We start from the raw sequence: 72,089 nt of genomic DNA, 5'->3' as shown, positions 1-72,089 counted from the left end.
AGGGCTTAAGTCAGGGTAGCCAGGTGCTGGCATCTCCCTCTCAGACCCCTCTGAAGTGAGGGGCCAGGTCGGCCTTTTGGGCCAGGGGTTTTAGAGGGACAGCAAGGGCTACTTCTGCTGCCCCAGTGAGCCAGACCATGGCCCTGAATATATAAACACACAGAAAATGGAGTTTGCAGTCCTGTGGCTGAGCTGAATCTTCCCTCACCCAAGACTTCAGGGGCTTCTTTGCGTGCATCACAGTCATTTCTCTTAAGACAGGAGGATAAGCAGAAAGGCAAGCAGGTAGACAGATGAGATAGACAGACAGATAGGTAAGATAGGCAGGACAAGTAGACAGGCAGGAGGATAGCCCAGAAGGCAGGCAGCTAGACAAAACAAACTAGACAGGCAGAATGGATGAATAGATAGATGATAGATAGGTAGGAATAGGTAGACTGATAACGAGACAAAGAAACAGACCTTTAGATAAGTTGAACTAATAGTACTTACTGTGTTTCAAGCACTTTGCTAATGCTGGAAATATAAATATAGGCAAGCAAGATATCCCTGCCTTTAAGGCTTCTAATGGGGGGGAGGGCGCTAGAAAGGGCAGGTGTAGGGAGGGAGGTGTCCAAGCAAGGGCAATAAGAGGTCAGAGGGGGCAGGAAAAAAGATGCTAAGGTTCAATGGTCATTTGAGGGGGGCTTTGGCATCTGAGTGGTCACTGGGTATCTAAGTAGCTAGAAAGAAGGGGTAGTTCTGTGATGTTGCTGCCCAGTTGGGCTCTAACCGTTTCCACGCTGCCGGCCGTGAGTTCCGTTATGTTGACTTTAATGGCATCTAGAGAGAGGTCAGCCCTCGCCAGCAGTTCAGCCATGATACCTGAGTATTGGGGTGAGCCATTCAAACACATCTCCTGGTAGATTTTCTGAATACACTTGTCAGCTAGAGGGAATGGAGGAGGATCAGAATAAAGAGACCGGACGGATACGCTAACAGAATCAGGGCCTTCCACACCCCCAAGATGGATGCTCACTAATACAGGACTCTAGTCTTCTACCCCTCCCATCTTCCCACCTTCTCCCTCTTCCTCTCTTCATTCTTATATGTCTCCAATTTAAATAGCCCCTTGACATTGGCATTATAAAGGTATTTACAAATACCTTTATAAAGGGTATTTGTATTTGGCTTTATAAAGGGGGAACCCAAGATGCTGAGAGATTAATTTAGGCAGAGATACACAGAAAAGAAGCACCATGACTAGAACCCAAGATCTAAACCTCTGTTCTCTATTGTAAGGTTCCTCGCAGTTCTAACATTTTATACCATAATATGCACCAGCTTTAAAATTCTTTGCTCCAATTTCCCTCTTATTTGAACAACAATAAAAAATTCTATGTTGTAAAACACACTTGCTCTACCGCTCCCTTCCCTCCCGTCCCCTCTTCTCCCTCTTCTTCCCAGGCCCAGGGTGGGGGGCAGGAAAAGCCCTCCTCACCATACTGGAAAATATCATCCCAAGATTCTAAGTGCAGTTTCCACAGCTTGGAGTTGATCAACTGGCTCAGGACCAGTGGTGTGTAGAGGAGCAGGGATGTGGAAGAGAGCATGTTGCTCATAGCCTGGATGAACCTCAGACCCTCAGGATTTGGGTTGTTGCTCAGCAGTCCCAGCCGTTCTCCATATAAGACATAGGTGCCAGCTGAAGGATAAGGTGAGGAAAGAGAGAAGACTGAGTGGTGACAATGGCCTGGCTAATCAGGTACCAGCTGCCCCTCTTCCCTTCCTATCCTTGATAACTTTGTAGCCCCCCCCCACTTTTTTTTTTTTATTGCTGAGGCACTTAGGGTTAAGTAACTTGCCCAGGGGTCACACAGCCAGGAAGTGTTAAGTGTCTGAGCACAAATTTGAACTCAGGGCCTCCTGACTTCAGGGCTGGTGCTCGATCCACTGCCCTGACCCTCAGCTTTCTTGCAGTCTCTTTATTTTTACTTCTATTGGTTCAAAATCTTGCTCTGAGCATATCTTCCCAAGGGAGTCTCCTAAGATTGCCATCCTTCTACCCCCATACCACCCCCAAACAGAGACTTCCCACCCCAGCCTTACCTTCCATAGTGAATCTGAAAACATAGGGGCAGATGTTGAAGGTGAGAGACTTTCGAACATTCTTCTGTATTTGATTATTCAGGCATTTAACAAAATCTTGGCAGACAGAATTCAAGAAAGGGATGTACTGACCAGTACTCCTTAGGGAGAGCACTTCCTGGTTCAATTTCACTCGATCATTGAACCATTCTTTGCCATTCCTGGAATTAAGGGGTCAAGATGGCAGGTGGGTATCCTTTCTCCCCACCCCGACTCAACCAGGCCATGCCTTCCTCTGTCTCCATAAGCATTTTTAGTTCTCTTCCTTACCTCCCCTCCTTCTCCTTTTTGTCTTAGTTCCTGCTTCTTTACACACTAGAAAATCTACACTTAGAAAAGAACCTTGAAAACAGATGATCCAAACCCTATCTAAGTGGGAATCCTTACTATGACATTTCCTATGACATCCAATTTCTCCTTGAAGACCTACAGAATAGGTCTCTCCCTGTTGAGACTCCTTTGCTTCCACTGAGTTTCAACTTTCTATTTTTCAGCATCTCCTGTCCTTCTTCTTACTCTGGCTCCAGGTCCCTGTCTCCATTTGCATTTCTCTCTCCTTTCATATCTCAACCTTCTCTCATTTCTTCATGAGGGTCTCTTTCTTAGCTCATCTTTTATTTTGTTTCTCCTTCTGATGATATTTCTCTCTTCCCAGGAGTTCCACCATCTTGCTATATGTGATTACAGTTTATCCACTTCCTCTGCTTCAGCATGTGCCCTGTGGAAGTACCTGTGTTGTGGTATAAAGAGTTCTGGACTTATTTAGAGTTCAGATGCTCAAGAGGAAGTTTGTGACGTGAGAATTAAGAGAAGTTAGGGCTGAGTTAGAGATGCTGAGATCTCCAAGCAAGGTAGAGGTAAAGAGGGTCCAGGACAGATATCTAAGGAACAAGCACCATACATCACACACAGTAAAGTGTTTATTAAATGCTTGTTGCTCAACCACCTGACTGACTGACCTAATTGATAGTTCTATGATTCAATTGGAGTTTGATTCCTGGAGGATAGTCTAAAAATGGAAACTCACAATCATAGCTGGCTTTGGACATTTTGAGTGGAATGTCCCCATTGTGAAAAATAGGAAAAAATGAACTTAGAGTTACTGTGCAAGTTGGAAAATTTGCTCTGATAGGGTTTACCAAGATTTTGTTGTATGGGACTCTTGGCTGAAATGAGACTCTGGAAGGGTAGGTTGCTCAGTCATTTCAGTCAAGTCAGTCTCTTTATGACCCCATTTGTAGTTTTCTTAGCAAAGATATAGTTTATCATTTTCTTCTCCAGCTAAGTTTACAGGAGAAGAAACAGAGGCAAACAAGGTTAATTGACTTGTCTAAGGTCACACAGATAATAAATGTCTGAGGCTAGATTTGAACTCAGCAAGCTGGTTCTTTTTGACTCCAGGACCAGCACTCTATTCACTGAGCCTCCTAGCTTCCATGGAAAATATATCTTAATTAAAAAAAAATAAATGCAGAACAAATACAAATGGTGGAAGGAGAATAATATCTGTACTAAACATATTTATCCTTGTGAGGAAATCAAAGATTTGAGAGATCAGTTGGGGAAAAGCAACAGTGAAGTGTGGGAGCAGGAGTAGGGAGAAGGCAAGAAAGCAGGAAGACAGACTCTCACAGTGAAGCTTAATACTATAATAAATGGGGACTTCAGTTATTTTCATCTCCAGTTTCAATATCACTTTGTGCTTTCTCTTTCTTGCTGCTAAAAGCAAAGGAGCAGAAAAATTCACAATTTGCCTTAATGATTATATTCATGCTTCTAAGGTAGAGGCCATGACCAGAGAAATTTCTTTTGGGCCTTTAAATCTGACCAAAAAGGAGAGAGAATGACTGGATTCTGATCTAATCGAACTGCATTTTGGAGTGTTGGACTGGCTTCTATGTACAACAATTTAGAAAGTAAAAGGAGTGGGTGTATGGGGTGGGGAGGAGGGGATGGTGGGGTTAAATCACAGGAGAATTGGTGGATGAATCTGGGAAATGCTTAGCCTGGAGAAGGGAATTCTTTGGGAGGGGTCAGCGGAATAGAATGATGATGATGATGATGATGATGATGATGATGCATTTATTATGGGCCAGGAACAATACTAAACATGTTACAAATATTTTCTCATTTGACCCTTATGATAGTCTTGGAAAGTAGATGCTATTATTGACCCCACTTTACAGTTGAGGAAACTGAGGCAAACAGAGGGGAAGTGACTTGCTCAGGATCTCATAGCTATTAAGTGTCAAAGGAATTTGAATTTCAATCTTCCTAACTCCAGATCCAGTGCTTTAACTTCCAGGAGGTGATAGTTCCCTTTACCTGGAAGCTTTCCATTGGAGCTGGATGTCTACATTGTGATGATAATGTAGAGGCAGTTTTTACGGATCAGGGTTAAATATAGGTAAAGATTGAATTCGATGGCTTCTCTTGTTGCCTCCTATCAATCAGCTATCAAGTTGAAGAACCTGCTATGTGCAAGACATTGGGAATCTAAGTATAAGGCACCTTCAAGCTGCCTCAAGTACACATTAGCTATGGGCAAGACATTGAACTTGTCAGAGCCTCAGTTTCTCTCTGCAAAATGGGGATAAGGTGATAGCTTCCCTGCCACAGGTTGGGGAAGAATCAAATGAGATAATATTTATAATGTGTTGAGCAAACCTGAGAGAACTGCAGGAATGCCAGCTCTCCCTAAGTACAAAGAATGAAACAACTTTGAGATTTATGAGAATGGGAGAAGTTGTTATCTCAAACAGAAACGCCTTGGGAGTAAGGACAGTTGGTTACTTTTGCCTAAATAATAAATTGACCTTGAGAGACATCCAAATTATGTTATTTCTCAGGTAAATCCTATTCACTTAAATCTCATTGATTGCTTCTTTTTCTTTTCCCAACCTCCAAAGGCTCTGCCTTTGGCTCTCTGCCTGGATCTCTCTGTAGGTCTCATCCCTAAGCCCATTTGATACCACTGTGATATTTCCTCTCTCTGTGGGTGATTTCCATGTGAGACCAAAGCTCTGGGATAAGTACATTTGAACACCCACTGAAATGTTCAACAATGAGTTCATTGTGCTTTCCTTCCCTCCTCCTTCCTTGATGATGAGAACTCCTGGAACTTTCTGGGTGGTGGGTGGGTCTCTTAGCTCAGGGATTCTCTGGGAATCCTTCCATTCCTCCCTGCCTTCTTCCAGCTGAGAGATGGGATAGCCACTAGCTCATCAGAGCCAGTCTGTCTGCTCTGGACTCCCTCCTTCCCTGGGACTCTGTGCTGCTCCCCAGCCATGCCCAGGTACTCACAGGAGGAAGATGCCATATTTGAGCTTTCGGCTCTGTCTGTGCTTTAACCAGGGGATCATCTGATTCCTCTGGGGAAATTGTCCTTCAGCCTTCATCACCTTCTCCACATCCTGGGGCATTATAATATGCACTGTACTGAGAGTTCCCATCTTGTCCCTGCAGGAAAGATTGGAGTTCAACATTCAGCCTGGCCAGCCATCACTTCCAGATGGCAGGACCCCGTGGCTCCCTTCAGCCTGGGGGTTCTTGGAGAATGGCAATTATCTTCTCCATGTACGAATCCTTTTAGATGGGGGACTATTAAGGGAACTCTGTTGAATTCTTTTCTATATCCTTCAAAGTTCAATTCAAAGGCTCCCTCCTCCAGGCATTCTTCTTTGATCCAGTCCAAGTAACACATTTTAAACTCCTTTTTGCTCGCATCTTTCTAAGCCACGCAAAGTATAATGTGTTTAATAGTTTTCTATATATTTTTTCTCAACCCCTCTCTCTGCATTCTGAGTTTCATCCCAGTTAGCACAAACTTTGTATCAGCTTAGAAGATTGCAGATAGTTAAGAAATGTTTGTTGAACCAACAAACAAATACTCAACAAACATTTAAGAGCTTACTCTACTCCAGACACTGAGGAATGCTTCATTTGTTGCAGCTGTAATAATCAGCAAGGTCTTCCTTCTGTCTAACCTAAATTCTTCTCAGTAGAACTTGAGTCCTCTAAGCCCAGTACATTGCTTGATTGCCTACCTACTACCTGCAATAAAGAACCTCTATTCCAAAGATGTTATTTCAATATTTTCTCCTCCAGCTGTCATGTCTGAGCTGTGGGGAAGGGAGGGGAAGAGGAGAAACTGAGCTACCCACCATTCTATCCTATTTTCTCGTGATTATAAGATCCTAACCGGGCCAGGGACTCAGAATGGACCCAGTGTTAAGGTGCACTTAGAGGTCAATCTTGAATTAGGATTGGGGCTCATTCTACAACCAGGGTTCAAGTTCATGCACTTGGGGGCCCACAGAAAGAACAGTGGTCAGTAAACTTAACAGAGAATTACCTGTAGATGGGTCCTAGTTTCTGAAAGTTCTTCTGGGTCTCAAGATGTAAGTTCTCATAACCATTGTCCTTCCATATTCTCAGCATCTTGGTCCAGGGGTTGCTTTGGCTCTGGGGAATGGCCTCGAAGGGCCTCACAGAACCAAGTAGGGGCTCTGACTCCCTGAGGGACTCCTGGACAGCCCTTGTTGTCAGTCCTCTGCATCCCCCCAGCCTCCACCACAGGGTTTGTAGCAGCTGTGACCCTAACTCTGTTACCTGCTTCATCTCCCGCTGTCTGAGTCTTGCTCTGTGACTGATTTCAGGCCCATCCCATAAGCTGTTTAAAAAGGAAAAAATTCAAATTCAAGGTCAATGTCAGATCTACATCATGAGAACAGGGCTCAGGGTCATGTAACAAATACAGATTGTGGGGAGAGAGAGGAACTAGGGGCAATAGATGTAGGAGGGACTTCTTATGAGATGACTCAGAAGGGACATTAAAACTTATAAAGTGTACTCATTTTTCATGGCCCCATTTTTCACAAATCACACAAGGGAAGTAATTTGCTCAGGGTCAAAGAACTAGTAATATTTCACCTGGGATTCATATTTATGTCTCCTCACTCCTAATTCATGGCTTTTCCCATTGCATCACTGACTTTCAAAGGACTGGACCAGAGATAAGGAAAGGTCCTAATAAATGTGCTTGTATATATTTGTGAGCACACATACGTCCAAACATAGTTGTACTTGTGGGTATGAATGTGAAGTGCATTAGCCATTAGTTCGTGGCATCTATTATAAAACCACAGTCTGACTTTAAAAAATCTAAAAGTCTGAGATTCTGAGACTTGCTAGACTAGAACATTAAAAAGATGATGGACAGAGTGGGAAGGGGGAAGAGCTGGGAGGATGCTCTCTCTCAAATGAAGCATCTGTTGGGTGTTTGAATCACTGTGGGGCTGAGAGAAGCAAAGGGAGAAGTAGGTATAGCCTGGAGGTTTCAGGGAGAAGCAGATACCTGCAATTTCATAGATATATCAGAAATAGCATTGGCTGTTTGGTGGTTGGGAAACTGGCCTTAGATATGGGCCAAATAGCTAAGAGGAATACAAGGAGGAAGAAGGGGTAAAGGAGAAGAAGAGGGGGAGAGAGAATAAAAAGATGGTAAAAGTGGAAGAAAGAAGGAAGAGAAGAAGAAAAGGAAAAGAAAAAAGTGGTGGTGAAGAAATAAAGGGAGAAGAGAAGATAGTAGGAAAGGGAAAAAAAAGGAAAGAGAAAAAGTAGAATTGGTGGGGGTTTTTTCAGTGAGATTGTAAAGTGAGAAAAGGTTGTATTAAAGAAAGCAATGATACAGTGAACAAAGCACTGCATCTGGAGTCAGGGAAACTTGAGTGCCAATCTAGCTTTGGACAGATTACTAGCTGTGTGACTCTGGGGAATCCCTTAACTCCTTTTGCCTCAAGTTCTCATATGTAAAATGAATTGGAGAAGGAATGGCAAGCTACTCAGTATCCTTGCTAGGAAAATCCCAAAGGGGTCAAGAAGAAGCAGACATGACTGAAAGGAAACAACAGCAACACATTTGAGAAAGTAAGGTACCTCAAGAATAAGATCATAGGAAAGGTGACTTCAGAAATTGTGTTTAGACTGGTTTGAGGGCAAATGAATTAATGTTCATTAGGATGAATCTGAAATCTGGTCAATCCAACTTCCCAAGGGCTCCGATAGGGCCACAGATCCAAGCATTCCTTTGCCTCTCCATGTAGGAAGTCCCATTGGTTCAGGGCAATGCTGATGAAACAGTTTGATATAATTTACTCCAATTTCATGTTGTCAGATTCTGGACTTCTCCTAGCCAGGGCTTCTTCAATGGGTTTAGTTTTCCAGACTTCTTTGAAGGTCTGGCCAGCCTCTGGACCCTTTATTAGAATAATATTTGGTGCTGATATTCATAATTGGGGAGATGGCTGAAGTGGGGGGGAGGGAAGGAAATCAGCACAACTAATATACTGAAAAATTCCTTAAATGTTATGATATGTCAACCTTGTCGGCCTCCTACTTTTGAAAAGAAGAGGATTGAAAATGTCTTCTCCAGATCTTTTTAAGAATCATACTCTCTCTAATTTTGTAGCACTCATTCACTTTTAATTAGTATCTATGTTTTTTTATTTTCCTGGTCATTTTTTATTGTGTATATAATTTTCTTGGCTCTATTAACTTCACTCTGCACCAATTCACATGGACTTTTCCATGCTTTTCTTATTCATTATATCTCATACTAAGATTCTATTACATTCCTGTACCACAATTTGTTTAGCCATTCTTCAACTGATGAACATTTCCTTTGTTTCAATTCTTTGTCATCACACAAAAGTTTTGCTATAAATATTTTGGTGTGTTTGAAGACTTTCTTCTTCTCAGTGGGCTGTATGGATTATAAGCTCGGCAATGGAATCTCTGGGTCAAAAAGAATGGACATTTTAGTCACTTTACAGAATTCCTATATTGCTTTCCAAAATGATTGTACAAATTCATAGCTCTACCAATGCACTAATAATCTTCCCATAATTCCTCCAATATTGATCCTTGACTTTTTTTTTTTGTTATTTTTGCCAACTTGCAAGGTATAAAGTGAAATTTCTGGATTGTTTTGATTTGCATCTTTCTTTTAGTATTTTGGAACAGTCTTTCATAAATGGTTGTTAATATTGGTTTGTAATTCTTTTTTTGAGAAATGTTTTCATTATGTTGACCATTTGACTATTGACGATCACTTTGACTACTTATCTATTGGAACATGATAGACAAATAGTTATATCAGTAATTATTATATAATTTGGATATTAAATTCTTATTAGAGAAATTTGATCAGAAGATTTTTTTTCACATTCCTTCCCCTATCTGTCTTATTCTAAGTTCATTAATATTGTCTATGCAGAAACTTTCAGTTTCATGTTTACCTATTTTATCTTTTGCAATTGCCTTTATCCTTTTTTTAGAGGAGAGAGACAAGGAGTAAGGGTTAAGTGACTTGTTAAGGGTCACACAGCTAGTATCAGGTGTCTAAGGCTGGATTTGAACTCAATTCCTCTTTACTCTAAGGTCAGTGTTCTATCCATTGTACCATCTAGCTGCTTCTTGTCTCTTGTTAAGAAAACATTCCCTATTCACAGATGTAAAAGATATATGATCTTCTTTTCTTCTAATTTTGTCATAGTCTGATCTTTAATAAAGCCACAAATCCAGTGAACATTTTGTGGAATTTAGTAAAAAAAATTATCAGTCTAAGCTTAATTTCTGCTAGACTGCTTTCCAGTTTTCCCAGCAGTTTTTGTCTTATAAAAGGTTTTTCAGTGTTATCACCCTTGTATCACAGGTGTAAATACAGTTTGGTCACAATGAATGATTTCTTTGAAGAACAAGTATAATCAAGTTGACCAGATTTTATTTACAATTTTTGAATTGGGATTCATTCATGATATTGGTCCATAGTTATTCTGTATCTTTATCTTAACTGGACTAGTTAAGTCTAGTCTGTCTAATAAAAGGATTCTGATAACATATTTTTGGTTTTTTTTTTCTCAGTGAAATTAGTGGTATACTAATTGGGTACTAATTTGTTTGCTAAATGGGTACTAACTGTTCTTTAAAAGTTTGATATAATCCTCTTGAATCCATTAAGATCAAGTGTTGTTTTTTAAATTTTTTTATCTATTCATGGTTAATCTTTCCATATAGTTCTATTTCTTTTCCTGAAATTCAGTTATTTAGTCTTGTGTCAGTTGAGGTTTTTTAAATGTATGAAGGTATTGTTCCAGTTTTGTTAGCATATAACTGAGCACAATAATTCTGACTATTCTTTTTCTATTTTAAGGTTTTGTTTTGATTTCACCTCACTTATTTGCTATGATTATAGTCGTTGATCAAGTTGAGGTTGACAACCATCTGCTCTCTTCTTTTTCATCAGATTGGGTCACAATTTACCCATTTTTTTTATTAGTTGTTTTTTAAAGAATCAACTTTGACTTTCCTTTATTTCATTAGGGATTTTTTTTTTAAATTTCCAGTTTATTTCTCCTCCAATTGCTAAGATGTCTTCTTTTGTTCTTGTTTTAGATTTGTTTCTTTGTTGTCTTGAGAAGCTAGTTGGCACAATGGATAGAATACCAAACCTGGACTCAGGAAGGCTCATCTTCCTGAATTCAAATCTGGCCTCAGACATACCAGCTCTGTGACACTGGGCAAGTCACTTATCCCTGTTTGCCTCAGTTTCCTTATCTATAAAATTAGTTGAAGAAGGAAATGGCAAACCATTTCAGAGTCTTTGCCAAGAAAACCCTAAATGAGGTCACAAAGACATGACTAAAAAATAACACATTTATTGACTTTATTTTTATCTGAATTTTCATTTATACTTCAATCTTCTTTTTTCCTAAATGTATGATTATAGAGATATGATATTCTCTATCATGTGATTTAAGAATCTGTCCCAAGTCTGTTATCCCTCTGATCACAGCCTCCTGCTCCTTAGTCTGGTGGCTTGGATCTCGGAGACATCCCCTATGTATCAGCTTGGTTCTAAAGAAGTAAAAAATAAGCAGGGGCTGACATCCTTCCTCTCTCCCTTTCCTCCTCTGGCGTCCCTCCTGCTGTTCACATAAGTGTTGTCCTTGGACAATTGGGATCTAATTTAGAATGAGCGTCCTTGGACTGAGTTATAGCTTATCCAGGGTCCCTGGTGTTGGGCGGGGGGTGGAGATGGGAGGGGAACGAAGTGGATAGCTTCATGCCTTCATCCTCAGATGAATCCCTGCATTGGTCCATGTAGTGGGGGCCCAGGAGGATTCAAAAGACTCCCAGGGTCTGCAGGGAAAAGATGGGAGGAGCTGATGCAAGATGGATTAATAGCCTGGCTCTATTGCCAGGCAACAAGTACCGAGTCCAGTCTGAGACAGTTCACTGACTTCTGCTCCCTAGGACCCCAGCTTCCCATTCCAGAGCTTATCTAGGAGACCAGCCTTCAGGCTTCCGATTCTCTAAGCATCTTCTATTTACTAAAACTTTCTGGGCCCTAAATTCCAGCCTATGGCCCTAGTCCTACTTTCCTGGCTCCTGAGCCCAAAGTGGGCTTAAGATTTCACTGTAGCTGGTTCCAAATCACTGGTCCCTTTTCTCCTAGCACCTCCATTGTCACTGTAGTTGGAGACCCTTGTCTTGATGGGACAAAGACACTAAAAAGCTAGTAGCATCTTAGACTGCATTAACTGAGGCATAAGGTCCAGAACAAGAGAGGTCACTTTCAATTCTGGATGCCATCTATTAGAAAGGACAGAAGGAAAGGGGAGGGAAGAGGTCATTCAAAGCAACAAACATGCATTAAGCACCAACTATTTGCTAAGTAATATATCGGGGTAGGGAAGATATCCTCTGCTCTCAAAGATCTTACTTTCACCGAAGTGATAAAATCATGTCTAAAAATATGGTCAAAGTAATTTCAAAATGGGGGAAGTGATAAGAATCGGGGAAATCAGAAATGAACTGGAGCAAAAGCAGCAGTGGATCTGGGTTCTGAAAGGGGTTCAGGCTTCTTTGAGGTGATGATAAAAGAGGGATCTAATGGACAAAGGCACGGAGGTAGGAGATGAGTGGCCATGGATGGTGAATAACCAGCAGACCAGATAGAATATGAGAAAGTGATATGAAATGAGACTCCATAACTGAAAGGTCAGCCTTCACTTAAAAGGGACTTGTGTTCCCAGAACCAGGACCAGTGTGAGAGAGGAGGCGGTTAGAACAATAATAATGAAATCCATGACCTAGCACTCCAAATTCTGCATATAGGACCAGTTTATAGCAATTAAAGTTACTGGAATAACTATTGCTCTGTCTCGTGGGCTTCTGAAAAGTTACTCCCTGGGGGCTCATACTCCTAATGGTTTCCTCTGAGAATCTTAGTATTTGATATGTTCTATCCCCAGAGACCACCACAACTATCATCATCAACAACAACAATAATATAATAGCTAGCATTTAAACATTTTTAGGCTTGCAAAGCACTTTACAAACAGTATTTTGTTTTATAATCACAAAAATCCTAAGAGGTGGGGGATATCACCCCCCCTCAGATGAGAAAACTGAGACAGGTACAAGTTAAAGATTTGTCCATAGTCACATAGCCGGTAAGGTCTGAGGCTGGTTCTTCCAACCTCCAAGGTCAGTGTCCCAGCCCTAGGCCATTCAGCTGCCACCCTTCTGGCCTCCAGAGGCAGTAATTTCCACCTCTGGATAGTCTAGGCTACTGGGAAGTTTCTCTTAACCCTAAAGCCAAAATTTACCTCTTTATTTCTCCCAGTGGCAGAGGCACAGATGGCACAGATGGCAGAGTAAATTGTATACTGGTTGTAGAGTTAGGAAAACCTGAGTTCATGTAGTTACTCACTATATGATCCTTGTCAAGTCATATAACCTCTGTCTGCTTCAGTTTTCTCAACTGTAAAATGGGGAGAGGGTGGCAAAATAGCACCTATCTTGCACTACTGTTGTGAAGCTCAATGGAGATAATATTTGTAGGCTTATCACAGTGCCCAGCACATAGTAGGTGCTTTAAAAATGCTTCTTTCCTTTTTTCCCTCCTGATGGGATGGGACAAACAGGAAAAATAAAATTCCTCTTCCTTATGACTGATAGTCTTGAAAATGCTTGAGGATGCTATTACATAATCTCACCCCACTCCTCAGTTCCCTCAACTAGTTTGTGCTTAAGACCCTCTAGCCTTCTGGTTCTAGATGGCCTCCATCTTATTAATGTCCTTCCTAAAAGATGCCCAGAATATGCCAGAAGAGGACAGTTAAACAAGATGCTTACTTCCTTAGACCTGGACAATATTTGTTTCTTAAAACAGCCAAATACTTTCTTGGCCTCCATTTTACCTGTTGACTCTCCTTGAACTTGAGGTCACCTGAGACTCGTGTAATCCATTCAATCCAGATAAATTTGCACTCTATTCATACTTCTCCCATTAGTATTTTAAAATTGGTTTTTTGAACTTCAGTGTAAGATTTTTATATTTGTCCTTTTTGATTCTCTTTCTCATTAGATTACACTCAATGTTCCAGCCTCTAAAAGCCTTTGTGAATCCTGGCTACCATTAGGGCTAAATCATGACCCCTTCAAGCTTCTGGGAGCTTGGGATTCCTGCCTTTTTCCAAGTCATTGATAACAATGTTCTTAGCTGTGTTAATCCAGCAAACCTCACTTTTTCTCTGGCACAACATGTCTTTTTGATGTGGCCCTTTGGGATGCATGCCCTTTACTTGAGACTCCCCCTCTGAAATTTTCTTCAGTTGGAATTTTCTAGGCTGGAGACTTTAAAATTCTGTGCTTTACTCCTGGCTCTTCCTTACCTATAACATCAGATATGGGAAACCAATTAGACAAGTCAGAGAAATTGAGAGAAAGAGAGAGAGCGTGAGAGAGAGAGACATGAGAGACAGAGAGATACTGAAATACAGAGAAACAGAGACAGAGAGAGAGACAAAGAGAACCCATCCATCTTTTAATAAAATTCCTGATTCTTATTTACATTAATGAATTTTCTTAATGTGAGAAAGACAAAAGACCCAGACATCCTTCATTTTGAAAAAGAAGGAATAGTAAGAATTTAGCATGTTGTAATTCCTGTGCCAGGTACAGAGGGCATCCCCTCCCAGGGTCACTGACCCCTTCCCTTTCATAGCTTGAAGACCTTCTCACTAGGCACCTGCTTCCTGAGTTTATTCCTTCCCCTGAAGGTCCTCCTGACTACCCCTCTTTAGTCCTTGATTTCCTGTCTGGGGCACCATGATAAGAGTTAAAATGAATTAATAAAAGTCTGTTGCTTTTAGCCTCCATGACTGGGCTGCCCTTCCCATGAAAGTTTCAATGTTCCAAGAATGGCTGGAAGAGACAGGGAGGAAAACCAAGCGTGATTCTCTTGGTCATTCCACTGGAGATTTGCTGCAAAGCTGATGTCAAGTTGTTATTGCCCAACCAGGTCCAAACCCACTTACCCTATTTTCTAACTTATGTCTCTCCAACCTTTCTCAGGAGTCGCATGAGATGTTTTATTTGATTTTTCACCAAGATATAAGTAAATTGTATCTATAGCTTTCGCTTGATATAAGAGTCAAGCAGTACTATTAGAAAGGAAATAAAGTTAGTCAAATATGACTTGTTCTTGATGAAGAATCATTGAGTCCTTTCTGTTAAACATGTTTTTAATAAAATATGTAATTCCACACCTATAATCCTGAGACCATAATAATAAAGGATCTTGAATTATCTTAGGGATTAGTAGGGATATTTAATATAAAGAATAGAAGAGATGTGGGATGGGCAGAAGAGAAAGCATCTAGCTACTCTTAATGAACTACCTAGGCCAGATGAACTACATCCTCAGGTCTGGAAAGAATTGCTAGGTGTGCTTGCTGAGTCACTGTGAGTGATATTTGAGATCATGGAAAACAGGAGAGAGATCACAAAATTAGAGGAAGGCAAATGTCCCAATTTTCATAAAATTAAAAAGGACAAAGTCTATAAGCTACAGGCTTGTAAACATCACTTTAGTTCTGGGAAAAATCTAGAAGAAATCATTAAGGAGATGGTTGGGTTTTAAAAAAGGAAACTGTAATTATAAAGAGACAGCATAACTTTATCAAGAGCAGACTAACCTCATCTTTTTTTGACAGAATTGCTAATCTACTTGATAAATGTAATGTTTATCTAAATTTTAGCAAAGTTTTTGATAAAATATGTTATGCAATGATTTTTTTTTATAGAAGTTGGAGAGAGATAGGTTGGAAGATAATGTATTCAGATTAGATTGAATTCAGAATAGATTGAATGGCCAAACTAAAAGAGTAATTATTGACAGTGGAATAACCCAAGAATCTAACATTGGTCCTGTGCTATTTAACATTTTTTAAGTAAAATCCTGAATAAATAGACAGTAAGCTCATCAAGTATGGAGGAAGAATAATAAACACATGGGGTGATAGAGTCAGAACCCAAAAAGATCCTGACAGCTAGAGCACTGGACATAGTCTAAGAAGAGGGAATAAATATGTGTAAAATTTTGCTATGAGGAATATAAATAAATAAACCTACAAATGTAGGAAGAGAGGGGTAAGGATTAACAAAAGTTGTTTTGAGAGAATCCGTTAGTTGTTGCTATCATCATCATCGTGAGATGATACTTGATGTCACATGATATGACATCATCAAGTGACTGAATAAGACACATGACCTATTTTGGCCTCAGTTTTTCATTTGCAAAATGGAAAAATTGCACTAGCTGTCCTCTCAGATACTTTTTAGCACTAATCTTATGATATTATAGTTATAATCATTAATTCTTGTGACAAAATTATATATAAATAAATATATGGGTATAGTTTTATTTTTTATTATGAACTTAACAAAAATCAATAAATATTAGAATAAACATAAAAAAGGGAATTATACATGAAAACTCCAAAATTTCTCCAATCTATAACCTTTTGGATTTCTTTTTCTCTTTTGCATTTTAAAATGTTTTCTGATGCTTCTTCCCTCCCTCCTTCTCATTTTTCCTCCCTCCCTCCCTCCCTTCCTTCCTTCACTCCTAACTTCATCGCTTCCTTCCTTCCTTCTTTTCTTCCTTTCTTTTACTTTTTGCATCTTTGTCATTCTGCATTAACTTAATTTCCTTCTCCCTATTTCCAATGAACACAAGTATTATTCCATTATTGGCCAAGTCTGAAATTGCATTTCATAATCCACTATTTATCCATCCCATTTTTGCAAATTCAGTGACTCATTAATGGGACACTGCAAAAAAAGCTAATACAATCTTGAGCTGCATTCATTAAAAGGGGCAGGACTTTCAGAGCAGCTATGTGATGCACAGAATAAAGTATTAGACCTGCAGTTAGGAAGACTCCATCTTCCTAAATTCAAATCCAGCCTCAGACACTTACTAGCTGTATGACCTTGGACAAGTCACTTAACCCTGTTTGCTGCCTCCGTTTCCTCATCTGTAAAATGAACTGGACAGGGAAATCAACCTCTTCAGAATTTTTGCCAAGAAAATCCCATATAGGATTGTGAAATGTAGAACACGATGGAAAAACTACTGAACACAATTGTTTTCTTTTATTCTTTTCAGATTTGTCAGAAATATTTGAATTTCTTTTTATTAATTGTATCTCTTCAGCACTTAGCACAGTGACTACCACATAGAAGGTGCTTAATAAATGATTATTGGATTGGATTTTGGATTTCATCTGAAATATTGTCGTCAGTTCTGGGACCATGTTTTAAGTAGTATATTGCTGAACTAGAGAGTGTGCAGAGGAGGCTAATTAAGATGGTAAAAGTTTTAAGTTTATGGCATATGAATTAGTTAAAATAACTGGAAATATTTTGCCTGAAGACAAGAAAACTCAGAAGAAATATGATTCTAGATTCGAACTTAGGAAGATAAGCCTTCTTGACTCTAAGTCCAGTGCTCTGTTCACTTCACCTACCAGCTACCCCTTTTGTCTTGGGATTACTATAAACTACAATTTGAAAATTGTTTGGATTTAAGCTTTTTCTGATTAACTAAAGAAATTCTGTTAGTTGGAATCTCTCCCAATAAAGTTCATGTAGGTTCATTAATTGCGTATCTGACAGGTACTAGTTAAACATGGAATGTAGATTTGCTCTCTCACAGTTCCATGGTATCCCAACCCTAGGATTCTAATGCCTTAAAGAAGAAAGCATGGTTATAGATGCTTATCTTTAAAAAAAGTCAGGTAACCTAGGTCCCACTAAATTGAGAGGACTTTTGACATCTCTAAGAGGGTTTTTTCCAGAAGAAAGCTGTCTAACTCTGGCTCCTTCTTTAGGCTCATGGAATCTGATAGTTTGAAAGTGAGATTTGTCATACCCATCAAAGGATATTTTGCAATACAGAGCCATGTGGGCAGCCACCTTCCATGGCAGCTGCAGGTTAGGCCAGTGTAAATCTTTCCCATGATGTTATGTCTCCTGCCTAGTTGGAGACAAAGCCCATTTCATCTGCAGCAGACCAACTGTAATTTCATTTGATGCAAAAACCCTCAGGATTCCTTTTCATTTTATCTTCTGTCTTAGCACTGGATAGTTACCAAGCCTGAGATTGGCAGTATTCCTGATCTCCTGGGAATTCCATGAAAAGTTTGGCTTTGAGATGACCTTCCCTTTATCTTCCACTTGTTGTATACTCGTATAGTTGTTTGCATGTTATCTCCCCTGTTAGGATGCAAGCTTCTTAACAATAGGGACTATGTTTTTTATTTTCTTTGTATGCCCTCCGTTTAGCACAGTGTTTGATATATAACAAGTCTTGATGATTCACTTAAAATGCTTGTTGCTTAGCTCCAATGCTATATAAACTATTTGAAAAAATAGGGAATGAAGGAGTCCTACCAAATTCCTTTTATGATACAGACATGGTACTGATATCTAAACCAAGTTGGTTGAAAACAGAGAAAGAAAATTATAGACTAATCTCCCTAATGAATATTGATGCAAAAATCTTAAATAAAATATTAGCAAAAAGACTACAGAAAATCATCCCTAGGATAATACACCATGATCAAGTAGGATTTATACCATGAATGCAGGGCTGGTTCAATATCAGGAAAACTATCAGTATAATTGACTATATCAATAACCAAATTAACAAAAACCATATGATCATCTCAATAGATGCAGAAAAAGAATTTGATAAAATCCAACATCCATTCTTATTAAAAAACACTTGAAAGTATAGGAATAAAGTAGCATCTATTTAAAACCACCAGTAAGCATCATATGTAATGGGGATAAACTGCAACCATTCCTAATAAGATCAGAAGTGAAACAAGGTTGCCCACTATCACCGTTACTATTCAATATTGTATTAGAAATGCTAGCTTTGGCAATAAGAGTTAAGAAAGAGATTAAAGGAATTACAGTAGATAATGAGGAAACCAAATTATCACTCTTTGCTGATAATATGATAGTATACTTAGAGAACCCAAGAGACTACTAAAAAGCTATTAGAAATAATTCACACTTTTAGCAAAGTTGCAGGATACAAAATAAATCCACATAAGTCATCAACATTCTTATATGTCACTAACAAAATCCAACAGTTATTGTTACAAAGAGAAATTTCATTTAAAGTAACTACTGATAGTATAAAATATTTAGGAATTTATCTGCCAAGGGAAAATCAGAAACTATATGAGCAAAACTACAAAACACTTTCCACACAAATAAAGCCAGATCTAACCAATTGTAAAAATATTAAATGCTCTCGGATAGGGCGAACAAATATAATAAAGATGACAATACTAACTATCCTAATCTATTTGTTTAGTGCTATACCAATCAGACTCCTAAAAAACTGACCTAGAAAAAATAACATCAAGTTCATATGGAAAAACAAAAGGTCAAGAATTTCAAGGGAATTAATGAAAAAAAAATCAAATGAAGGTGGACTAGCTGTACCAGATCTAAAAGTATATTATAAAGCAGCGGTTACCAGAACCATTTGGTATTGGCTAAGAAATAGACTGTGGAAGATAGATAGTGGAATAGGTTAGGTTCAAAGGACAAAACAGTCAATAACTTTAATAATCTAGTGTTTGACAAACCCAAAGACCCCAGCTTTTGGGATAAAAACTCATTATTTCACAAAAATTGCTGGGAAAATTAGAAATTAGTATGGCAGAAACTAGGCATTGACCCACACTTAACACTGTACACCAAGATAAGGTCAAAATGGGGTCATGACTTAGGCATAAAGAATGAGATTATAAATAAATTAGAAGAATATAGAATAGTTTACTTCTCAGACCTGTGGAAGAGGAAGGAATTTATGACCAAAGAAGATCATTATTGATCACAAAATAGAAAATTTTGATTATATCAAATTGAAAAGTTTTTGTACAAACAAAACTAATGCAGACAAGATTAGAAGGGAAACAATAAACTGGGAAAAGATTTTTACAGTCAAAGGTGATGATAAAGGCCTCATTTCCAAAATATATAGAGGATTGACTCTAATTTATACGAAATCAAGCTATTCTCCAATTGATAAATGGTCAAAGGATATGAACAGACAATTTTTAGATGAAGAAATTGAAACTATTTCTAGCCATATGAAAAGATGCTCCAAGTCATTATTAATCAGAGAAATGCAAATTGAGACAACTCTGAGATACCACTACATACCTGTCATATTGGCTAGGATGACAGGAAAAGATAATGATGAATGTTGGAGGGGATGCGGGAAAACAGGGACACTGATACATTGTTGGTGGAGTTGTGAACATATCCAGCCATTTTGGAGAGCAATTTGGAACTATGCTCAAAAAGTTATCAAAATGTGCATACTCTTTGATCCAGCAGTGCTACTACTGGGCTTATATCCCAAAGAAATTTTAAAGAAGGGAAAGGTATCTGTATGTGCAAGAATGTTTGTGGCAGCCTTCTTTGTAGTAGTCAGAAACTGGAAAGTGAGTGGATGCCCATCAATTGGAGAATGGCCGAATAAATTGTGGTATATGAATGTTATGGAATATTATTGTTTGGTAAGAAATGAGCAGCAGGATGATTTCAGAAAGGCCTGGAGAGATTTACACGAACTGATGCTGAGTGAAATGAGCAGGACCAGGAGAGCATTATATACTTCAACAGCAATACTATTTGATGATCAATTCTTATGGACCTGGCTCTCTTCAACAATGAGATGAACCAAATCAGTTCCAATAGAGCAGTAATGAACTGAACCAGCTATACCCAGCGAAAGAACTCTGGGAAATGACTAAGAACCATTACATACTACTCCCAATCCCTCTATTTTTGTCTGTCTGCATTTTTGATTTCCTTCACAGACTAATTGTAAACTATTTCAAAATCTGATTCTTTTTGTACAGCAAAATAACTGTTTGGATATGTATACATATATATTGTATTTAACTTATAATTCAACATATTTAACATGTATTGGTCAACCTGCCATCTGGAGGAAGGGGTGGGGAGAAGGAGGGGAAAAGTTAGAACAAAAGATTTTGCAGTTGTCAGGGCTGAAAACTTACCTGTGCATATATCTTGTAAATAAAAAGCTATAATTAAAAAAAATAAAATTCTTGTTGCATAACTGGTTCTCTGGCCATGGTTTCCCAACTTGTATCTAATTTACAACATTGCCCATGTGTCAGATAAATGCCATGATCAGTATTCTTCTCTCACCCTTTGCTATTAGGCAATTTATTTAGTGCATCTGAACTTGGTCCATGTGTTTAATTTTGAACTGATCATAGAAGTCAGCTGATATAAGAAATATGGCCGAACAGGGAAACTGCTCCAAATAAGACTAGGTTCACTGTGTTATTCATGAGGCTTTGATACATCAGATCTAGATCAATAAATCTGGAACCACATACCTGCCAGTCATTGAGGTCTAAGGGCAGAAAGCCTGAGGAGTGAAGCTGACCTGTTAGATATTGGTCAGATTGCTTGGGAAGCCAAATTTTCCACTATGTGGGTGAGGTGAGAATAGATGATCCAGTGGGAAAGTTGGGAGAATCTTTTGGATGGGAAACAGAATCTAAGGATAAAAATAAGAATGAAAAGTACCTTCTACCTGCTTCCCTACTCTAGTGCCCAAATACCTGTTCTCCTTCTAAGTTCTAAGAAATACAGAATAGTTCCAGTTGAAGAACATCAAAAGAAGAGTCCTCTGATCTGGATAAAATTAGGGCACTCACTCATTTGTATGTGAACAAATAAATGCCAGCAAAAAGTTTCATCTTTGACCCTTTTGAGTATATATATACACACATACAGAAAGACAGAGAGAGACACAGAGAGAGACAAACAGAAAACAGAGAGAGAGAGAGAGAGACAGAGAGAGAGAGAGAGAGAGAGAGACTGAGACACACACACACAAAGACAGAGACAGAGACAGATAGAGACACACAGAGACAGAGACAGAAAGAGAGAGACAAAGACAGAGAGAGAGACAGCAAGAGACAAAGACAGAGGGAAAGACTGAGAGAGGGAGAGACAGAGACAGAGACACATATACACAGAGAGAGAGAGAGACAGAGAGAAACAGAGAGACAGAGGAAGACAGAGACAGAGAGAAAGATAGACAGACGGGGTGGGGGAAAGACAGAGGGAGACAGAGAAAGAAAGAAAGACAGAGAGGGAGAAAGACAGAGACAGACAGACACACACACATATATACACTCACACGGTGGGGGGGGGGGGAAGAGAGGGAGGGGGAGACTGTTCAGCACTTCCCAGGATATTTTTAAAAAGTTTTTTGGAGTTATTTTTCCCCCAGTGACTCCAAAAAGTACAGAAGTCTCCAGACTCTTAACAAATTTATCTAGTACTTTGAAAACTCTCAATCTGAAAGTATTTGTCCTTTTTAAACAGTTTTTTTTCTAGTTAAACACTTAGAAAATGACATTAAGGAAAGGAGCTATACCAGGGGAAAAGCAAAAGTTAAATATTTTGTGGGAAAAACAATACTTGATATTTTTTCTCCAGTATTTGTTCAACTGAATTAGCCCATTTGAATTATTTAGAAAATTTTAAAAGCAAAGCCACCTAAAAGGAGTTAGAAACAAGAAAGGATAAGATTGCAGGTACCAGACTACTGTTTTAAAAGCAAAAAACTAAACCAGACAATAGTTTATGTGACAAAAGGCAATACTAAACTTAAAAAAAAACCAAACTGGTAGTTTCCTAGGTAGCCAATATGATGGGAGGGAAGTTGAGAAATTTGACAAAGAACAAAAACCAGCACTAAGAAAGATTAGAATTCACTGTGTAATTAGGACATATGAAACATGACTCTCAGAGAAGTATATAGTTAAATTAATTTTATCAAAAAGAAAATGAAATATCAAATCTGTTCAAAAGAAAAAAATCCCAACTGCACAGAACTGGTCTATGTTACTCCCCCCCCCCCGCACCCAACAAAAAAGGATGAAGAGAAATCAAAAGTCAGTTTAAATTAGTGTGATTTTAAAATTTAATTAAAAGGCAATAAAATGTATAGAAATGTTTTGGACACTTAATGGAAGCCAAAATAAATGTTTACAGGCAGATTTTAAACCGTAACTAAGAACGCAACAGACAGTAAATGATCTATAGTAATAGCTCCAATTTCTGGTTCTCCAAAGAGAGGGAGAGTTAGGGACTTTCCATCGACACAACAGAGATTCCAGTAAGGACCAGCTGAAAAAACAAACTAGGCTGCTAAAATGGCAACACAAATTTAAGAGAGAAATTATGAAGAGATTGGATTTTCATCAACATCATCAAATATTTATATGGGTTTTAAGATTTGCAAAGTTATATATATATATATATATATATATATATATATGTGTGTGTGTGTGTGTGTGTGTATATACATATATATTTACACATAAAATATATATATGTGTGTGTGTGTGTGTGTGTATGTGTATTTGTATGTATTCATGGATATATATCTTATAGATATAGTTATTTAGTCACTTCCAGTCTTGTCTGATTCTTTGTCTTCATTCGCTCAAATCCAGTCCCAGACACTTATTAGCCCTTATCCCCTTTTCTCTCAATTTCCTCATCCATAAAATAATCTGAAGAAGAAAATAGCAAACCACTTCAGTATCTTTGTAAGAAAACCCCAAATATTATGGTTTATTTATTATATTATAATATAATGTTTATATTATATTACATTACAAATATATTATGACGTATTATATTATTATTAATGATATAAATTACCTGTGTCTTCCATAGTAATCAATAGACAGTGATTTTGTTGCTATTAGATTAATAGTAACATGCTGGGTTCTGAATGTATCTGGCATAGGTTGTCAAAATTAGGATATGCATATATGAAAAAGTGTTTTGTTTTTCCCAGATCCAACATCTTTGTTCTTAATGTTATCCTTTTATGAATTAGACTTTTGGTATGGGGAACATAGTGCTCTTCCTGTAACAACTGATTTTCTAAATATTTTAATATGTATATCCTGGAAAGACAAGAGAGGTAGGGGAAGAGTACACAATGACAACATTCTTTTTAAAAAAATGTTATTTTAATGTTTTTTTATTTTCAAAACATATACATAGATAATTTTCAACATTCACCTTTGCAAAACTGCACAAGAAAAATCAGATCAAAAAGGAAAAAAAATGAGAAAGAAAACAAAAAAACAAGCAAACAACAGCAAAAGAGTGAAAATACTTTGTTGTGATCCACCCTCCATCTCCACAATCTTCTCTCTGGATGCAGATGGCTTTCTCCATCACAAGACCATTGGAACTGGCCTGAATCACCTCATTGTTGAAAAGAGCCCGGAATATCAGAATTGATCATTGTATAATCGTGTTGCTTTGTACAATGTTCTCTTTGTTTTGCTCACTTCAAAACAATAATATTCCATAACATTCATATACTATAACTTATTCAGCCATTCTCCATTTGATGGGCATCCATTCAGTTTCCAGTTTCTGGCCACTACAAAGAGACCTGCCACAAACATTTTGGCACATACAGGTCCCTTTCCCTTCTTTACTATCTCTTTGGGATATAAGCCCAGTAGAAACACTGCTGGATCAAAGGGTATGCACATTTTGATAGCCCTTTGGACATAGTTCCAAATTGCTCTCCAGAATGGTTGGATCAGTTCACAACTCCACCAATCAGTCTCATTTTCCACATCCCCTCCAACATTCATCATTATCTTTTTTTTTTTCATTCTAGCCATTCTGAGAGGTGTGTAATGGTATCTCACAGTTGAATAACAATATTCTTTAATTTTTTTTTTAATTTGAAAGATGTTAAAACTCTGGTTAATGGAATAATAAACTACAATGTTTTGCCATAAAGACAATAGATTTAAAATGCATTTGTGTTTGGATATGACTAGTGCGAAGATTTGTTTTTTGTTTATTTTTAAACTATGCATATTAGCTATAAAGTATGCTTAGAGTTAGTTTGGTTTCAGTGAATAGTACTTAAACAATGGAAAATGGAAATTCCATCAGAGTGTCTTAGAGATGGTGGGAAATCTGAAAGAATTGAAATTTGAAAGAATTTGGAATATTGGGTTTAATCAAAATACTTATATTGCTCATAAGCTATTCCTTAGAAATCTGAATCATACTGTTATAAGTCTATTTTAATGCTTTCCATCTTTTTCTTCCTAAAATCCTACAGATTGTAAATTTGTCATCATTGATGTTTTATTATGGGGCCTGACTAGCCCCGGGCTATTGCCTGTTGGCCCCTCTAATACAGGAAATCCTATTTATCAAAGTAATGAGCTGATGCAGAAGAGTCATAAGATAAATATAAAAATTCAGGCCAGGGACAAATTTTGCAACCCTTTGTTTTGTTTTGTTTGAATGTTCAAAGCCCTGAGTATTCATTTCTCAAAAGTCTCATCCAAGGTCATTATTTTGAAAATGGGCAGTGATTTAGAGTTAGAGTACTTAAAATGATTCCATAGCCAGTATTGATTTTAAAAAATCCCTTAAGCAGTATATTTATTACATTTTATTTTATTTTATTGGCAGAGGCTTCTTAGAGACAGATCTCTCTTGGCAGAGGAAGTCTCCAAGGGCCAATGAATATGGGCTTCCAGAAAATACAGTTCAATGTCACAGAAGACAGAAACCCTTCTTAACTTGAGAAAACAAGAATTTTTGTGAAGTATGGATGACAGAAGATAAGGTCTAACTAGAGTTTTTTGTTTTTGTTTTGTTTTTGTTGTATATGTATACATATCCATACAGTTATTTTGCCGCACAAGAAAAATTGGACTTAAAAATAAGGTAAAATTAATCTAAGAAGGAAATCAAAAATGCAAGTGGACAAAATGGGAGGGAGTGGAAATGCTATGTTGTGGTTCACACTCATTTCCCAGAGTTCTCCTGGTTCTGCTCATTTCACTTAGCATGAGTTCATGTAAGTCTCTCCAAGCCTCTCTGTATTCATCCTGCTGATCATTTCTTACAGAACAATAATATTCCATAACATTCATATACCACAATTTACCCAGCCATTCTCCAATTGATGGGCATCCATTCAGTTTCCAGGATTATATATATAATAATTTTTTGAGGATAGTTCCAAATCACTCTCCAGAATGGCTGGATGCATTCACAATTCTACCAACAATGTGTCAATGTCCCAGTTTTCCCACATCCCCTGGAGGAATAGTACAAAATGACAATTTTCTTTAAAACATTATTTTTTAAATTTGAAGGGCATTAAAACTCTGGTTAATGTAATACTAAATCACTGTGTTTTGCCAGAGAAGAAATAAATTTAAAATTCAGTATGAAACACATGTGTTTGGATATGGCCAGTGGGAGAATTTTTTTTTTGGAAATATATATATTGACTCTCTTTTCTTTATTTAAAAATCATTTCAATAGAAAGGAGAAGTAGTGTTAGACATAAGAAATTTCTAACCAAACAAATAAGTAAATGAATGAATAATTGTTTTTTTAAGCTGTCCAGTTGGGTCCGGAATGAAATGTGCCCAGCTCCCAATGATCAATGCTTAACTTTCCCCTTCTCTGTTTTATTACCACTGCCCCAAAGGCTTGTATTCTTACTCCTGTTTTTCTTATCTTTTAAATTGCTTATTCACTGTTAAAATAATACTTTAAAACTTTTTTTTTTATAAATAAAAATAACATTCAATCAATTGCTTTCTTTTGCAAGTTGGATGAAACTGAAATGACTAGACAACAAAAGCAACATAACCTCATGTGGGTTTTCTTGGCAGACAGTGAAGTGATTGGCCATTTCCTTCTTCAGTTCACTTTACAGATGAGGAAATGGAAGTTAACTTCAAGGCACATGGCTAGTAAGTGTCTAAAGCTAGGTCTGAACTCAGGTCCTTCTGACTCTAGGAATGATGCTCTATCTACTGTACTACCTAGCTGCCCCTCTCAGTTGAACTTCTTGAAAAAGGTTCTTATATTTACAACTTCAACTTTCTTTTCTTTCACTTCTGCAACCTGACTTCTAACTTCCATCACTCAACTTAAACTGCTCTTTTTAGACTTATCAATGAACTTTAAACTGCCAAATACGAGTCTTTTTTTTTTTTTTTTTTTTTAATCTCCATCCTGCTTCACCTATCAGCTCCATCTATTACTCCTGACATATCTCCTCCTCTACATTCTATCCCTCTCTCTGGGCTTCGGTTTCTAGATAGCCTCCCAAAATGGAGAGAGCATTGGCTATGAAATCGAAAAGATCCAGCTTCAAATCGAAAAGATCCAGCTTCAAACCTCATCTCAGACACTCACTAGATATGTGTCCTTGGGCAAGTTGCTTGACTAATATTTAACATTTACCTTTCAGGAGGATCCAGTGAGATAATCCATGTAGAATACTTGCAAATCTTAAAGCACTATGTAGATGCTAATTATTGTTATAGTCTCTCCAGTTTTTCCTCCTACTGATTGTTCTTATTCTGTCTTTTTCATTGTTTTTCCCCCTTCTCCTCTTCCATCTTTTTGTCTTTGTCTCACTCTTTCTGCCAAAATGATCTGCTCAACACTCCCCTACTCAATTAACTCCCGTAGTTCCTTCTTGTCTCTAAGTTAAAATAAATGGTTTTGTTTAGTTTTTAAAGCACTTCATAATCTGGCCTTAATCTTTTTAGCTTCACTGGAAATTATTACGCCTAATCTAATCAAATTTGCCTTTTATGTGTTCCTCATACATAGCTTTTCACTTCCCATTCCTTAAATGCTCTTCCTTCTCACCTCTGTCTCATATACCTCCTTCCTTCCCTCACCACAAAACTTGAATGTGATTTTCTGCATGAAACTTGTCCTGATCTCATCAATTGCTACTGACATCCACCTCAAATGAAATTTTAATGATTTTGTAAATATTTACATTTAATCTCTTCGTAATTGTGTATATGTATATATTTGTATGTATATATTCCTTTATTAGAATGCAAGCTTTCTGTAAGAAAGGATTATTTCATTCTTTTTACTCATACTGAGCATCTAACACCTAGCACAGTTTCTATCATACATAATAGATATTTTATAAAAACCTGTTTGATGAAATGGATGAATATTTGCAAAAATATAAATTTCCCAAACTAACAGAAGAGTAAATAGGATACTTAAATAATACTTAGAAAAAGAAATGGAAAAAGCTATCAATGAACTCCCTAACAAAAATCTCCAAGTCCAAATGGATTCGCAAGTGAATTCTACCAAGCTAATTAATTTCAATAAACAATTTGAAAAAAAATAGTTAAAAAAGAAGTTCTATCAAATTCTTTTCAACAAAAACATGGGGCTGATATCTAAACCTGGAAGAGAAAAAAATAGATGAAGAAAACTATAAACCAATTTCCTTAATGAAAATTGATGTAAAATTTTCAAATAAAGTGTTAGCAAGGAGATTACAGCAAAATATCACAAAGAACATACACTATGACTAGGCAGGTCATGTATCCCAGGACTGGTTCAGTATTAGGAAAACCATTAGTGAAACTGACCATATCAATAACAAAATCAACAAAAATTTTATGTTTATCTTAAAAGATGCAGAAAGAGCTTTTGACAAAACACATTTATTCCTATTAAAAACATTAGAAAGTGTAGGAATAAACAAGCTTTCCTTAAAATGATAGGCAATATCTATCTAAAACCATTGTTAGCATCATTTATAATGAGAATAAGCTAGAAGCAAGGATGTCCATTATCACCATTCTTATTCAATATTATTCTAGAAAGGCAAGCTGTGAGAAGAAAAAGAAATTGAAGAAATTAAAATAGGCAATATAGAAACAAAACTGTCACTTTGTAGATGATATAATGGTATACTTAGATAATCCTAAAGAATCAACTTAAAACTAGAAAAACTAATTAAAAACTTCAGCCATGTTGCAGGATATAAAGTGAACCCACATAAATTGAACAAATTACTAACAAACTTCGACAGGAAGAGACAGAAAGAGAAATAGCACTTAAAATAACCGAGGACAATATAAAATACTCATACGTCTACCTGTCAAAAAAAAAAAACTCTAAACAAAAACCCAGGAACTCTATGAATACAATTACAAAACACTTTTCATAGTAATAAAATCAGCTCTAAACTGGAGAAACATTAATTGCTCATTGCTAGAATGAGCTAATATAATAAAAATATAATTCTACCTAAATTAATTCACTTAATTAGTGCCATAATAATCACATCACCAAAGATTATTTTATAGAGCTAGGAAAAATAATAACAAAATTTACCTGTAAGAACAAAAGGTCAAGGACATCAAGAGAATCAATGAAAAAAATGTGACTTAACAGTATAGCAAACTATTAAAAGCATCATCATCAAAACAATCTGATACTGGGCTAAGGAATAGTGGGAGAAATTAGTAAAATATCTCAGGTGCACAATATGAGTGGTAAATGACCATAGTAATTTAGTGACTGACAAACCCACAGATCCAAGATTTTGATGGGGGGAGTCTCGGACAAAAAATGCTGAGAATACTGGAAAGAGTTGAGTAGAAATGAGGTATAGACTAATAACATCTTACATTGTAAACCAATATAAGATCAAAATGGGCATAGGATTTAGACATAAAGGGCAATATAATAAGCAAATTAGGGGAGCATGGAGTATTTTACTAGTCAGATTGATGGTTAAAGAATTTATGACCAAACAAGAAATAGAATTTTGCGATCTAAAATGAAAAAATTTTGATTACATCAAATTAAAAAGGTTTTGCACAAAAAATCCCCAAACAATGCAACCAATATTAAAAGGAAAGCAGAAAATGAGGAAATTTTTACAGCAAGTTTCTCTGATAAATGCCTAATTTTTCAAATATATAGTGAACTGAATACAATTTGTAAGAATGAGTCATTCTCCAATTGATAAATGATCAAAGGATATGAACAGGCAGTTTTCGGATAAAAAAATCAAAGTTAACTATAGTCATTTGAAAAAATACTTTGTCTCTTGTATAAGCTGATGCAAAATGAAGTGAGCATAACCACAATATTATAAACACAATATTTTATGATAACAACTTTGAAAGACTTAGCTATTCCCAGCAAGACAATGATCCAAGACAATTCCAAATAATGAAAAATGTTCCCACCTTCAGAGAAAGAGCTGATGAAGTCTGAATTCACAGTGAAAAACACTTTTGAAAGATTGTTATTCTTGAGGGGGAGTCTGTTTTGTTTTGGCATATGACTAATATGGAAAACTTCTGTAATCTGTATCAAATTGCTTGCCTTCTCAAGGATGAGGAGAGCAGGGAGGAAGATAATGTGAAAGTCAGAATTTTGAAAAAGTTAAAAATTTTTGTTTGCATATAATTGAGAAAAATAAGATTAAAATTAAATATAAATTTAAAAATGCAATTAAAGAAAGACTTGGCTTTTTGATTAGATTGATACTGCTTGACTGAATTCATTAGGTACTAAAGAGTGAGAATTAATAGTGAATATGCTAAGGAATGATGGCAGAGCCAGGTTACTTTTAGGAATTTCTACTATTTCTAGCCCATAAGTTAGAATTGAGAGACCCATTGCACGCTTAAGGGTACAAACACAATTCTTGAATCAAAAGTTGGAAAGGCAAAATTTTTTTTTTGAAATTAACAAGGACACTCAGACCTCCCCCTAGTGATTAAATGGGATATTACAGGGTGTTAATAGGTTCAAAGTCCATCTTGAGAAGATAACCAAAAAATAGTTCAGAAAGAGTTTAAATTAAAGTTCTTAATCTGTCTTTCTGTATGTTTATAGGAAGTATCAGTAGCCAACAAAGCAAGCAAAAGGTCGCACAAGTACTTGATAGTAGCTACCATATCCCTCCACCTGTAACATTATTCCTCCTTTACTCCTTCAAATTCACTCTTTTATGGCATTTTATTGACTAGATAAAAGAAGCCATTTATACCTAATTTTTTAGCTAGCCTTAATCACTTCTTGGGAGTTGTTTCAGTCAAATAGACCAGGTGAAGACCTTAATTTAAGAAGACCAAGGTCTCCAGGGCCATCTCCAGTCATCTTGATCTATCTTTCACTACTGGACTCAGGTGGCTCATGAGGAAAAAGTGAAGCTGGTGATTTTTCACAGTCCTCCCTCACTTAAATCCAATTTGTGTCAAGGTATCACCTCCTAATGTCTTGGTCCTCTTAGAGAACAAAGGACAAATGATAACAACAACCTGTGACTTTCTCACTCTCCTCATATCAGATCCTTCTCATTATTTTCATCAACATCTTTACAATGTTCTACAATTTATCATTGTGCATTTAAAAAATCTATAGACCAAATTAAATACAATATTCCAAACAAGAAATATTGGGAGTGGAGGGCAATTTTTATATTTATATAATACTTATATATTTATTTACTTTACATAATTTATATTTTATGTAATATTTATATTTGTATAATATTTTAAGATTTGCAGAGCATTTCACACATGCAATCTAATTGGGACCTCATAAGAGCTCTGAAAGGAAGGTTGCTATTACTATTTTCCATTGTAACAGATAGGGAAACTGAAGCTGAGAGGTGTTAAATCCAGCATCCACTAGATAACAAATGTGTCTACCTTTCCTTCTTCACAAATTACCATTTTCATATCACAATGAGCCTATCACCTCTCTAAACACAATGCCTCTTTTCATTCACTCTAAAAGCATATTAGTTTTCCTTTTTTTTTATGGCTAAACTCCTCAAGAAGGTCATTTACATTCAGCACCTTTTTTTTTGGCAGGAAGTATGACAAAAAGATTTATTTTTTGTTTATTTTGCATTCTGGTTTTTCTCTTTATTGTTCAACCGACACTGCCCTCTCCAAAGTTGTTAGAAATTTCTTAAATGGTAAATCTACTGGCATTTTCTCAATCTTCAAACTTCTTGATCTCTTTGCACTTCTGGTAGCATCAATCACTCTTTTCTTCATGAAACTCCCTTCATTCTGGACCTTCCTAATTCCACTCTTTTCTGGTTCTTCTCCCACCTATCTGACTCTTCTCAGGCTCCTTTGCTACTGGGAAGCTAGGTGGATAAAGTGCATGGCCTGAAGTTAGGAAGTCCTGAATTCAAAACCAGCCTCAAACTCATTAGCTGTGTGGCCCTAGGCAATTTCCCCTCAGTTTTCTAAGCATTAGAAAATTATATTCTGGCATATAATGAGCACTATTTAAATGTTAACTATATTTGTTGGATCTTCAAGTAGGTCGCCAACTAATCATGGATATCTCAGAATTATCCTGGGCCCTCTTTCTCTATACTGTCTTTTTTGGGGACCTCATCACTCCCTCCCCAAATATTCAATGATCATCCTTCCAATGATGATTTTCAGATCTACTTATCTAGCCCTAATGTCTCTCCTGAAATCCAGTCTCACATTTCCAAATGCCTATAACATACATCAAATTGGATATCCCATAGACATCTTAAATTTAACAAACCCAACATTGAGCTCATTATTTGTTCCCTCAAAACCTCCTTTCTTCCTAATTTTCCTGTTTCTTTCCATGATTTCCAGTAACTCAGGATGTTCACCTAGATGTCCTCTTCTTCTTCCATCTCTTCAGCCATATTTAATCAGTGATCAAGTCCTGCCCTTTCTACTTTTGCAACCACTCTAGTGTGGACCATTATCACCTTATGACTGACTTTTGCAATAGCCCACAGGATGGGCTTCTTGCCTTAAGCCTCTTCTCACTCCAATTCATCTTCCTGTATTCTAAAAAAAAATCTGATTATATCACCTTCTTCTTCAGTCAACTTCAGTGGCTCCCTATGGCATCCATAACAAATTTTTAAATTTTCTGTTTGGCTTTCAAAGTCCTTCCTCACCTGGCTTCTTCCAGCCTGACTCTGCTCCTACCTTCAACTCTCCCCCCCCCCCCCCCCCCACACTCTGTGATCCAATGATACTGGTCTCCTCCTTGTTCCTCAAACTAGATATCTAGCTCCTATCTCCAGGTATTTTTTCTGATTATTCCCCACTCCTGGAGGGCTCTCCGGCTTTATCTTTGCTGGCTTCCTTCAAGCTTCCTTCAGTTTCATCTAAAATCCTACCTTTTGTAAGAAATACTTTTTAATTTTAGATTCCTTTTAAAAAATTAATTCCTTTAATTTAAAATCTGCTGAGATTACTGCCTATTAATTTCATTTGTAGATGGTAATTTGTAAGTTGCATGTCATCTTCCCAATTAAATTGTGAGCTTTTTGAAAGCAGGGGCTGGTTTTACCTTTCTTTTTATCCTAAGTGCTTAATACAGTGTTTGGCTGGCACATATTAGGTACTTACTATATGCCAGTTGATTGACCAATTTGACGACTTCTAGGTTTTCTTCTTAAAACTTTGTACTTTTGGTAAATTTGGATAAAAACTAGAGGACAGGAGAAAGCAGGGATTCTTTCCCTAGTAGCAACTGTGTGACTGCTGTTTGATGGAGAAAGCCCTGCTGGTGGAGGGTGCCACCTGTATTTATAGTTGGAAGGGTCCTTACAGATCAGTGACTCCAATCTCCTTATTTAACAATGGGGAAACTGAAGTAAGTATAAGGGAAGTTGCATACCCAAGTTCTAATGGTGAACTAGTGTTGTAGCTTGAACTTTAATCCAGATTTTCTCATTCTTTTCAGTCTTTCTACCCTCAAAGAAAAATGGATTGCTATCATATCATGCCCATGTATTGAGTGTGAGGGGAGAAAAAGAAAGGGAAGAGACACAATGTAAATAGACAGGGTTCCTGCCCTATAGAGCTTCTACTCTCGACACACACTCAAATAAGAATTGACAAATTGCAATCCATGTTAGGCAAGTAAGAGAAACAGAAGATGAGTAAAATTTTCTCAAGAAGACCCAGTTTCAATCCAAAAATATTTACTTTTATTAACATTTAAGCAATGGCTTTTGCTTTCAGCCCACCCTTCCCTATTAATGCCTTGACAGCATGGGAGTGGAAGTGAAAGGGGGGAGAGGAGAGAAGGCTATAAAATTATAGGGTTTATGACCTCTCCAATAGGACATGGCTGTTAAAAAGCATTGTTGCTAGGGAATGAGTGTGATGACCATTTTTAGGGCTCTGTGAGATGGAGGATCCAGGTCACAAGCTAACCTGAAGCAGGGCAGGCAGGAAGCTTAGAACTATCACCAGCCCTGTGTTGCTGACCCTCTGATGGGCAACGCCTACTAAATTATTCTGGCCATAGATGTCTGTGTCCCCCTCTGAGGTGAAGGGGATGCCAAAGTTGCATAAATTCTCAGCACAACAATGGGAATAGACAAAAGCACTCGGAAATTCTTTCTCGTATGAAAACTTTTGATAATAGTAATCCAAAAATGGGCACAATTTATGACACTGCTTGGAAACAAGCAAGTAGCGATTGGTCAGCCCTGTGGGAAGAAGAAAAAAAGAGGTGAATTAAAAAAAAACCCAAAACTCATTGTTTAATTGCCCACAATGGTCACAAGGATGCAGATATGATAGGCAGGATGGAGTAGACGAGAGCAGATCTGGGGGTCAGGAAGGTCTAGGTTCAAATACTGCCTGTGGCCCTCACTAGTTGTATGGCTGTGTGCATTTAACCTAGAAAATACTGTAAGACCAGAAATTACAGGGCAGTTGCAAATCCACATGTGGAGGTACTTTATACTCTAAAAGTGTCCTATAGTTATGGATTACAGGTCTGAACTATAGTCATTAGAAAAATAGCCATCTATGTGCTTTGTACTATATACAATGCTGCTTCTCATTAGCCACATTAACTCCAATAAGCATTTATTAAATTTCTACCATGCACAAAGGACTGTGATAAATACTAGTAACAAAAAAAAATCAGTTCTTATCTTCAAAGAGCATATAGTCTATCATGAGGTGGGAAGGGGGATATACTCTAATATATTCCACTATTTGAATGCACAAAGAATCTAAAACTGGACAGAATCTTAATGATCATCTGATCTCACCCCTAAGTCTCCTCCTCATTATCACTAGCAAGGATGACTTCTAGTTGACTGAGAAACTAATATCTCCTGAAGTTTACCATTTCACTATGAACACCTTTCATTGTATGGAATCTTTTTTGTTTATTTTTTTTTCTTTTAATGAATTTAAAATTTGCTCCCTGAAACCAACTCATTGCTCTTATCCCTGCTTCTATGGTCAAACAGAACTCTAATCTCTTTTCTTTGAGGGGACCTTTCAAATACTTGTAAGCAATTTTTATGATGCTGCCCCCCAAAGAAACCCACTTCTTTTTCCCAGCCATCCCATTCTTTTGGCTCTCCACAAGGCTAGGTGATTCAGAAAGAGAGCAAGAGAGAACAGATTTCAAGCTTTCTTATAATAGTAACACAGAGAATGCTCTCTGACTTCCCTTGTTCCTTCAATCATTTTTATATATGATGAAGCCTTCAGTCCCATTATTATTCTGGTTATCCTCCCCTACTTTGTGGGAATCCTTTCAAGAATGAGATGACTAGGATGGAAGTCAGTTGACAAACATTTATCAAGCTCCTATTACTATGGGCTATATATTGGGGGGGGGAGAAAGAGTTGAAAAGAAAGAACAAAACGTGGTCTCTATTCTTAAGTCCACATTCTAAAGGGGGAGGGAAACTGTATAATGAAAGTAGACAGGAAATGAAAATTAAAATGGAAGGCAATTTCAGAGAGAGCATGGAGCAGGGAGATGGGGAGGGAGGGCACAAGGTAAGGCTGGGAAATGGCCGGGAAGAATCCACGCAAAGTTGTCAAATACTGATTGGTTGTCCTTTGTTCTCAAACAGGACCAAAGTGTTGGAGTCAAACTATTGTGTGTTCGACTGTGGCTGATCAGACTAATATGACCTCAGAATGCTATACTACAAGTTAGGCACAAATAGTCCATATGATCACTTGGGGCACAGAAAATATAAAAAGATCAGAAAATCAGGAAGGGAACAAGCTGAAGGGCTTTAGATACTAAACAGAGGGCTTTAGATTTGATATTGGGAATAGCAGGGAGCCACTGGAATATAAACACGTAAATATGTTGTCAATTTATCATTTCTACCTTCACATCTTACATGAATCCCCTTCTCTTCACACAGCCATTCCCCTAGGTACAGGACTTCATTATCTCATGAGTCAATTACTATAAACTTTCTCATTGATCTCTTAAATCTGTTTTCTAACAGCTATCAAAGTGATCTTTCTAAATTTCCAGTCTGAACACATCACATACCCATTCATTAATCTCCAGAAGCCCCATTAACTCCAGAATTTTCTTTTTGACTTTTAAGCTTTTGCAACCTGATGCTTCTTTACCCTTCCAATCTTTTTTATACTTCCTGAACATACTGTATGATCCAATGACCCTGACCTGCTTGGCACCCTTCACACAACTGCATCACTACAATGTGTGCCTTTTCGTGGGCTATGTCCCACACATAGAATGCTCTCCCTCTTTTCCTTTACCTACTGGCTTCCTCCAAGGCTCAGCTCCAACCATATTCTCTCCAAGAGATCTTTCTGGTTGCCCCTCTCTACTGCCATCCAACCAGCATCTTCCCTCTAAAATTACCTGCCTCTGGAAGTTAACTGGCACAGTAGATAAAGCATCAGTTCAGAAGTAAGAAGTTCAAATCCAGTCTTGGATACTTAACACTAACTATGTGACTCTAGGCCTGTCACTTTATCCCAATTGTCTCGCAAAAAAGAAATAAAATAAATATAAATTTAAATAATAAATGAAAATATAATTATAAATATGTAAAATAAATATAATAAATATAAAGTTTTACCTTTATTTTGTATATATTTTATATAGGGCACACAGATTTTTACATGTTGTTTCCCTTATTAGAATAATAATGCTCTCTGAGGCAGGGGCTGTTTCAGCCTTTTTTTGTATTCTCCAGTCCTTAATACAATGCCATGGAATATAACAGATGCTTAATAAATTGACTCACTGACTTTAGTGCTTTGTACACAGTCAGAAGGTAATTAATGCTTACTGAGTGCATGAATATTGAATACATGAATTAATTGAGTATTGAGTCTCAATGCAAATGAGTTACCACACCCAAACAAGTTGGAAATATGGGGTGAGAGGAAATGATTAGCACATAGACTCCATTCTTCAACACTACCAAAAAGTGAGTAACTTGTGGCTCAAAGGGCGTAAGGTCCCTGACCTAAGCCCATGTCCCTGCTTAACTAAATCCATGTTCTACTCAAAAGCCTTCCCCTGTCACTCAGGTAAAGAGAGAGAATGAGGGGTAAAGAACTTACTGGTACCCACGGTGATGCAGAATGCATCTCCTACATTGCACTTCTCTGGATTCTTGCAGGTAAAAGTATTGACCTCCTCACACACATGACACGTCAGAAATACTGTTTAGAGGAAGAAATAATGATCATGAAGGGGTAGATGGTGGCACTCCTATGAATGTTTCCCAACCTTTCCCTGGCCTGAGAAGGTCTGCCTTCTATCCTCTCCTCCCCCTGATTTCTGCTTCCTAAATTTGAATCCTAAAACCTCACACCTGGATCAGATCCCTAAACTGTCCCTTGAGAAGGATGTTCTCTATTATATCTGAAGCAGTAATCAAATTCCAATTTAGAGACATCTACTGACAGTTCATTCACTCCCTACTAAAGCAGTGCCTTAGTTTGGTGGCAGCCCTCCTTAAAAAGGCTTTTCTTTATAGAAAGATATAATATGCCTTTCTTCCACCTTCATCCATCACTTTTAATTTAGTTCTTAGGAGTCAAGCAGAATGAGTGATTCTCACTTTTATAGGACATCAGCCAAATACTTGGCCAACAGAGAGAGCCTGTCTTCCTCAATCTTATTTTCTTCTTAGCTTTCAAAGTCCTCCCAAAACTTGGTCCCTTCTAATTTTCTTATTCCTTATATCCTCTTGTCAATCCTCACACACTCTATGATCCAGTGACATTAACCTCCTGGCTCGTCTTCCCAGGAGATACTTCATTTTCCATCATGGATGGCCAATGTCCCATATTTCAAGAGGATCACAGAATATGGAGCTAGAAATTATTCAATCCAACCCACTCATTTTACAGTGGAGGAAACTGAGATCTGAAGGGGTTCTATAGCTTGCCCATAGCCATGTGGCAGAGCTTCTATTCAACTAAATCAACTACCTTTTCATCTATATCATGACTCTTAACAAACCCAACTGGCCCACCTCCTAAAAAAGCCTATTCCAACAGGGCCTGGTAGGACCAGAAGAATCTGCTACTTTGTTTACCAGATCCGAACTTGTTAACTAGCCCTCTTGTTATTTCCCCCTTTTGTATCCAGGACCCTGAGAAAATTATATATTATGTTATAAAAAGTACATATACTCATATGTTATATTAACAATATAACATATTATTATATAAAATTATGTAATAATAATATATTATATGAGGTCTTACTTTGCTTTCCAGTCAGGGTGATGTTTGCTTGGAGCACTGCCCATGCCATGGACAGCAGGAGCCCGAGGACCAACTTCATTTCCTCTGCAGAGTCACACCTGCCCTACAGAAAGAACCAATATATTAGTATGCCAGGATTTATTTTATGAGCCATTACTGACAGTTTAATTGTTCCATTCCATTCTGTTCCACCCCATCCCATACAAAAAATATTTGTAAAGCACTTAGCCTGACATATAGCCATGTGCTTTTCCTTTCCCTTATTTTATCCCACTGCTGCCTCATTTTCATACCATCCTATAAACTTCCACTTAACTAACTTCAACTTACACAACTATTTAAGTGCCTGTTAAGTACCTGTCCCTTGATAGGAGGTTGGGGTTACATCATTATATATGTTAAGCGATCCTGTCCAAGAAGCCTACAATGAAATTATATGTTGTATATTGGATTACTTGCCATCTGGGAGGGTGTAGGAGGAAGGAGAAAATCTGGAACACAAGGTCTTGCAGGGGTCAATGTTGAAAAACTATCCATGCATATGTTTTGAAAATAAAAAGCTTTAATAAAAAATGAAATTAGATGTGGGCAGAGGGGCCCTGGAATAGGAAAATGTGTGCCGTAATCCAGAGAGTGGGACCAAAGGATTTTTAGAGGTAGAAGAATTCTTTAGCAATCTGGTGTAGCCTATGGACCCCTTCTCAGAGCAAGGCTTTTAAATGCATAAATACAGTATTATAAGGGAAATATTCCTTTAAAAGTTCAAGGATCCCAGGTTAAGAACACTTAACCTTATAAGGATAGATCATCTAAAATTACAATGATCACTTTATAGATAAGGAAACTGGGGGGCCAGACAGAGAGGGAAGTGTCATATTAACAAAGTTGAGATTCAAATTCAGATCTTCTTAGTGACTTTGGGGCAAAGTCAGAACCCAGCAGAACAAAATTTCTATGAAAAATCTAAGGAGGGAGATATCCCTCTCTCAGAATAGCTGAGCGAGGCCCTAGGATACTGTGTGAATGCACAGCCCCAGCTGAGGCTGATACTTCCCCTTTCTCCCCACTCTCAATTCTAGAGTATTCCTGAGGAGAGACCTTGGATCATCTCCCTAATATTAGGATTAGGAGCTGTTTGCCTCCCCCAGGCTGAGATGGGCCATCACACTCTGCCTAGAGACCCCTGGTTTTATAAGTCATAGGACCATGGGATTAAAAGTTGGAAGGAACTTTTAGAGACTTTCCCCAATTTACAGATGAGAAAATGTCTCAGAAGGGTTAAGAGGCTTGCCCGGAGCTATTGGCTAGGGAAGCATCAGTCACTAAACATTTATTAGTAGCATGATAAAAAGCCAAAGATCCTTTTAGATGGAATCTTTGACCCTAGATTGGCCAAGAAATTTGATCTTTTTCAGAATCTCATTTCCTTCTTTGTAAAAGGAGAAAGTTGGAGCAGATCACTTCCAACCTATGTCAACAAACATTTATTAAGCACCTTCTATGTACCAGACACTAGGGATCCAAAAGCATTCATGAGCACCTACTGCATGTCAAACACTAGGAATCCAACATGCATTTATGAAGCACCTACTGTGTACCAGACAGGGATCCAACAAGCATTTATGAAGCACCTACTATGTGCCAGACACCGGGAATAAAAAGACAAGAACAAATCAGTTCCTCTGCGGAACTTGTCCGCTAGCATTTATGAAGCGCCTCCTATACGCTAGGTCCTGTGCCGAGTGCTGACACCACTCGCACACATTTAGATATTTATACAAAATACATACAGGACGACTGAGGGGGTCAGCAGCTGGGGTTGGGGGAGGGGAATCAGGGAAGGCATCCTGTGGGAGACGGCCCTGAAGAGCAGAAAAGGGCATCTCTCCCCAGCTTTAAGTCCTCGTTCCAGGGGGACCAGGAGTCCAAGCAAGGCCTCCAGCCCCAGCCCTGGGCAGTGAGCTCCGAGCGCAAAGCTCCCGGCTTCCACAGAGAACTTGGCCAAGCTCGGGCAGGTGCCTCCCGCTGGTCTGGGGCTGGGGGAGGGCGTCCCGGCTTCGGGTTCTTACCGGGGGGTCTGTCTGTCTGCCCAGATTCTCCCCGGCTCGCTCTTCCGTCCGGCCCCCTCTCAGCACGGCTTCCAGAAAGATCTCACCCCGCGGAATCCCAAGGGGCCTTGTGGCTCCGCTCCTCGGCCTGCGGGGGCAGAAAGGGGCGGTGCCGGCCAGAGCCTCGGGCCCCGCCCCCTCCCCGCCAGCCCGGGGGGGGCTGCGCAACATCCCCCGGCCCAGCCTTTATGAAGGGTCTGCGCTCTGCCCAAATCGTCTACTGACACGCCCCCAACACACATTCATAACTATTTATCAAGGGTCGTGTCTGCCCCCAAAATCCACTAATGCAGCTCTAACATACTAATAAACATTTAATAAGGATTTCCACTCTGCCCAAAAGCCTCTGCTAACACACTCCTAATAATAAACACTTACCGAGGGTCTCCAATCTGCCCCAAAGCATCTATTAAATATACCTCTAATCCATTAGCAAGTATTAAGCGCCTGCTGGGTACTGGGCCCCGCGCTAGGGATACAAGTTCAAAGAATGAAACAATTCCTCCTCGCATTAGAATGCATAACTCGATGTCTAGACTATAGAACTCTTAGAACCTCCTTAGTCTAAGATAATTTTTGTCAGGCTGTTTGATGGCAAATTCTGTAGCCAAAAGCACAGCCAAAGAATGAAACATGGTTGGCCTGAGCCCATTCCCCCCAGCATGGCAGATGGACATATCGGGCTGGGAAGGTTCCAGATACTGAGGGAAATTCCAGGGTTAGAAGGCAGCTGAGTCCTAATGTCAGAATCTATAGATTCAGACACAGAGATATAAGAGGAATAAAGCACGAACAGGACAAAACAGGCAATGAAATTATATTTGGGGATTTCAATGTAAGTTTCTCAGGCCTAGACAAATCTAGCTCAAAGACAAAAAAGTTCTAAAATGGAATTTTAGAAAAGTTAGATACGGTAGATCTTTACAGATTGTTGATTAAGGAAAAAAAAGAAAGGACTCTAACTTTTTCTCAACTATATGTAGCATTTTTAAAAAGTTGAACATGAAGTAGATTTTCCCTTCATTTTTCTCATCTCATCCTTTCAGTTTTTATAACCAATCCATCTAAGGTGGGAAGAAGGAGAAGGGAGGCGAATGCTAGTGAAGAGGATTCTTCTTTTAATAATTATAGAATTTGTTTTCTTTTCTTGGATTTTATCCCAAATATTTTGTCATAATTCTTAATACATAGTATTTCTTCATTGTATTAGGGATTTACTTTGCTTGGCTCATTTCGCCTTCATCACTAGGGCTCTCTGGCTTCCTCCTTTAATATCTCTTACAATTTCCTCATATCTGTAATTACTAGTTATTTTTACTTTGGTCCCTCTAAACAAGATCAAAAAGGGAGTTGTAGGCTATGAGAAATCATCCTTAGTTTTTTCATCATGGAACAGAACATCCAACAACCATGGCTGGTCCCAATTTCCTCCAGCAGATTCAATCTGGAACACTGAGGCTTGTGTGGATCATGGTGTTGGACCGAGTTCTAGGAAAGAAAGCAATCTGAGATCTTGGTGGGATCCAGATTTCAGCCCCAAGTCACAGTTCTTTATACCAGTCCTAGTCTCTGCCCCTTACTACTTACTCTTAGATGAGATGTCTAGACCCAAGTCTTGTCCCACTTTAGTAGGGAACAAAGTGAACTGCCTAAAAACAAGTTTGATCACATCACAAACTCCCTGCTCCTTTGTAGTCCAGATGCAACAATATTGCAAGGAGCCTGGTCCATTCTCCTTTGGCAGTCCTGGCCTGGGGCCAGTTCCTGTGCTCTTGCATCAGTTTTCAGGGAGATGCATTCTCTCAGGATTTCCCTCTAGGTTGGAAGTCCAATGGTTTCAAGACTTACTTTCTGATTAGAACTATATAGGATGGGGGCACTCATTGGCATTTTCCTGACCCTCTGCTTTGTTACTGTACTTTAACTTTTCTGGAGGTGTTACTTGGGAGAGGTGGGCTTTCAAGTCACCATCTTTGATAAGAATCCTCAAACCCTGGATAGAATACTAGACCTGGAGACTTTGAGCAAATCATTTAACTTCTGTTTGCCTCAGTTTCTTCAATTGTAAAAATCAGGATAATAATGGCAATCTACCTTGCAGGTTGCTATAAAGATCAGATGAGATAATATTTATATAAAAAAAGCACTTAACATAGGACTTGGCAAATAGTACATGCTATATAAATATTTATTTCTTCCTTTCCCTGACTCATAGACACCTAATAAAAATAGTTTCTCACATTTTCTTAATATTATCTCCAAGCTGAGCTTGGATTTATCCACCTAAGTACACTGGGTATAACTAACTGGTTTATGCTTCAATTCCACACTCACTCTCAACCAATCAATTGATCAACCATCAATTACCTGATAAGATGGTAGATCTTTGGTATGGTCCACATTCCTAATGAATAATTTTAATTAATTCCACCTTCCACCTATCAAGAGAAAACCTAAGGTATTAAAAAACAGGACTAGACATTGTTTTTCATCACCAAAAAAGAACCAGAATAATTTTATACTATCCACTGTTCATCCACAAGATTAAAAAAAAAAGAAATATTTTCTTATAATTTCCCATCATATCTCCCTCCTTTTTTGCCTTTACCTCCATCTTTCTCATTTCATGATGCCTTCCCCATTTTTCAGTAGAAAAATTTCTGAAGGTTCTAGATTCAAATTTTCCTATGTTTCCTCTGCCACCAGTGTGATCTTGAGCAAGAAGTATTCTATATTCAGTGTTTTAAGGCCCCTCCAGCCAGGAAACCCTAGGATTCAATGTAAAAAGATTTAAAATCCTAAAATTAGGGCTGGAAAGAACCAAGAAGTCATCAAATGCACTTCTTCATGTGGGTCTCAATATTCTCCCCTGAAAAAAGGAGAACTTCAGGTTAGATGACCCCTAAGGTCTGGTATAAATCCAGAAACTATATAACTTCTAGGAATTCAATGATTTATGATCCTTGGACTTTTTCTCTTTGATTTATTTGGTTTAAACATATATCATTCTGAATTAATGACAAAGAAAGTACTTCAAAAGTCCTGTATTTGGCTGTCTCTCTCTCTCTCTCTCTCTCTGTGTGTGTGTATGTGAGTGTGTCTGAGTACCTGGGAGCTATGGTGTACCTCAGTGCAGTGGATCTAAGAATGAAGAAGGCATATGTGTGTATCTGGAGAGCTGTGTATTTGTAGGAAAATGTGTGTGAGAGTTGTGTGAAGATGAATAAAAGGTATACAAGGGAGAGATCAATGATCTGTGTTAATGAAGCGGTATTTTCCAGAGCTGTATCCCTAGGTAGTTTGGAAAGAGCCTCCTACTAGGTGAACTGGACAAAGACCAGCTCCCAGGAAGTGACCAATCCATGACTACCAGGGTTATAAAAGAGATACCTTAAACCTCATTTATTGATAAGTAAATTGAGTCACATAGATGCTGAGAAATTTGTCCAAGATCACATAGGTAGTCATAGACAACATCCAAATCTTCTGACCTTAGGTTCAGCTTTTACTCATTTCATATTTGCTAACATTATACTGTGTGCTGAAAAAATAAAATTTAGATAAGATGTGATCCCTGAACCTATGGACTATCTAGTCATGTTAGCTCCTAAATTGGAGTGGTTAGTATTGAGTCTGATATTCTCATTTGACAGACAAGGGAACTGAGTCTCGGAGAAGAAAGGGAAATGAGCCACCTGAAATCATAGAGCCAGTTAATTTTTTACCAGACACTTGCCCTAGTTATCATAAGGAGCAGTGATAATAAGGAGAAAATAGCAATGTGAAGGAAATCAAGTCATACTGGATTGAAAGGAAAATGAGCTTTTCTCCTTTCCTCTGCATTCTTCCCTTTCCCTTGTCTCTTCTTCCTTTCTGTCCATTCCCAATTTCTTTGTTCTCTCAAGGATCCATGGGGCAGCTAATCTATTCATCATTAGCAATTTCTATAATTTCTATGGCTGAACAAAATGAATTTCCCAGTGACCAATTTTCTGGTCCCCACATCCAGTCTCATCCTCCAAAGCCCATTCTTATGGCATTCCTGGCAGAGCTTGCCACTATGCTAGCAGTGTCTTTGATTATCCAGGATCCATACCAGGTGCCCTGGAGGAAGATTCAGTGAGATCCTCTCTCCATCTTTCAGGGTAATTCACTATGAAACTCATTGAATCGTCTTGGAATTCACACGTTCCAAGTTGGAAACATTTTTTCTTAGTCTTGTATTTTTAGTAATCTCAAGAAAAGTCTAAAACCACAGCTTTGTTTTGAAAATATAATGGTCATTTGGTTCTCTAAGAATAATCTTCCAATGGGGAGATGTAGTCCTGAATCATTAAATTTCAATGGAAGCTTAAAATAGGGGAAGAAGTGGCAAAGAACAGCAATCTTAACTGAGAGGGAAAGAGATTCTGTTATCTGCTAGGGATTCTCCTCTCTCCCAAGCTGCGGCTTGACACTTCCCTCAGGCCTACCCATCAACAATTTTCTGATTAATATTCACCGGCTGAGAGTGAGAGACAGGATGGGCCGGCCACCATTCTGGAGAAGGTCCAGGATTTAGAGAGAAGTTATCAACAATGCTATTGTGAGATGGGATTGGGTAGGGCTATACGGTAAGGGCTGTGACTACAGAGTGAGACATGGAGTTCCAAGATGAGAGGCTTGTATTTGAGATCCAGTCAGTTCTGCCTCTGACCCACTATGTGACCCTGTTCCTTCTCTGAGACAGTTTCCAACCCTGTCAGATGAGGGGATTAGACTAAATTATTTCTGAAATTACTTCCAATTCTGGCAATCTACTGTTTACAGGCCCTTGAGGGAACTACAGTGGAATGTAATGGATCAAGACACATTGAGATGGGATGAATAAGAAAGGAAAGTGGACATTTTCACTGATCCTCAAGACCAAAATTTTTTCCAAACGAGGCAAAATGATTTCAGCTGTCTTCATAATCTAGGACTCCAAGAATCCAAATGAAACGACAGCTCTTTGCGCTAAAGAGAAGACAAATAATCTCTAATGGTTTACTCAGTACCCTTCTCCCACTGCCCACCACACTTGGCAGAAGGGCTGCAAAAGTGGTCTGTGGGCTTGCAACAGAATTCATCTCCAAATGGCCAAAGCTGGCATGGGCTACAACCACAATACACATCAGTCCTTGGTACTGCAAGAGAGCTCCTGGTTGAGAAGAGCCACGTCCACCAGGATAATCTTGCTGTTGCCATGTACAGTGAAATCCTGATTCTGCTCCTTTCATTTAGCATAAGATATCTCTTTCTAAAGACACAAAGGAGACCAGAGTAAAAGCAGAAGATAAATAGAAGTGATGGAGAAATAGGTAGGCAGCTATGGAGGCAGAAAACCATGAATTAAAATCCTGCTTCTGACACATCCTAGATTCGTAACCACAAGGCAAGTCGCATCATTTCTAATTATAAAAGCTAGATAATACAAGTAATTGGCTGACTGGTATCAGTATAGAGAATTTCCATGTTGGGAATTCTCCCACATCAATGAAATCAAAGGTCCAGCCCTCCTCACCCCTCTCTCCCACTGAAAGGATCCTTCTACTCTGACATTCTATGTTTTAAATCTCTTTAAAATTCTGATATTATCTCTTTTAAAGACTCTCTCAACCCTGAAAGGTTATGTTTCATGTTCCAGAGTTTCTGTATTTCTGTCATTATTTGTCTGAGATCCCTTTCAGCTCTGATATCTCCTACTCTAAGGTCCCCTCTGGCCAAACCTTCTCTGTTCTAAGGTCTCATTTCATTCTTAGAGCCTTATATCTTAAGTTTCTTCCACCTCTGACATTCTACATTATATAATTTTACATTCTAAGTTATGAAATCTTTCCCAGCTAAATTTTCTTCTTAAATTTTATTAGTGCTTACTGTAGTAAACAGTCTCTTCTTACATTAAAACCTCAATCACTGTGGGTGAGAAGAAAGACAAAAAGAAAGTTCCTCTCCATATGGAATTTGCATTTTGCTTAGGGAAACAATATGTGGACAATCACGTTTAGACAAAATACAAATTAAATTGAAAGTGGTATAGACAAAATACAAATTAAATTGGAAGTGGTATAGACAAAATACAAATTAAATTGGAAGTGATACCTGAGGGAAGGCAATATAGTATTGAGGGAGACTGGGGAATCCTTCTTGCCAAAATTAAAATCTAATTTAAGTCTGGAAGGAAACGAGGAAAGGGGTAGGAGGAAGGGAGGTCAAAGAAAAAGAGTATTTCAAGCATGGAATAAAGAGAAATATCCTGTGAGCTGGGACATAGGGAAGCATGTAGGAGTAGCAGCATAGTGCGTATTGGGGAGCGAAGTGTAAGAAGATTGGAAAGGGAGAAGGGACCACATTGTGAAGAAGTTGGCTTTAAAAAATCAAACAGGATTTTGTAGTTGATCATAAAAGTAATAGAATGATTTAGAAATTGCTTTTTATGTGAAAAAGATTTAATTTCTGTATTAAAACTGTTGAACTTTAAATATATCAATTTTTTTTTCTTTTCCAGAGGTGGAGCGCACAAGGAGTATAAGCAAGTATTGTTCAAAAATCTGTCCATTAAAAAGGAAGTTTGCAAGAAAAGTATTCCAGAATTATTATACAGGCTGCTGTGTTACCAACTTATGCAATTTCAAAAAGCCAGGAAAAGGACACAAGCTGGGAGCCAGTATTCCCCTGCTAACAATGGTGTTTGTAGCATGTTTCACCAGGGCCTTTCAGATTGGACTGTGATATGTTGAAATAAAGCTCTGACCCTCCCCAAAGACCCTGTCCATGTACCCCTCTCCATCTGGCAGTAAGAAATCCACTTCCATGTCTTCCCATAAATCTTTCCCAAAGAAGCCAGTGAATGTCTTGGAGGGAGTCTTCTTATTCTCACCAGCCTCAGAGTGCTAATATATAAGCATACAGAAGTACATAAAGCTCTCTACACATTCTTATTATAAAATATTCCCCTCTTTTTTCAGGCACATGTTTCTTTCATAATATCTTTGGAGCCAATTTTTATGGACTAGTCTATCTGTTACTGCCAGTGTATACTCTTGACATCCATTTTCATTGTCTTTTGCCTCATTCGGAATTTCAAATCTGGTGTTTAGGACTTAGTACCATTGGGAGGCAAACATCAAATGAGATATCAGTAATGTCAAGCAGGGCAAAAACTAGAATCAGCTAATCTTTGTATCTCCAGAAATGCCAAACACAATAGTTTTTTTTTTCTTTTTTTGGTGATGTGATTAGGGTTAAGTGGTCACATGGGGTCATACAGCTAGTTAATATCAAATGTGTTGAAGATGGATTTAAACTCAGATTCTCCTGACTCCAAAATTATCCACTGTACCACTACTACCCCACCCCAAGTAGAATCTTAATATTTTAATTGAACATTGCTGTTTTTCATATAATTATTATTTTATAAGAACTAAATACTCCAAGTATGTTGGATCGTATTTAGGTCAAAATAAAATAAAATAAAAACCATCTTCTCTTCCAAAGTAAAACTGCCTTATTCTCTGGTGGAATCTAGTTTAAACCTTCTCTTTGCCAAGATATGTTTGCCGTTTGTCCTGGATACTGTCATTGTTACAGGCCCCACTTAAATAATGCTGGCAAGCCCCTTCTCTTTGGACCTCACTTCTCTTAACTGTAACACTGGATGGTGGGGGAATGGTCTAGATTAGGTATTCTTAACTTGAGATTCAAAGAGAGAGCCTGTGAGTTTGATTTTTTAAAACTTAATATTTGAGTTTTCCTTGGTTACATTTAAAATAATTTTTAACATTTGTTTTTAAAACTTTAAGTTCCAGAATCTATCCTTTCCTCCCTTTCCTCTTCCCCACCATTGAGAAGATACTTGTGAAGTTATGCAAAATATTTCTTTAAAGTTATGTTGTTTATACTTTAACATATTTAACATGTATTGGTCAACCTGCCATCTGGGGGAGAGAGTGGGGGGAAGGAGGGGAAAAATTGGAACAAAAGGTTTTGCAATTGTCAATGCTGAAAAATTACCCATGCATATATCTTGTAAATAAAAGCTATAATAAAAAAAAATAAAGTTATATTGTGAAAGCAAACATAAATTTCCCTCCAAAAAATACCTTAAGAAAAATAAAGTTTTTTTTTACAGCATGCTACAATTTGTATTCAGACACAAATAGTTCTTTCTCTGGGTATGGATAGCATTTTTCATCATAAGTCCTTCAAAGTAGTCTTGGATCATTGTACTACTGAAAATAACAAAGTTATTCACAGCTGATCATCCCACAACATTGCTATTACTTTGTACACAGTTCATTTCATTTTGCATGAGCTCATGGAGGATTTTCCAAGTTTTTCTGAGAGTACCCTGTTCATCATTTCTTATAGAACAATAGTATTCCATCATAATCATGTACCACAATTTATTCAGACAGTTTCCTTTTGATGGACATCCTCTCAATTTCCAATTTTTTGCCCTGAGAAAAGAACTGCTATAAATATTTTTGTATGTATAGAACCTTATCTTTTTTTCTTCCTTCCATCCCAATGGAAAAATGGTAAAGGAGGACTTAGACCAGAAAACTGGAAGGGGAAAGTGGTCAAAACTCAGAATAGAAGAGAAAGTTTGAAGAACATCCCAAGGAGAATTTATGGTGGGAAACAGGGACCACATCTTGTAGTTATTCTAGGGAGTTTTAAAGTATTGACGAGGCTAGTTTCTCTGAGATAGTAATTTGCTTTAAAGGACAGCATCCTATTTTCTCCAATAATTAATGCGTGAATTTTTAGGGGCAGGTAGCATGAAAATTAGTGGAGAAGAGGGAGGGTATGTTGGTGAAGAGTCAGTGATGATATGTCACATCCTTTGGGAAGCAAACTGATCATGATGAAGAAAAGAAGTGAGATCAGAATATAGGATTTTGGGACAGGGTAATTTCCACCACAACACACTGCCTACTTCATACATTGTTTCTCTCACAAAATGATATTTCTAAGAGTAAATCACAACCTAAAATTGGGATGATTTGCCACCACAGAGCAAAAAAGATTCCCAACTTCTCTATTTCCTCCATAAATGGAACATAGAACTTCAAAGACCTAAACATGAACAATTATTTATCTGTGCACAGGGGAATTCACTCTACTCCATACTCTTGACCATTAAACAAACTAGAAAGATTATATTCTATTTAGAACAGGAAGATCTGTGGTCCGATACAATACTATAAACATACATTAAGTGCCTAAGGGATATAAATAAGAAAGAAAGAAAAAAAGGCTGTTATCTGCTCTCAAGGAGCTTACAATCTGATGGGGAAAGGTAAAAAGCAAAAAGAAGCTGAGGGAGAGGGGGCTAGTATGGAGGAGAACAGGATAGGAGAGTCAACCGAAACATTGCAGAACTTTCAAAACCATTTAGATAAAGGTATTTCAATATAAATGATTTTATTATTATTCTGTGTATGCTTTTAAAAACATTATTCTGAAAAGGGTCCCAAGGCCTTTTCAGACTGCCCAGACTGTTATACAAGACTTAGCCTTTTCTCTTGGAAGAGTCCCCAGGATAATAGTAACATGTGCTTTGTACATTTCTGCTAAGTGCTAAGTCCTTTTATCTTTTATCTGTTTTTGATTCATCTAACCTTTCCCCTCAGTCATTCAAGGCCCAGATAACATTCTGCATCACATTGCTTACGCAACCTGCTGCCAAATAAAATTTACTGCTTTCTTCCATGATTTTGGACTGAAAATAAACCCTAGTTCCTTCCTGTAAACTAGTGTTGACAAATTATTGGAATATCTAGAAGACACATTTTTTTGGAGGTTCTGTTGGCCACCCTTTTGTCCAAAGCATTTTCAAATAAACAAATTCTATGGATTTCAATTAAGGGTCCTCATCAGCTCTCCCATGCAATTCACCTTCTAATTGGTCTCCCTGCCCCGGTTTTTTTCTTCCTTCCATCCCAATGGAAAAATGGTGAAGGAGGACTTAGACCAGAAAACTACTACAACAACGGATGGGTCAGAATTAAGAGTTAATCACAGGAAAGCAGAAGACAGGGAAGGAAAAAAAATATTTCATTTTCCAGCTGACATTTTAAGAAAAGGAGCCACTGGAAGAACCTGAGAAGATTCTGTCATGCATGTAGAATATTTAGAAGAAAATACTATTACAAATGAATAAATGAATTTAAAAAACCACATTAGTTAAGGATGCACAGTTGGGTGGAGGAACTGAGTTCAAATCTGACTTGGGACACTTACTAACTGTGTGACTCTGGGCAAATCACAATCCCTTAGTGTTTAGAAACCCAATCTAAAAAACAAAAACCAAATCAAAATCCAGCAAAAGAGAACACTGAAAAAGTGAGGCAGCGATAAAACATGAAAAAAATCTATCCAAGAAATTATGTCTATCAAGCAAGAATCAGAATTACTCAAGAGCGCGGCGTAATTATGCAATTTAAAAATAAACTAATGAGTGAGTGAAGAATGCATCTTCTCCAGACTTTGATAAGCAGCTGGATGGACAATCTACGGCTTGCCCATCACTACCTCCATCTTAGGCAGTCACTGTATAGGGGCCCAGCATCAGATAGGGAGAACAGAGCCAGGGGATTGATTTCCTTTGGGAAACTGAGCTGGGTTCTCAAGTCTCTCCCTGAAAGCAAGCTCATTGATGCTGCAAGGTCACAAGTCTGGGAATATCATTCCAAGCCCCCAAAGGGCAGCGGAGAGGCTGCTGGACGTGCAGCACGTTCATACAGAGACGTCACCAGAGACGTGCTTGATTAGAAAAAAGGGGAGCAGGTCACGGTGTGAGGACGACGAACACCTGACATGGGGACCATTGCTGAAAGGCGCGCAGCACATAGTAGGTGCTTAAGAAGGTTTTAATGAATTGGACTGAGCCGTCACCAGGCTACCAGCACAGCGGGTAGACTCCTGATGGAGAACTGGGGTCAGGGACCAGTCCCGCAGGATGGCAGGGCTGAGACGGGGTTCTATCTGTATCTCCAAAGGAAAGAGCCCCACCCAAGAGGTCACGGATTTACCTAAGCTCGGAGGTGAGATTAGGAGGCAGCGCTTCAAGGGTCTGTGGCCATTGCCAAGCTGAGCGCTGCCGGCTCCAGGTTCATGATCCTATCATTCCTCGCGGGAAGTCCCTGGGAGCCCGTCTCTAGTCCTCTGGACTTCTCTTTCCATTAAATGCAACCGACACTTCTTTAGTGCCTGCTTTGTGACTCACACATAGTAGGAGCCCCTGCAAGCGCTAGCTCAGGTCCATGCAAAGGCGCGTGGGTGGAGGAAGCCTTTACTGGAGGTGAAAGTACAAGGGCAGGGAAAACAAACCAAGAACTCTCCCACAAAAATCCCTGAACGCCCGAGCCCGGGCTAGCGCTCTGCGGGACAGAAGCAGAGGGGGGCGTGCTTTGAGTTTGGGGAGGCCCCAGCGGGCTGGTTCTCCGCTTTTCCCTACAGATCTTTTCCAGGTAAAACAGCACCCCCCCGCCCCGCAGGAAGCGGGGCCTGCCAGAACCCTCTTTAAAACGGACACTTGGAGCAGGCGCGCTTGGAGACGCTTTCCTCTTCGGGCTCGCTCTAAGCCCAGCCGGCCCGCAAGCTCCCTTCCAGCCGTAACTGCCCGGCCTCCAGCGTCCCCCCGGCGCCGGCCGGAGGCCGCACCCTCCCTCGGTCCCAGCGCCGACGGCCCCCGCGCTGAGCGTCCCTCCGGGACCCCCTGCCCCGGCCCCGCCGCGCCCCGCTGGGGCCCCCCCGGGCTCGGGGCTCCGGCCGCCCGCAGTGTGCTCCGCCTGGGGGCGGGGTGACCGCTCCCGGGGCCCGCCGCCTGCGTCACCGGGCCGGACGCGGCGCGGGCCTCAGGTACCGGACCCGGCCTCCGCCGCCCAGCGCGGCGGTCCTCGCGGCCCCGAGGGTCAGAACCGTGTCAGGGCGCCCCGAGGCCCAGGGCCCTGAGGCCCGGGGGGAGGGGCTCGCCCACAGCTAGGGAGGGGCACCCCCCTCCGAACCAAGGCGGGCCTTCACATCTCCCTCCCCCAGGCAATCGTGACTTACCCAGGGCCCCACAGCCCGGAAGTGTTAAAGGTCCCAGGTTACATTTGAACTCGGGTCCTCCTGGCTTCCGGGCGCTATCGCCACCTAGCTGCCTCCTTCAGGGAGCCCCTACAAAGGGACACTGTTACTGCGATGGAGAGGTCCCCCGTCGTGGGCAGTGGGAGACTCGGGGTCTGGTCACTTCCTCCTCCCGTGGCCAAGAGTGATTCAGTCTGAATAAGTATTTTAAAAGTATTTTATAGACTCAATACTGACGTCATACTGTCCCCCCTTACTTATAGACTCAATACCGACGTCATACTGTCCCCCCTTACTTATAGACTCAATACCGACGTCATACTGTCCCCCCTTACTTATAGACTCAATACCCGACGTCATACTGTCCCCCCTTACTTATAGACTCAATACCGACGTCATACTGTCCCCCCTTACTTATAGACTCAATACCGACGTCATACTGTCCCCCCTTACTTATAGACTCAATACCGACGTCATACTGTCCCCCCTTACTTATAGACTCAATACCGACGTCATACTGTCCCCCCTTACTTATAGACTCAATACCGACGTCATACTGTCCCCCCTTACTTATAGACTCAATACCGACGTCATACTGTCCCCCCTTACTTATAGACTCAATACCGACGTCATACTGTCCCCCCTTACTTATAGACTCAATACTGACGTCATACTGTCCCCCCTTACTTATAGACTCAATACCGACGTCATACTGTCCCCCCTTACTTATAGACTCAATACCGACGTCATACTGTCCCCCCTTACTTATAGACTCAATACCGACGTCATACTGTCCCCCCTTACTTATAGACTCAATACCGACGTCATACTGTCCCCCCTTACTTATAGACTCAATACCGACGTCATACTGTCCCCCCTTACTTATAGACTCAATACCGACGTCATACTGTCCCCCCTTACTTATAGACTCAATACCGACGTCATACTGTCCCCCCTTACTTATAGACTCAATACCGACGTCATACTGTCCCCCCTTACTTATAGACTCAATACTGACGTCATACTGTCCCCCCTTACTTATAGACTCAATACTGACGTCATACTGTCCCCCCTTACTTATAGACTCAATACTGACGTCATACTGTCCCCCCTTACTTATAGACTCAATACCGACGTCATACTGTCCCCCCTTACTTATAGACTCAATACTAATATACTGTCCCCCCTTACTTATAGACTCAATACTGACGTCATACTGTCCCCCCTTACTTATAGACTCAATACCGACGTCATACTGTCCCCCCTTACTTATAGACTCAATACTGACGTCATACTGTCCCCCCTTACTTATAGACTCAATACCGACGTCATACTGTCCCCCCTTACTTATAGACTCAATACTGACGTCATACTGCCCCCCTTACTTATAGACTCAATACTAATATACTGCCCGCCCGTTACTTATAGACTCAATACCGACGTCATACTGTCCCCCCTTACTTATAGACTCAATACCGACGTCATACTGTCCCCCCTTACTTATAGACTCAATACCGACGTCATACTGTCCCCCCTTACTTATAGACTCAATACCGACGTCATACTGTCCCCCCTTACTTATAGACTCAATACCGACGTCATACTGTCCCCCCTTACTTATAGACTCAATACCGACGTCATACTGTCCCCCCTTACTTATAGACTCAATACCGACGTCATACTGTCCCCCCTTACTTATAGACTCAATACTGACGTCATACTGTCCCCCCTTACTTATAGACTCAATACCGACGTCATACTGCCCACCTGTTACTTATAGACTCAATACGTCATGTCCCCCCTCTTATAGACTCAATACGTCATCCCCCTCTTATAGACTCAAACTGACGTCATACTGTCCCCCCTTACTTATAGACTCAATACCGACGTCATACTGTCCCCCCTTACTTATAGACTCAATACTGACGTCATACTGTCCCCCCTTACTTATAGACTCAATACCGACGTCATACTGTCCCCCCTTACTTATAGACTCAATACTGACGTCATACTGTCCCCCCTTACTTATAGACTCAATACCAACGTCATACTGCCCACCTGTTACTTATAGACTCAATACTAATATACTGCCCGCCCGTTACTTATAGACTCAATACCGACGTCATACTGTCCCCCCTTACTTATAGACTCAATACTGACGTCATACTGTCCCCCCTTACTTATAGACTCAATACCGAGGTCATACTGTCCCCCCTTACTTATAGACTCAATACCGACGTCATACTGCCCACCTGTTACTTATAGACTCAATACTAATATACTGCCCGCCCGTTACTTATAGACTCAATACCGACGTCATACTGCCCGCCCGTTACTTATAGACTCAATACCGACGTCATACTGCCCCCCATTACTTATAGACTCCAATACCGTCATACTGTCCCCTTCTTATAGACTCAACCGACGTCAACTGCCCCCCTTACTTATAGACTCCAATACCCGTCCCCTTCTGTCCCCCACTTCTTTAGACTCAATGCCGGCGTCATCTGCCGCCATTTTAGCTATAGGCTCCCCATTAACCGAGGTCATCTGTCCCCCCCTTCTTATAGACTCAATACGCGTCAACTGTCCCCCTTACTTATAGACTCAATCCAATATCTTCCTTACTTATAGACTCAATCTAATATACTGCCACCCGTTCTTATAGACTCCAATCTAATATACCTGCCCACCGTCTTATAGACTCAATACCGACGTCATGACTTCCCCCCCCTTCTTATAGACTCAATACGGAACGTCCCCCATGCCAAACTGGTCCCCCCCTTACTTATAGACTCAATCTAATCTGCCCACCCGTTTATAGACTCAATACTGGCACATCTGCCCGCCGTTCTTGATAGACTCAATCTGATCCTGCCCCCCTTTAAGACTCAATCGGTCAACTGTCCCCCCCTTCATAGACTCAATCAATATTTTGCCACCTTCATAGATCAATACTGACTCATACTGCCCCCACTTATAGACTCAATCGACGTCTTGTCCCCCCCTTCATAGACTCAAACCATTTTCCCCCTTTTAGACTCCATTATATCTTCCCCTTACTTGGCTCAATACCAGGCTATTCCCCCCTTCTTATAGACTCAATACCGGGCTCTGTCCCCCCTTCTTTATAGACTCAATACCGCGTCCTTTTGCCCCCCTTTTGCCTCTTTTCCCCCCCCCAAAAATACCACGTTCCTTTTTCCCCCCTTATAAGATCAATGCTTTACCCCCCCTTCCCATAGACTCAATCCCGGGTCATACGCCCCCCTTCTTATAAGACTCAATACGGTCATACTGTCCCCCTCTTTGATCAATACATATACCGCCCCATAGACTCAATCCGCGCATAGCCCCCCCTTTAGACTCAATCCGAGTCCTTTGCTTCCCCCCTTGCCCTTTGGACTCCAATCCAGGTCAACGCCCCCTTCTTATAGACCCAATGCCCAATTCTGCCCCCTTATAGACTCCAATCGGTCAACTGCCCCCCTTTATAGACTCAATCACTCATCGTCCCCCCTTCCCATAGACTCAATCCCGGGTCATACTGCCCCCGCTTATGACTCAATCGAGTCTACTGTCCCCCCTTCAAGGACTCAATGGGGGTCATCTGTCCCCCCCCCGGACTCAATCCGGCGCCTTTGCCCCCTTGCATGGACTCAAGGCGTCGCCTGTCCCCTTCTTTGGACTCAATCTTCTGCCCCCTTGCCCTTTGGACTCATACAAATATACTTCCCACCCTTTAGACTCAATCTAATGCCCACCGTTTTTGGACTCAATCCGAGTCCTCTGTCCCCCCTTATAGACTCCAATACGACGTCATCTGTCCCCCCCTTATAGACTCAATCTAATATATGCCCCCATGCTTTGGACTCAATGGGCCCTTTGGCCCCCTTGTTATGGACTCAATCCGTCTACTGTCCCCCTTCTTATAGACTCAATACCGGGGCATCTGTCCCCCCCCTTCATGCTCAATCGACTCATCCCCCCTTATGACTCCAATACTGAAGTCTTGCCCCCCTTAATGCTCAATACTGGCCTGTCCCCCTTTATAGACTCAAATCCCGGGGTCTCGCCCATGGCCCAAGACTCAATCTTTTCCCCCGCCCACATGACCAATCCGGGGTCCCCCCCCGGCAGACTCAATGGGTCATTGGTTCTTATGACCAATGCGTTCTGTCCCCTTCTTATGACCCAATACCGGGTCATCTGTGTTAGACTCATCCAGTTGCCCCCTGGTTTATGACCCTGAAATATGCCCCCCTTCTTATGACTCAATCCCGAGCCAGCGCCCTTTTATGACTCCAATGCCCAAATTAGCGCCATTTATAGACTCAATGCGGGGTCTTTTGTCCCCCCCTTTTATGACTCAATGGGTCATCTGTCCCCCTTTTGGATTCCGATGTGCCCCTTTTATGACTCAATCCCGGGTCCTTGCCCCCCTTGCCTAGTCAATCCGCTCTTACTGCCCCATTGCATGACTCAATGCCGGGGTAACTGTCCCCCGTTTAAGACTCAGCCCGGTCATCTTTTGTAAGACTCAATCTGGGTCATCTGTCCCCCTTCTTATGACTCCAATCGGATACTGTCCCCCCTTACTTATAGACTCAATACTAATATACTGCCCACCCGTTACTTATAGACTCAATACTAATATACTGCCCACCCGTTACTTATAGACTCAATACTAATATACTGCCCGCGATTCTATAGACTCAATACTAATCTGCCACCCGTTGCATGGACTCAATCCGGTCATACTGTCCCCCACTTATAGACTCAATCTGGACGTCATATGTCCCCTTCATAGACTCCAATCTAATATACTTCCCACCCGTATTGGGCTCAATCTGACGCATACTGCCCGCCGTTCTTATAGACTCAATACTGGCGTCATCTGTCCCCCTGCTATAGACTCAATCCGAGTCATCTGTCCCTTTAGACTCCAATCTGACGTTTATGTCCCCCTTGCTTTAGACTCAATACTGGAGTCATACTGCCCCTTCTTATGGACTCAATGCTGGCGTCATGTTGTCCCCCCTTATAAGATCAATACCAACGTCTACTGCCACCTTTCTTATGGACTCATACTTTACCAGCCCATTCTTATGGACTCAATACGACGTCATACTGCCGCATGGTTGCTTATAGACTCAATGCGAGCGTCATACTGCCCGCCCGTATGCATGACTCAATACTGACGTCATCTGTCCCCCTTACTTATAGACTCAATACGGGGTCATACTGTCCCCCTTACTATGACTCAATACCAACGTCATATGCCCACCTGTATTATAGACTCAATACTAATATGCTAGCCGACTTATTGCAGACTCAATAGCGTCATGCTCCCGCCCATTACTTATAGACTCCAATACGACGTCATACTGTCCCCCTTATAGGACTCAATACGACGTCATACTGTCCCCTTAGCTATAGACTCAATCGATCATGCAAGTCCCCCCTTACTTATAGACTCAATACTAATATACTGCCCACCCGTTACTTATAGACTCAATACCGACGTCATACTGTCCCCCCTTACTTATAGACTCAATACCGACGTCATACTGTCCCCCCTTACTTATAGACTCAATACTAATATACTGCCCGCCCGTTACTTATAGACTCAATACCGACGTCATACTGCCCGCCCATTACTTATAGACTCAATACCGACGTCATACTGTCCCCCCTTACTTATAGACTCAATACCGACGTCGTACTGCCTGCCCGTTACTTATAGACTCAATACCACGTCATACTGTCCCCCCTTACTTATAGACTCAATACTGACGTCATACTGCCCGCCGTTACTTATAGATTCAATACTGGCGTCATACTGCCCGCCCGTTACTTATAGACTCAATACTGACGTCATACTGCCCGCCCGTTACTTATAGACTCAATACTGACGTCATACTGCCCGACCATTACTTATAGACTCAATACTAATATACTGCCCACCCATTACTTATAGACTCAATACTGACGTCATACTGCCCACCCGTTACTTATAGACTCAATACTGACGTTATACTGTCCACCCTGTGACTGGTTTTTATGAACTATAAAGTAGGAATATTAATTCCTATCCTTTGTCCTTCCCTGGGGTACAGTGGTTCTCAAAGTGTACATGCTTTGGATGTCTTGCTAGGAATTCTGGGAATTATGCTGATTGAGTATGATTGGATCTTTTATTGATTGATTAGAAACAGACAAGGAGTATCTCAGGCCTTTCCTGACTTAATAGTCTTTCCTTAGCCCTGTTCCTGTCAGCATTTTATGTCTTAACATCTCTTGTGACCCTGACAATTGTGATTCCATGATTCTAGTCAACGGTCATTTCCTTTAAGAAATAATGGCCCCTGAGGTGGCTAGGGGGGCAGTGGATGGAGCACCAGCCCTGAAGTCAGGAGGACCAGAGTTCAAATATGGCCTCAGGCACTTCACACTTCATGGCTGTGGGACCTGGGCAAGTCACTTAACCCCAATTGCCTCAGCAAAAAACAAACAAACAAACAAAAAACAACAAAAAAGAAAAAAAGAAAAAGAAAAGAAATAATGGCCTGTGCATGTCACTTCTGTTCTCAGCCCCTGTAAAACATGGTGATCCAGGGTGATTTCGTCCTTCTTCACAGGTTGAGATCCAAAGAAAATGAAGATTCCCCTGGGGATCCTAATGGTTGCAGTCTTGTGCTCCGTCGGTGATCCTGCCCTTAAGAGGAATGTCTCCTCGGCTCTGGGCCACGGCAACGCCACCAGTGTGGTGAAGGGGACGATGCTTCCACCTCATATTGAGAAAGCGAAAACAACAGCTTTAGGTCAGGTCACCCTGGGCTGGGCTCTGACACTGGCAAGTACAGGCCTGAGCTGTGCCCCACGTGGAAGGCACCGAGGTCCAGGGGCTGCTACTCTGGGGCAGTTTGCATTGAGAGCTCCTTTCCTCCCAGTACTTCTCATAAACTGACTAAATAAGGAGAGGGAAAGGGCATGGGGGGCAGGGTAGAGAGGAGATAGTCAGGGGGACTTCAGGCTTCTGAGCCTGGCTTACAGAAGCATTCTAGTGTCCTCAACAGAAATAAGACATTTGGAGAAGGATGGAGAAGGAGGAATCATTGGGTTAAATCGCAAAGATCACTAGATTTGGAGACAGGATTTTGATTCCTGGTTCTGATATTTAATCCCTGCTTGACTTGAAGTAAATTGTATGATTTACATACAATTTTGTTCATTAGGAAAATGAAGAGGAATAAACTAAAAAAATCTCCTAACTTCTCTTCCAGTTCTAAATCTACATTCCTATGAACTTTGCTCTAGCGTAACAATTTCCCTTTCTCTGGACTTTAATTACTTCTGTGAATAATAAAGGGCTGAAGTAGATGACCCCTCAGGTTCCTCTCAGATCTCAATCTCATATTCAGTGCAAGAATCACTTTTTCAATCAGTCAGTCAACTAGCATGTTTTAAGAGCTGACTCTGTGGCAGAAACTGTGTTGAGTGCAAGGATTACAGAGAAAAGCAAGATACCTTGTCCTCAAGGAGTTTATAATCTAAAGTGGAAGATGACATGCAAACAATGTACTATCTGTCCTATATACGCACACATGTATATACATGTATACATATCGATATACACATACATACACACACATATAATCTCAGAGGGAAGGCACTAAGATTAAAGATAAAGGCTTCTTGTTAAAGTTGGAATTTAGCTGAGCCTTGAAAGAAGCCAGGAAGTGAAGATCAGGAGGGAGATTTCAGATATAGGGGATAGCCAGCAAAAATGCCCCAAGTCCAGATGTGGAGTGTGTTGTACAAGGAACAGTCAGGAGGCCAGTGGTATTGGATCACAGAATATGGGAGTGGAAAGAGAGGATGTAGGCAAATTGTTAAGGGGCAGGTCAATTCTCTAGAGCCTCCACAACTGTGAATCATAACACCTGAAGGAGTTATAAGGCAGCCTTTGCTAACACAGGTGTTTCAGACTGGGAATGAAATAAATTGGAGGCAGAGGGAAGAGGATACAGGTCAGATAACACAATGGCCTCTCAGTCAGAGAAGTCAGAGGACAGCAACTGCCTCTCAGTCTCCTTGTGTCATCCTCTCACAGGAGGAGATCCACTCTGCAGGTATAGGTTGGATCTCCAGCAGCCACTGTCAGGTGGCTCCTGTGTATTCCAACAGCAAATGATGGAGGGTTTTAAAAGCCAAGCCAAGGATTTGGTCCTGGAGACAATAAAGACCCAAAGAAGTTGATTGAATTAAGGTGGTGAATAGGTGACATGGTCAGCTTTATACTGTAGGAAGATCAGGAGAATGAACTGGGTGGGGGGCAGACTTACTGTATGCAAGCAACTAGTAGGCTGTTGAAGTAATTCAGACATGAATCAAACTTGCTTTTTTCCTCTTCCTCCCTCTCTTCCTTCACACCTTTTGTCTCTTCCCTCCCTCTCTTCTTCCTTCCTTTCTTTCCCCCTTTCCCCCTCTCTCTCCCTCCGTTTTAAATTCAAATATTCTTATATAAAATGAACAATATTGAATTGCTTACGTCTCGGGAAGGAGGATGCCAGGGAGGAAGGAGGAACTCAAAACTTTTTTTAAAAAAGTTAAAAATTGTGTTAATGTGTAATTAGGGGAAATACAATGTTATAGTGAATTTTAAAAAGAAATATTCCAAACATGAAGTGATGAGGGATGCGCCATAGTGGTGACAGCATCATAGGAGAAAAAAGGGCGTAATAAGACATGTTACAAAGGTAGAAACAGAAACAATAGGATTTGATAACAGATTATATATAGGGAGAGGGAGAGAGAAAATGAAGCTAAGCATGACACCTCAGTTGAGAGCTATGTAACTAGAAGGACATTGGTACCTTTTGTGACACTAGGGAAGTGAGGAAGAAGGCAAAATATGTAGAGGAAAAATGAGTTCAACTTTGGATGGATTAAGTTTAATGTCTATGGGACATCTAGTTCAAAATGTTCAATAAGTAGTGGGGGTTCTAGACTGGATGTTGGGAGAAATATTGGAATTGGATAGGTCTGAGAGTCATGGGAATAGAGATGATAGTGGAATTCACCAAAGGAAGGAATATGGGAGAAGAGAAGAGAGACCAGAATAGGGCCTATGTTGTTTGCCCAAGATAGCACAGCTAGCAAGTAAGGGCGTGAATTATAGTCAAGACTAGAACTCAGACCTCTTCTCTCAGAATTATAGCATCTCTGAAGCAGAAGATCTATCAGTGACTATCTTGTCCCACTCATATCTGAAAACCTGTAGTTGTTACAATATACCCAACAAATGATCCTATGGCATCTGTTCAAAGACACTGAATTCAGTCTTCTCCAAGATTCTCATGCTTATTTTTCAGTGACCACAATGACCCTCCTTGTGGGTCAATTTGTGAGGAAAAAACAAAACAAAACATCTTGGCATTTTAGCAGACTTGGAGTGAGTCAAAAGTGTGACATTGCTGAGAAACACATACTCTCATACCCAGGATTAATATAATCTTTATCTGATTAAGACAGTCACGTTGTCACGGTAATTTGACTATCCTATACCCTGGTCAGAACATATCTGGAATATTACCTTTCTTCCAAGCTTTGCATTTTAAATGGGGGTCTAGCAAACTGTAAAGCATACAGAGAATGATGGCCTGGGTAGTTGGGAACCTTGATACCATATCCCATGAGAAAACTTGAAGGGACTTGGACTCTTTAGGTTATAAAAGAGAAGACTTTGGGGAGACATGATGGTTATATCCAAGGATTCAAAAAACTGTGATGGATAAGAAACATCAGCTTTGCTCTGCTTGACTCTCCGAGAATAATACTAGATATAATATATATGGCAGTAGCAGAGAGATACAGTTAGGCATAATATAAAAAACAAAAACCAAAAACTTCGTAACAATTAGAGCCATTCCAAAAGTAGACTGAACTTCCTAAGTTTGTAATGGATTCCCCCTCACTATTATATTCTAGAAGGAACTCTTTTTTGGATAAAGGCTCTAGTAGATGATCTCTAAGTAACCTTTGCATTTGAAGATTCTATACTCATGTCATACTTATGGGCTATAAGCCAAGGTTAAAGTAGAGGGAGAGCAGATATATGAATTTTTTGTTCACAGAGGATTATGCCTTTGAAGCAGCCTCTGAGACTGAGATATAACAACGTATAGATTGATTCTCTGTTACTTGTATTCATTTTGGCCTAACAATGTATACCAAGAAAGCACAGCTCTCTATCAGCTAGCAATGTGCCATGCATAGATGGAACTATTGGTTAAAGCAAATGGAGAAATTTTGAATTCTGTGGATATATTCACTTCCCCTGGCAATATACTTTCCAGGAATGGACACGTAGATGACAAAGTTGATGCATACATCACTAAATTTAGCTCAGTATTAGGGAGGCTCTGAAAGAAAGTGGGGGAGAAGAGTTATTATACTGGCTACCAAACTGAAGGTTTACAAAGTCAGCACAATGGCTCTGTTGTATTTGTTGTATATCTGTGAAACCTTCACAGTCTGCCAGCATTATGCCAGGAAACTGAATCATTTCTATTTGAATTGTCTTAGGAAGATTCTGAAGATCACCTGGCAAGATAAAGTACCAGATACTAAGGTCTGTTTTCCAGCTGTCCTGCCAAGCATTCAAACTTTACTACAGAGAGCTCAGCTCTGATGGGTTGACCATGTTGTAAATGCTAAAAGTATGTTTGCCTAAAAGATTATTTTACAGACAACTTACATGAGACAAGCACTAATATAGAGTACTGAAGAAGCCATACAAGGACACTCTCAAGGGCTCATGAACTTTGGAATTAATTTTGTCACATGAGAGACACAGCAAAGGACTGCCCACAGCAAAGAAAGCACTGTGCTCTGTGAGCAAGGTAGTATTGCAATAGCTCAAAAGAAATGAGATCCACAAATTTAGCGACTTCTCTACTCCAAATGTTCATGTGCACTATTTGTGCCCAGCTTGTGTAGATCCTTCAGAGTTTGTATTGTTTTGAACAGCCACAGTCTGACACTGTACCTTGACTCCAACATAATGCTATCATTTTGATTCTCTTTGAGAACAATCATACAGAATTATAGGGTTGCAATATCAGAGAAGAAAGGAACACTAGAATACAAAACAAAGAATACTAAAGTTGGGAAGTGATTTTTCAGTCCCTCTATTTTAACTCTTTCATTTTATTAAAAAAAAACTTTGTTTTTTCATTAGCTGTTGCCAATGAATAAACATATTTTAATATGAAAAGCAACAAAAAAGACAATTGTATATGTAACTGGAAACTTCTGTTACAGGCAGTGTTTAAAATATATATTAAATTTGACACGGTAGTAAAAACATTGTCCTATCTTTTTGTTTTCTTATGAGCATTTATTTGTTTTGTTTATTTCTAATTTTTTCTTCTGTAATTTCTCATTAGCTTATCACTCTTCTCTCCATCTTCTCACAATAAATAAAAGGCCTCTTTTGTAAAAGACAAAATAACCAAATACAGCAAATGTTGTAGTTTTGTTTGAAAAATGCATGATCCAGTGCCTTCCCTATGTCAATTATTTCTTATTTATTCTCTCTCTATATATGTATATATCTTCCCTTGTATATACATTTTTGCATGTTGTCTCCTCTATTAGATTGTAAGTTTCTTGAGAGGAGAAACTGCCTTTTGCCTCTTTTTTGTATCTCTAGTGACTATCATGGTACCTAGCACATAGTAGTTGCTTAATAAGTTTTTTGTTGATCCCTTCTACATTTGCCCTCTTTGTCAAGAGGACCAAATTGTGCTGTTTGTTTTTTTTTAGAATTGTTGGACTAGTTTAGAGTTCCTAGAAATAGTGCAGTAGTTTGCCTATTTTTCTGCAGCCTCTGCTTTTGCCTTTTTTGTCTTTTGTTATCTTTGCCCATTTTGGTGTAAAACCTTAAGAGTTGTTTTCATTATTTTCGATAATTTGGAGCATTCTTTCTTATAGCTGTGATAGCTTGCATATTTTCTTTTGATACCTGAATATTAATACAGTGAGGAGTAATCTTGAGAAAGAGTATCGTTTCTGTGTGTGTGTGTGAATTGTATCAAACACCTCACTCAGTGCCTAGGACATACTAGACATCAAATAAATGTATATGTATTGAATGAATGACAACCAATTTGTTACCAATCTATTTATACTAAATATACTATTTTGACAAATGACAAATGTAGTAAGATTTCTAACATTTTTCATCTATTCACTAAAATTCACAAGGGCTTAATTTCTTCTTGCATGTTACTATGCCTTTATTCCTTGTGAACTCTAGATGTTATTCAATAGAACCAGAAACATGACTTTCCTCATCTTGATAGAGCAAGGTATCTCCATATGTATGTTTTGTCTTTTACTTGAAAATACACTTTTATGATAGCTAAAGAAAAAAATTAGACCATTCTGTTTCTTCTATGAGAACTGGAATAATCTCTATTCTGGCCCATTATTTTTAGTACCAGATATAGTTCCCCGATTGGCTTTTAAAACCCTTAATAACATGGCCCCAAATAACTTCTCTAGTCTTAGTATGTATATTATTCTTCTTTTATATGCTTTATGCTCCAAGAAAAGTGTTCAACATTCTGCTTATATATGATACTCTATCTCTCATTCTTGTGTTTTGGGGGCACATACACTGTCCCCTGATACAGCATAAGCTCTTTGTGTAAATACTGTTCATTTTTACCTTTGATTTCCTAGCATAGTGTTTGGTACATAGTTGCTGTTTGATTAGAACCTTGAAAATTTGGGAACTCTTGTTTTTATATATTTATATCAATTTATATCAATCATTTATGTATCTTAGATATCAGATTTCTATCAAAGATTTTTACTACAGTTTTCTAATTCTAATTCAATACCTCTCTTGTGATTCTAGCTATGTTGGTTTTGTTTAGGAAAAAACATTCTCAATTTTATTTAATTGAAATTCTCCATTTTATTTCTATGATCACTTCTATTTCTTGTTTACTTAAGAATTCTTCCCCTATCCCTAATTATGAAATTTTCTTTCTTCCATCTTCCTCTGCCTTTTTTTAAAATTATGGGGCATTTTATCCTTAGACTTTATATCTCTTTAGATATTATTGCAACTCATGATTTAAGATGTTGTTCTAAATCTAATTCTCCATTTTATTTTTCAATTTTTCATGCTCTATCTCTCAAAATTCCCTCTTCCAATGATTCTGACTTGCTCCCTGTTTTTCTATTGTATTGCATGAGATACTTATTCTTCCCAATATCATCTTCATGAATGAATGCCTTTCTTCTGATGTATCTTAACAATGTAAAATAATAAATTCTCACCTCTCCTTATTTATTTCCCTGTGTATTTTTCTGCTTTTTTTCCTTTTGTCTCTTAAAACAAAACAGAACAAAAACCCTAGTAAGAACAAATCATACCCAGAGTCTTTTTTGTCTTAGGCACACACTGTAGCTCTTTAAAGTTGCTTAAATTATTTTTCCTTTCTAGGTTTTTCTCATTTCATGTCTTTGTATTTCAAAGATTCTACCCATTTTCTGTTTTTTTTTTTTAAAGAACAATACTTAAAAGTCATTTTATTATTAACTATCATTTTCCATTGGATAATTGTATTTAGCTTTGCAGAATGAATTATTCTTTGATGTAAGGAATTTTCTTATGTCTTTTGATATGTATCATATTCAAACTTTCCTTTTCCTTATTATAATTGTTCTATAATTTGTTTTGTCCTGGGAGCTTAGGACAATGCCTAGAATGTGGTAAGTATTGAATACTTGATTACTGATTATTGGGACCTCAAAGATCACCTAGTCTAATGCCTTTATTTTGTAAATGAGGGGAAAGAGGCTCAGAAAGGGAGGTTTCCTTGTCCAAAGTCATGTAGGTTGATAAGAAATTAATTTGGAATTCAAATCCTGGCCTGAAACACCTCCCTTTCCCCTACCTCTCCCCTAAAGCCTAGGCTCTTTACTTTACATTGTCATGTGTTCGTTCCCCTGTTTCAACATTCACTAGCTGAACATCCATGGACAATGAACTCAGTTGAGCCTCATTCTTGTCATCTGTATAATGGGCACAATAAGGTATCCAAAACCCATTTCACCGGATTGAGGTGAGGGAAACAATGTAAACTTCCAGTCCTTATAGAAATGAGAGCTGTTGTTCGTTGGGGGTAACTGGCCCCCGAGCCATTGGTCCAGGTAACTTGGGATGCTACTTCCGGGCTAATTTCTACTTACCGTGATCCTCACTCTCTCCCTGTCCCCACTTCACAGAAATACACCTCCTCAAGTGCCATGTGTGCATGGGCAGCTTCCAGTGCTACTCGCCGCAGCTGTGTCATCCCTCAGAAAGATTCTGCATGATTGCTGAAACTGGTAATGACCTGGTTCTTTCCCTCTCTGGTCCAAGGATGTCTCCATGCCAGTGCTGCCCAAAATCAGACAGATCTGGGCAGACAAGTGCATTCTCTGCATGACCTTAAGCCAGTGGGCCAGTGGGAAGAGGGAGGGATGATGTCAAAGGTGAGATCCCACACTGGCACTTAACAACTGGGTGACCCAGTGGAAGCCATATAATCTCTGTGAACTCTAAAATAAAAGGGTTGGATTGGATCAAAGGGGTCAGGCTTGAAAGCCAAACTCAGGCCAGAACCATTAAAATATAATTGGGAATGGTTTAATAAAATAAATATGATATACAAGTAAAATAATACAATGATAAAAATATACAATGGCAAAAACAATATAGATATTGTGAATTTGTGGTTTTATAAGACAATATGAGGAGCAACTTGGTGGCACAGCAGATAAATTTGAATTCAAATTTGGCCTTAGGCATTTTCTAGCTGTGCCCTCATTTTTCTCAATTCCTTATCTATAAAATGGGTTCATACTGGAGAAGGAAAGGGCTAACCACTCCAGTGTCTTTACTATAAGGATCCAATGGGCAAAGGCCATGGAGTCAGACTCAGATATGGCTGAACAATAAGTCAGTATGAGAACCTCAGTTTGACACCACTAGACTTTAAGATTCCTTCCATCTCCAAATCTAGGATGTTAAATCCCTTTGCATTAAACCAGAGCTTTAGAGCTGGAAGCAATGATGTGCTGTAAACATTTAACAAAATGGGCAACTTCTGGGGAAGGGAGAGGAAAAAATGTATGTACAACACTTTTAAGTTAAACCTCCATTATTCACATTTTCTCCATGATTTTCTTTACTCCAGACAACCAATGAAACAGTAAGTCAAGTCCTGATTTGTAATTATTTGCTGATTTCTGAGGGGTAAAAGGTTACAATGAAATTTTAACAATCAGCTCTCATGGGTTATTAGGAGTTGATTCCAGCACACCACTGTCTGGAAGTGACCTTAAATCCCAGAACACAGATTATCAGAATAGAGAGGAATGTTAGAGATCATCTATTTAGTTCAGCATCATTTGGCATAAAAAGAAACTGAGATCTAAAGGGAGGATAGATCAGTAGGAAGGCTTAGAACTAGCATTCAAAACTAGACTCCAAGTCTAATATTCTTTCCATTATGACAAGGACATAGGATCATAGATGTCATGGGAGTGGAAGTGGGGAAAAATAAGCATTTATGCAGCACCTACTATCTACTAACTGTGCAAAGCTAAGCACCTCATGAAAATTACCTCATTTAATCCTCAGCACAACTCTGTGAGAGCTATTATTTCCAATTTGCAGTTGGGGAAACTGAGAGAAAAGGCATTAATTTATCCAGGTTTACATAGATAGTAATTGTCTGAAAGATTTACTCTAACTCTTTCATTTTACAAATAAGGAACCTGATGCCCTGGGTGGTTAGATGTATACGGAAATGAATGTATGTATATATGTGTTTAAAACAACATGTAGGGGAGGATCAGAATGGAAATGTATGTGGAAGGTCCCCCCTGTGAGCCAGGTGATACCTCATTGGAATAGCAAACAGGACCTCAAAAGAGGGTCCCTAGAGATGACATAGAGTTTAATTTCATTTAAAGATCAGGAAACTGAATCCTCTAAAATTTTAGCAATTTGCTCAATGTCACCCAGCTAGTTGTGGGCAGAGTAGGGACTGAAACCATGATCTCTGAGGCCCTCCCTCCGTTCCTTCTTCTTTTCCTCCTTCCATCTCTTCCTTCCTCCCTCCCTTCCTTCTTTCCTTTTTTCCTCCTTTCTTGCCTCTCATTTTCTCTCCACTTCCCCCTTTTTCCAGTTCCACAATTCCATCAATCTATTTCCTTACATTATTGCCCTTGACAAGATCATGCATTCCCAGCTGGAAACATTTTGGAATCTTAAAATAGAAGAGAGTACAATGGGCAGCAAGCTGAAGTCAGGAGAGCTGAAATTCTCTTCCCTTTTATGGTGGGAACTGTAAGTGCAATGACTGATTTGTATTTGGTCTAAATTGGTCTAATTGGTTTTGCCAGTTTTAACAATCTATGCTCTAAAATTCCTCCCAACTCTGAAATTCTATATTCTAAGGTCTCTAGCCCCAACATTTTCTGTTCTAAGGTCCTTTCTAACTTTGTAATCTGTGTTTTAAGGTCCTTCTGGACATTGACAATCTAAGATCTTTCTTAATTCTTTCTTTATTCTAAAATTCTATATTATAAAGTCCTCTTCATCTCTGATTTTCTTAGAATCTGGTATAGGTTTTCAACACAGCAGATGATTAGCTTTCTTTCAGAAAGATTATACTAGAGTGGTCTAGAAAAGGTTTTATACAAAATGAAGTGGATTTGTCATCTTGTGTGAAAATAGTGGAATTCTAAAAGTAATTTTTGATTTTTTTTCTTGTTCTTCTTAACATTCAAGTCCAGGAAACCGGACCCAACGTGATCAAGTACTGTTCAGTCTTTTGCCCATTTATCGACAAGTACCATGGAAGAAGCATGGAGAACTTGTATGTTGCCTGTTGTGCTGAGGATTTGTGCAATTATAAAAAACTGGGTACTGGGTCCAGAATTTGTCCTAGTGTCTCTGTGGTGACAATGGCATTTGTAGCAAGTTTCCTTGGAACCCTCAGGATTGGACTATTTTATGCTGGGATGTGACCTCTGAGACCTTGCTCATATCATGCCCTTCTCAATTAATTCTCAGCCATATCTCCCATTAATCTTCTGTAAAGGAATTTCCCAGGTCACTGGAAGACTTTCCCATAGTTCCAGAGAGCCAATTTGGATCTCTTCCCTGCATTATATTCTTTTTTTTTTATTAAAGCTTTTTATTTTCAAAACATATGTATAGATAATTTTTTAACATTCACCCTTGCAAAATCTTGTATTCCAATTTTTCCCCTCCTTTCCTCTCATCCTCTTCCCTAGACCTGCCTTATGTTCTTTATATCTCTTTGAGATGTATGGAAAGTGCTATATAAATGCTTGTAAGTATTATTATTAACAGGTACAATAATAAAAATAATAATTTCCATTGAACTTTGACTCTTATCTTTTTGGGAAGGATTATTTTGGGAGATATTCCAGAGTTCAAAGTCATGGGGCATTTCTGGGAAATTCTTATCAAATGAGATATTAAAAGAAAAACTCTGTGTGAATTATTCCAATCATTAGTTATAAGATTGCATGCTCTGTGAGGGCAGGAAGTATGTCTCAGTCAAATTTTATATCTCCCCTAATGCCCAAAACAGTAATATCTACAAAGAATGTTCTTACTCAGTGTTTTGAATTATATTGAAGATAGCCAGACTTAACTCTGACTTTCTCTGTTCTAAAATTTGTTTTAAAATGCTATAGTACAAAGTCCTTCTCAGCTCTGATTTTCTAGAGTCTGGTATAGTTTTTCAACACAGCAGACTATTAAGTTCCTTTCAGAAATATTATACTGGAAAGTTATTCATTCAACAACCAAGAAATTGGTCATCCCCCAAAAACTTAACACTGAATCATCAAGTCCCTGGAATATTCTCAGAAAGGGGTGGGGGGGAAGGTTTGCTTCTCTGGTTAATCCCTATAGATCAATTCAATTCCTGATTCAACTTGAATGCTTTGACACCTAGAATCTCACTCAGGACCCTTTCCCACCAGGTACCATGTGTTTTCAGTAGCAAATGTGATCTCCACTTAAAGGTGGAACCCTCACTGCTGCGGCAGTGACTCAGGGCTCCATGATTTGGGGTGCACTCAAGGAGATTACATTATGTGTGTACATGTATCGATGTATATCTGTCTATATGTGTATATGTATATATGTTTTGTGTATATGTATGTGTTTATATGTGTATGTATATGTGTATGTTGAGATGATTAAAAAGGTTTCAAGAGACATAATTTCTGGGTAATTTAATAATTTTATTAACAAAACCAGGAGGTTATTAAAAAAAAAGGATGGTCTTAAAATGACCAAAAACCCCTAATTTAGAATGGCAATTTATATGAGGTATTCTTGAGGAATGGAAAACAATTCAGATTGGTCAACACAATGAAGGTCACTCAAATCTTGGTCAAAAAAATATCAGTTTTCATGTTTCCTGTCTTGATAACAGGGAATATCAACCTTTGCCCAGACCTGTCCAAGCAAGTTTAGTGAACAAGAATACACCCATTAGCCCAAACTTAGAATTTTTTAACTGTCTGATTAGATCTTGGTTTGAGTAAATATTTAAGAGAGATTTCCCACACTGGTTGGTTTCTGGATGAGGAAATAGAAAGGGAGAAAACTTTGGCCCTAATGGAATATTTGCTTTTAAATATGAGAGAAATAGTCATTTCATATGTGTATAAATGTATATGTATGTACACATATATTTATATACATATATACACATAGAATAAATGAAAAGAGAATAAAAACCAGTGAATACAAAGAAATTAACTACAAGATAATTTAGCAAGAAGTGCATGAGAAGTTGGGAAGACCAAGAAAGGTGTTTCATAGAAGGAAACCTGAGCTGCATCTTCCAAGGAGAGAGGGATTCTGGAAGGCAGAGATGAGGAGAGATTGCATTTCAGAAATGAAAGAGAACTGGTACAAAGGCAATGGTACAGACACAGAATTGAATATAATGTGTGAAGAGTAAAATAACATCATTTTAGCTGAAGGGAATAGTACAGGATGGGGACAAACTATCCAAGAGTTTGGGGAGAACAGACTGTGGTTTGATTTTGAAGAACTTTGAAAACCAAATGGAAGTTTATTGTAGTTGATCCTAAAAACAAGAGGGAGCCACAGAAGTTGACCGAGTAGGAGAGTGACTCAGTCAGATCAATGTTTGAGGAAGATGGTTGTCAGGTCTCTTTCTTTCTTTTATCCCAATGATCCTCCATATCTAGAGGGCATTCTCTCCTTACTTCCAATTTACCCAGTCCCTCTTTTTCCTGATACAGTTCAGCTCCCTGACCCCAACCCACTTCCCCTTCCCAACTATTAGTGCCCTCCATTCCAAACTACCTTGCATTTCACTATTCTGTATACATTTATATTTCCTAACTTGGTGCATTATATATTTTATAGGTATTTGTTGTAGTCTCTCTCATTGGACTATAAGCTCATTGTGAATAGGGATGAATTCTTTGTCCTTGCAATTCCCGTGCCTAACATGATGTCTGATACATGCTACAGGTTCATAATAAATATTTGTTGACTGACTGATTTGATAAGAGGTCACATGTAGAAGTGGAATGATCAATGGACAGGATCTCAGAGGATTATAGCTGCTGTAGAATTCTCATCTCTTTGGGTATTGTTTCCTATTGTGTAATAAAATGGAGAAAATAAACACTCATGTCTCCAACATCATGGGATCATGGTGAGGAAGGCTCTTTGAGCTGTCATTATTATTATTTAACCAGTGACCTTGGACAAAGCATGAATTAGATGAAGTTCTTAGTTTGTGGC

The 72,089-nt window shown here is 39.1% G+C and overlaps 2 protein-coding genes across 2 annotated transcripts in view; both read right to left on the bottom strand.

Moving 5' to 3' along the window:
- The window catches only part of LOC100930767 (cytochrome P450 11B1, mitochondrial), a 9,860-nt gene extending 3,004 nt beyond the window's left edge, over window positions 1-6,856 (bottom strand). Inside the window, exons 1-5 of the mRNA XM_031947297.1 lie at window positions 6,482-6,856; window positions 5,431-5,586; window positions 2,089-2,288; window positions 1,481-1,684; window positions 773-927 (exon numbers count right to left, since the gene is read on the bottom strand). Of these exons, the coding sequence (XP_031803157.1) occupies window positions 773-927; window positions 1,481-1,684; window positions 2,089-2,288; window positions 5,431-5,586; window positions 6,482-6,747 (981 nt within the window). The 5' untranslated portion in view covers window positions 6,748-6,856. The remainder of the gene's footprint in view (window positions 1-772; window positions 928-1,480; window positions 1,685-2,088; window positions 2,289-5,430; window positions 5,587-6,481) is intronic.
- A 26,546-nt stretch (window positions 6,857-33,402) lies between these two features.
- Window positions 33,403-40,261, bottom strand: GML (glycosylphosphatidylinositol anchored molecule like). Its single transcript, XM_031947508.1, has 4 exons — window positions 40,052-40,261; window positions 37,983-38,085; window positions 36,828-36,929; window positions 33,403-33,946 (listed from the first exon to the last, which is right to left on the bottom strand). The coding sequence occupies exons 1-4, from the start codon at window positions 40,259-40,261 to the stop codon at window positions 33,657-33,659; spliced, it is 705 nt and encodes a 234-aa protein (XP_031803368.1). The 3' UTR covers window positions 33,403-33,656.
- Window positions 40,262-72,089: the final 31,828 nt, after the last annotated feature.

The sequence above is a fragment of the Sarcophilus harrisii genome, chromosome 1, assembly GCF_902635505.1.
Source record: "Sarcophilus harrisii chromosome 1, mSarHar1.11, whole genome shotgun sequence".
Lineage (NCBI taxonomy): Eukaryota > Metazoa > Chordata > Mammalia > Dasyuromorphia > Dasyuridae > Sarcophilus > Sarcophilus harrisii.
Note: the sequence above shows the minus strand (reverse complement) of the source record. Positions and strands in the feature narration are given on the sequence as shown.

What these genes read in the sequence shown, in the direction of transcription:
- GML (XM_031947508.1), bottom strand. Translation starts at nt 40,261, where the DNA reads ATGTTGCGCAGCCCCCCCCGGGCTGGCGGGGAGGGGGCGGGGCCCGAG. An exon ending in GCAGACAGACAGACCCCCCG is followed by an intron (nt 38,086 to 40,051) that starts GTAAGAACCCGA and finishes TTCTTTCTGTAG; the next exon opens with GGCAGGTGTGACTCTGCAGA. An exon ending in CACCCTGACTGGAAAGCAAA is followed by an intron (nt 36,930 to 37,982) that starts GTAAGACCTCAT and finishes TCCTCTAAACAG; the next exon opens with TATTTCTGACGTGTCATGTG.